Below are 61992 nucleotides of genomic sequence, written 5' to 3' on the forward strand. Positions count from 1 at the left end.
ACCATCAATTTCTGTTTTTTATTTTTGTTTTTTTTGTGTGTGTGTGTGTGTGCCCAGGAGCTCAATTCTCAGCTTATCCCTTTCCTCTCATATTTTACCATTAGCTGCAAGGAGAAACCAGGCTACACTTTCTACAATTAGCTCGGAAGTCTGCTCAGCGAGTAGCAAATTCATCACTTTCAAGTTCTGCCTTCCATCTGACATCAGGACTCGATTTTGCCAAGTTCTCTGCCGGTTTAAATCAAGGATCACTTTCTTTCCAGTTCCAGTAACATGTTCATCATTTCTGGCTAAGGCCTCATCGGAAGTACCTTTAGCAAGTGTCCGTATGTCCAGCAACAGTCTTTTTGAAGCAGTCTAGGCCTTTTCTATAAGCTCCTCACAATTCCAGCCGCTACCCATTACCCAGTGCCAGAGCCGTTTCCACACTTTGGGTATTTGCAATAGCAGCACCCCACTTTCCCGTTACCAAAATCTGTTTGAGTTTCCTGGGCTGCTTAAACCCAATATCATGAAATGGGTTGGGTTAAATAATGGGAATTTATTCTTTCATGGTTTCAAGGTTGGGAAAATGTCCATATCAAGGCAATGCTTTCTTCCTGCTGGAGATGCTTGGCTCCTGTGCCTCATGGGTTTTGTTGATTTCAGCTTATGCCTGCTCCCTGTGGCATCTCTTTCTCTCCCTCTCTCTCTCTCTATTTTTCCTGTTTATAAAGGACTCCAGTCCTAGGATTAAGTTCCACCCTGAATGAGGTGGGTCACACCTTAACTGAAGTAGACTCATCAAAAGATCCTTCTTACAAGGGGTTCACACCCACAGGGAAGGACCAGGTTTAAGAACATGTTTTTCTGGGGAACATACAGCTCCAAACCACCACAAAAACCTCAGTCTTTTTGTTTTTTTTTTAATCTTTCATGACTCAACACTTCTGAAAATTACAAGCCAAGAATGTCCCTCAGTGTGGGTTTATCAGATGCTTTGATTCACGTTTGATTCACAATTTGATTCACGTTTGCATCGGCTGGAACATCCCAGGAGGATGTTGTGGACTTCTCAATGCTTCACACAAGAGGCAGGCTGCAACTGTCTGTCTTAGAGCCACTACAACAAATACCACACAATGGGTGTTTGGGTTTGCTAGAGCTGCCACTATGCAAAATACCGGAAATAGATTGGCTTTTATAAAGGGGATTTATTAGGTTTCAAATAAAGTGTCCAAACCAAGGCATCAACAAGAGGACACCTTCACTGAAGGAAGGCCGATGGCATCCGGAACACCTCTGTCAGCTGGGAAGGCACATGGCTGGCGTCTGCTGGTCCTTTACTACCAGGTTCTGGTTTCAAAATGGATTTCTCCAAAATGTCTCTGGGCTTCTGTCTGTCTTAACATCTCTCAGCTCTCTGCTTGGTTCTCCTGGGGCGTTTCTCTCTAAGTGTCTGGGGGTCCTCTCTTAGCTTCTCCAGTGCAAACTCCAGGCTTCATCTCTTAGCTTAGCATCTCCAAACGTCCTTCTGTCTGCATCTCCAAGCATCTCCAAGCATCCAGGTCTGTGTCGGCTCTTAGCTTCTCCCGGGGGCAAACTCTGGATTACATATCTTAGCTTCTCTCCAAAATTTCCCTCTCAGCTTCTCTGAGCTCCTTCTGTCCATGAGCTCCCTTAAAGAACTCCAGTGATGTAATTAAGACCCACCTGGAATGGGCATGGCCACACCTTCATGGAAATAATTTAATCAAAGGTGTCACCCAACAAGATTGGATTAAAAGATCACGGCTCTTCTGGGGTCCATAAGTTTCGAACCAGCACAATAGTTTGACTTCAACAACAAGAATATATTGTCTCAAGGTTTTGGAGACCAGAAGTCCAAAATGAAGTTCCCACCAGGCTGTGATTTCTCCTGGAGGCTATAGCATTCTGGCGCTGGCGTGTTGCAATTTTTGGGGTTCCTTGACTTGGACAGTGACGTCTCTCCCTCCTGGTGCCTGCTCTCTGTTTCTGCTGACCTCTGCCTTCCTCCTGTGGGCTCTTCTGCTTAACTGGGTCTGAATTTCCTTTCTAAGGCCCACGCTGGTTTGGTTGAGCCACACCAAATGAGAATCTCCAGAGATCCTATTGATGATGAGTTCATAACTTAACTGATAACACATCTTCAAAGCGTCCTCTTTACAGATGGGTTCACACCCACGGGAACGTGGGTGAAGATGAAGAACGTGTCTTGTGTTAGGGTTAGGGTTAGAGTCTGTGACTCAATGGCCCATAGCTTTTAGCCCATTGCTGGTGATGTCAACCTCATCACATGGTGACATGGTGTCCACAGGGCTCTCCTCTAAGATGACGTTTCTCTTCATACCTGGTAAGCAAACTCTAAGAAGATATTTTGACAGTATGTAAAATCCTATTCCCCAACCAACGGTCACCCAATAAGTTTAGCATCCCCTGATTCTTGCCTGCATCAGGTATGCTGGCTGCAAAATGGTGATTTCCCACTGCTATTATTTCTTCAACACATGGCATTCTGTGTTGAGAGATTTCCCTCCTCCTTTATTTTACTTGTTTGTCTGCTTGTTGGTTAGTTTTCAACGTGAACACAAGGATTATTTTCTTCCAATGTGTCATATAACCCATTACTATCATCATTCATTTTTTTTAAATCATCTTGAGATATAATTCACGTACCATAAAATTCACTCTTTTTAAGTCACAATCCAATGGCATTGTCTATTCAGAGTTGTGCAACCATCATCACAATGTTTTAAAACATTTTCATCACCCCCCAGATAAGCCCCATACCCCTTAGCCATCAACCTCTCACAATCTCCCACCCCCAGCTCCTCGCAACCACTAATCTACTTTCTGTTTCTATGGATTTGCCGATTCTGGTCATTTCATATAAACTGATCAGTCTTTTGAGTCTGGCTTCTTTCACTCAGCATCACGTCTTCAAGGTCCATCCGTGTTGTAGCGTGTATCAGAATTTCCTTCCTTTTTATGGCTGAATAATATTCCACTGTATGCGTGGACCCCATGTTATCTATCCAGTCCCCAGCTGATGGACATCTCACTTGTTTCCACTTTTTGGTTATCATGAATAATACTCCTGTGAATATTTGTGTACGAGATTCTGTGTGGACATAAGTTTCGATTTCTCTTGTCTCTACACTTTGGGGTGGGAATTGCTGGGTCATATGTCAGGATGCACCCATTTTTAATGCTTGAATTGGTCCAGCTTTGGCCAGAAGCAGCCCCTGCAGGCTGACTCTCTTCCCTGAGCAATGCCTTTCTCTCTGTCACAACAAAAAGATTCAGCTTCATCGTGTATCTCCCCACCCCATGTCTGGAATTGGCCATTTCTCCCAGGTCCCTTTTTGGGGGGCTGAGTGATATTTAGAAGCTAAGATCTGGGTGCTGTGGGGATGTCTCAGGTGGTGGAGCTTAGGAGACAGTTTTTGTTTACATCATAAATTCCTACTGATGCTTTCAATCCTACTCTACACCACAGGATTATTTTTTGCATCCTTCCATTTCATATCTGTACCTCTTTTTTCCCCTTCTGAAGCCTCTGGCTGCTAATAATATCAATATGCTTGTTACTTCTCTTGGTCCCACGAAACACATGATAGTTTCAGAATTGCTAAACCCTCGCCACTCCCAACGACAAACTACCTAAATAGAGTTCAAGATTTCTTTGCAGTTCTTGCCTTCCAGATGAAGTACTGTGTTCAAAAGTCAGATGGATTAGTTCTTTTTTTTTTTTTTTTTTTTTAATTTCTGCATGGTTATGTTTTCATTTGAAATGACAGTTTGGGTCATTTGTTTTCTCTTTATATCTGATTTTAAAGATTTTTTTTCCTCCATCCTTGGTGATTTAATTTTTGAATACAGAAAGCATTAACAGGGTTTAACAACTATACAAAGAAAAATATGCAGAGAGCTTTCTCTCCCCTTTCCAATTTCAACCCCACTCACTCTCGGTAGGTGACCAATTTCATTTGTTCCCAGATTATCTTCACCGTGTTTCCTTTTGCAAAAATAAGCAGATTGATATATTTTATTTCTCCTTCTTTATTACACAAAAATTAGCACACCACATGTCCTCTTTTGTACCCAACTCTCACTCTCTTTTTTTTTTTTGCTTAATTATATGTCATGGAAATCACTTCATTCTGCCCCCAGAGATGATCCCCATTCTTTTTCGCAGCTGCGTAGTACTCCACTGGAGGACACACAAGGGTTTTTCCAGCTTCTTTACTGTGCATGGGTATTTGGTTGCTTCTGGTATTTTATAATTCCGAACAGCACTTTAAAGGACAGCCCTCTGCCCTTGTATTTTTGAACTATGAGAACTGTATCCTCAGGGTAAATTCCCAGAAGGATGACTGCTCTTCCATAACATGGGAGCCATTGTAAGGTTAAATAAGGTAGAGTGTATGTCGAGCCTTTCACCCAGGAGGCAGGGGGCTCATGGGAGAAGGTCACTGTGGGACAGCTCCGCCTCCAGTTAAGCTGAACTCTGCTCTCCCATGGTGTTTTATTCTAGTCCTGAATTTGCCATCTGGGTCTGGAATCAGGGTCTCAGCCAGTCAGGGCTCAGACCAGAACTGGGGCTCAGTCATGGTCAGGGTTCAGCCTGGGATCAAGGCTCAGTCCAGTGCTGGGACTCAGTCAGGGTCAGGGTTCAACCTAACATCAAGGCTCAGTCTGAGTCAGGGTTCAGCCTGAGATCAAGGCTCACTCTGGATCACGGTTCAGTCTGGGATCAGGGCTCAGTCCAGGGTCGGGGCTCAGTCAGGATCAGGGTTCAGACTGGGATCAGGGCTCAGTCAGGGTTCAGTCTGGGATCAGGGCTCAGTCTAGGGATGGGGCTCAGGCAGGGTCAGGGTTAAGCCTGGGATCAAGGCTCAGTCAGGGCCAGGGTTCTGCCTGGGATTAGAGCTCAGTCCAGGGTTGGAGCTCAGTCAGGGTCAGGGTTCAGCCTGGGATCAGGGCTCAGTCCGGGATTGGGGCTCAGGCAGGGTCAGGGTTCAGCCTGGGATCAAGGCTCAGTCAGTGTCAGGGTTCTGCCTGGGATTAGAGCTCAGTCCAGGGTTGGGGCTCAGTCAGGGTCAGGGTTCAGCCTGGGATCAGGGCTCAGTCCGGGATTGGGGCTCACTGTGGGAACAGCCGTGTGTCTCCCTGTGGAGGGGCCTGACAGGTGTCCCTGGTGAGGCAGGACAGGGCGGTCCCCCCCTGGCCTCACGCCCGTTTCCTGCCACCACCGCGGCCCAGCCCCTTCCCCCATCAGATCCCTTCCCACCTGGTTACCTCCAGGGAGGAGACCCCACGGCCTCCCCGGGTAGTACCGTGTCCTGAGCTTCCCGGCAACTCCCCTGCCCCAGGGGCAAACAGTCAGGAAAGGGAGGGGCTGGTGGTCAGACCTGCCTCCTGCCCCTTTGGGGGGGTACCTGTGCCCTCAGGGATCCCTGGCTGGCAGCCTGGTGCCACCCCCTCCCCATGGCCAAGGGGCACCATCGTCTCGGGAAGGCTCGGGGTCCAATGTGCCTGGGTGGGGAGGGGCAAGGGGCAGGTGGGGGCCCTGAGGCCCTCCGCGGGTGGTCGGTGGCCCCCTCCTGGGGGGCTGGGGGGTTCTGACCAAGGGGGTAATGGGGGTGAGAGGAGGAGGGGGACCCAACGGAGAGGGATCGCGGGGCAGGCCCACACCTGCTTGGCCCCTGCACCGCTTCTAAACCACGTCACCCCCAAACCTTCTGGCCCAGGGACGGTGCGGGCTGCAGGGACGGGGTGGGGTGGGGACGCCACCGTCTGTCGCCTGCTGAAAGCGTCCAGGGCTCCGAACCCAGGGCTGCCCCGCCCCCCTCAGACCCTCAGCCGACTTAGCTTGAGCTCCCCTGAGGCATGGGGGGAGGGGAGGAGGTGGTCCCCCCCCACTTTCCCTGTGAACCTCTCCCACTCCTCAGGGGAGGCCCAGGGAAGGCGAGGAAACAAAGTGAGGTAGGTGAGGGGGACCAGGGCCTGGAGCCTGTGTGTGTGCATGCACATGTCTGCGTGTGTGCATGTGTGTGCTTGTGCTTGTGTGTGCTTTTGCATGTGTGTGTGCATTGTGTGTTTTTTTGTGTGTATGAGCATATGTGCATGTTTATGTGTGCATGTGTATGCTTGTGCCTGTGTGTGCTTGTGCATGTGTGTGCATTGTGTTTTTGTGTGTGTGTGAGCATATGTGCATGTTTGCATGTTCATGTGTGTGCTTGTGCATGTGTGCTTGTGCGTGTGTGTGCGTTGTTTTTGCATGTGCATGTGTGCGTGAGCATATGTGCATGTTTGTGCGTGCATGTGTGTGCTTGTGCATATGTGTGTGCGTTGTGTGCATTTTTGCGTGCATGTGTGTGTGAGCATATGTGCATGTTTGCGTGTTCGTGTGTGCGCTTGTGCATGTGTGCGTTGTGTGTTTTTGCGTGTGCATGTGTGAGCATATGTGCATGTTTGCATGTTCTTGTGTGTGCTTGTGTGTGTGTGTGCTTGTGCAGGTGTGCGTGTGTATGTGCGCACATGTGCGCTGGGCAGACCCGTCCGGAATGTCCCCCTCCCCCGCCGTGCTTGCTCCCGGGTGTGAGCACCTGCGTAAGACGCTCCGGTAGGACAGCTGGCGTGACCTCTCTCGGCCTCAGTTTCCCCTTCTGTACACGAACGTAACCCAAGCCAGGCCCGGCCCCGTTGCTGGGATTCCACAGGGCACGTCGGCGCCTTCGACAAGGTCGCTGGCGGAGCTCTCGTGCGCACATGTGCAGTCATCTGCCGTACCAGCATTTATTAAGCACCTACTGTGTGTCTGGCACGCCTCTAGAATCAGGGAGACAGCCAGTGGGGCGGACAGATCCTGGAGGGCCGAGCTCGTGCGTGGGCAGGGGGCCAATTTCGGGGACTCCCTCAGTTCCGGGGTCCCCGGCAGCCTTCGAGGACCTGGAACAGGGGCAGCCGGGGCGGGGACGGGGTGGGGGGCACCCTCCCCCAGCCCGGCGGCGAGGCGACCGTTGGCACGCCCGCGCCTCTCGTCCCCGGCCTCACCCCCACCCTGGGGGGTACCTTGAGCATAACAGGAAATGTCAAACAACAGGAAACCAACGACTGGGCAAGGCGGGCGGCTCCACCCTGGCCCGGCCCCGCCACCCCGGGGGCCTCAGTCTGCCCCGGGGACCGCCATGAACGCCACGGGGTCCCCGGAGGCGGCCCCCGCGTCCTGCCAGCAGCTGGCGGCCAGCGGGAGCAGCCGGCTCATCGTGCTGCACTACAACCACTCGGGCCGCCTGGCCTGGCGCGGGGTGCCCGATGAGGGCGGCCTGGGGGGCCTCCGGGCCCTCTTCGTGGCCGTGAGCTGCCTGGTGGTGCTGGAGAATCTGCTGGTGCTGGCGGCCATCGTGACGCGCATGAGGTCGCGCCGCTGGGTCTACTACTGCCTGGTCAACATCACCCTCAGCGACCTGCTCACGGGCACGGCCTACCTGGCCAACATCCTGCTGTCGGGCAGCCGCACCTTCCGCCTGGCCCCGGCCCAGTGGTTCCTGCGCGAGGGCCTGCTCTTCATGGCGCTGGCGGCCTCCACCTTCAGCCTGCTCTTCACGGCCGGGGAGCGCTTCGCCACCATGGTGCGGCCCACGGCCGAGAGCAGGGCCGCCAAGACGGGCCGCGTCTACGGCTTCATCGGCCTGTGCTGGCTGCTGGCCGCGCTGCTGGGGCTGCTGCCCCTGCTCGGCTGGAACTGCGTCTGCCGCTTCCCCAGCTGCTCCAGCCTCCTGCCGCTCTACTCGAAAGACTACGTCCTCTTCTGCGTCGTGGTCTTCGCGGCCATCCTGGCCACCATCCTGGCGCTCTACGGAGCCATCTTCCGGGTCGTGCAGGCCAACGGGCAGAAGGTGCCACGGCCCCCGGCCAGACGCAAGACGCGCCGGCTCCTCAAGACGGTGCTGATCATCCTGGCGGCCTTCGTGGTGTGCTGGGGCCCGCTGTTCGGCCTGCTGCTGGCGGACACTTTCGGCTCCAACGTCTGGGCGCAGGAGTACCTGCGCGGCATGGACTGGATCCTGACGCTGGCCGTGCTCAACTCGGCCGTGAACCCCGTCATCTACGCCTTCCGCAGCCGGGAGGTGTGCCGGGCCGTGCTGGCCTTCTTGTGCTGCGGCTGCCTGCGGCTCGGCCTTCGGGGCCCCGGGGACTGCCTGGCCAAGGCCGCCGAGGCCCACTCAGGGGCCTCCACCACTGACAGCTCGCTGCGGCCCAGGGAGAGCTTCCGAGGCTCCCGCTCACTCAGCTTCCGGATGCGGGAGCCCCTGTCCAGCATCTCCAGCGTGAGGAGCGTCTGAGACCACTGCCGGGCTGGACACGTCTCCGAGGGCCCCTCTTCCAGGCCCCGGGCCTGCAGGAGGAGGAGTGGGCTTCAGGGGAGGACGAGCGGGGATTCCGGAAGGACCGTGGCGATGGAGAGCAGAGGATGGATGGACGGGTCAGCCCCCCGGGGTCCTCCTGCAGCCTGCTGGGCTGGCGTCCATTGCACACAGTGGCTTCCTTCCAGCGGTTTCCTTGGAGAAGGAGGTGACTGTTGGAGGAGAGGCAGCTCCGGAGTGAAGGCAAGTGGCTTTGCCTATACCCCCGGCTCCTGTGAGATTCTGGGGCTTCCTGGCCCTCTCCGGGCCTTGGTGGGGGCCCCCAGGCTGCACAGGGTGGAGTTCGGGGTTGATGCCTTGGCAACACAGAAGTTCAATGATGGCACAAGATGTCACAGCCTCCCTCTTCTTATTCACACACGTGTGCACATGTGCTGGCGACGCTGGGGCAGGGTAGGGGTGCCCCTGGCCAGAGATCTGATGCACTGGGCTTTGCCTTGCAGGGTTGGGAGGGCAGGAGTGTGGGGCTGAGTGTGCGTGTGCTGTGAATAGACACCTCTGTGTGTGTCTGTGTGTGTGCATGCGTGCATGAGCGAGTGTGATGTGTCTGAATGTGTCCGCATGCTAGAACAGGCATCTTGGGGTGTGCTCCATGTGTGTGCCGGTGTGGCCATGTGCGCACACTTGTGTGTATGTGGGCATGTCTGTGTGTGTCTGTGAGCATGTGCTGCATGTCTGTGTGTGTGTGTGTATTGGCATGTCTGTGTGTGTCTGAGTGTGTACTCAGTGTCTGCCCGTGCACGGACATCTCAGCTTGCAGCAGGCCCCTCGTCTGAGGATGTGCGTGTGTGTGTGCATGTGTGTGGCTGGATCACACTGCTGTGAGTGTGTGTGGACAGTGTGCCTGAGTGTTGCAAGGCTGTGGGGTGGGGCCTCCCAGCGGGTTGTGCTCCCCACACCTGCTTCTTCTCATTCACTTCCCCTTCCCTGCCCAGCCCAGATCTCAGGCCACCTTAGTCCCAACTCTCCCCCTCCCCCCTGGGTCCCCACATTTTCCGCGTATTTTTCACAAACTGAAGTGGAACGACCCCCACAGGCTCTGGTCTCCATGTCCGTTGGAGCAGTTTGGGGGCCCATCTTTTGTATCAGTTGGGGTTCTCCAGAAATGAAGCAACAGAGGAGATGATGATAAAAGATGGATGGATGGATGGATGGATGGACAGAGGGATGGATTGGTGGAAGGATGGGTGAGTGAATGGATGGATGGATGGATGGGTGGATGGATGGATGGATAGATGAATAGATGGATGAATAGATGGATGGTTGGATAGATAGGTTAGATGGATGGATGGATGGATGGATGGATAGATAGGTTAGGTAGATGATGGATGGATAGATGATGGATGGATAGATAGATACATAGATGTATGGGGGAATAGATAGATAGATGGAGGGATGGATGGATAGATGATAGATAGAAAGATAAATTTATCATAGGGAATTGGCTCACAAATTTCAGGGCCTGGCAAGTCCAAATTTGCTGGTAGGCCCAAGGCTGGAAATTCCAGTAAGTAATGAAGTCTTGAGTCCAATTCTTCAGACTGGAACTCAGAGGGTAGAGTCTTGCAGCAGAATTCCTTCTGAGCCCCAGAGCCCTCGGTTCTCCCCAAGACCTCCAACCGACCGAATGAGGCCCACCCACCCTGTGAAGGGGCAGCTCCTTTACTTAAGGTTAATCCCACCTACAAAATACCCCCACGGCAACAACGAGGGCGTTTGACCCAACAACTGGGCACCATAACCTAGCCACGTCAACACACAAAATTCACCACCGTGCCTCCAGCTTTCCCTCCAGCACTAACTGCCTCACTCTTCCCCATCTGTAAAATGGGCCAAAAATGGAACCCGCAGCCCTGGACTGTAGGAGGAAGCACTGAACTTTTAATTTTATTTAACTTTAACTAATTTACCTGTAAGTAGCCACATGGGGCTTGTGGGTACCATATTGGAGAACCCAGGTGTCACCGTGTCACCTTCAGCTGGTGAGAAAATCTTTCTCTCCACGAGCCCAGGACCAGACAGTTCTCCGTGTCCATCTTGCCAAGGGTGGTTGGGGAACAGGATCCTGGAATCCAGCCCTGCCTGTCCCCTGGGCATGTGACAGCAATTCTCTGACCCTCTGTTTTGTCTTCTGCTGATGGGAACTCCTGACTGCATGGTCCGATTACCATAGCTGTTAGGCATGCATGGCTATTTCGATTAAAATTAGATGAAAAGAAACATTCAGTTCCTCAATCACACCAGCTGCATTTCAAGTACCCAGTAGCTTCGTGTGGCTTGGGGCTACTGCCTTGGACAGTGCAAGCCTAGAACATTCCAGAACACAGAAAGGATAACGTTATAAGAACACTTATCCAGGGTGCCCAATAAGCCAGAATGGTTCATCTATTTTCTAGATTCCAGTTCCGAAAGTGTTTATCTGGGATGACAGCAGGCAGGATGGGGACCTTGTAATTTGGGGTGACTGGAGGGAGTCTAGGCCACCCCAAAGCTCTCAGCTGGCATTCTGGGCCCTGAAGTGGGGTGCTCCACAACCCTTCCCACTCCAGGCTTTGCTTTGACTGAGCCAAACTATTGCCTTTTCCTCATATCTCGGCGCTTTTGCACTGGACTTTGTCACCCCCAGCAGGAAAGCAGCTTTCCCTCGTTCTTCGGTGTTAGCGTCACCACCTCCAGGAAGGCCCCCGGGATTTTCCCTCCTCCCTAGGCCTCCTCTGGGCTTCCACATTTGCCCGTGTGCCCCCTATCACAGCTCTGGTCACCTGTGGTTACACATCCATCTCTTCCTCTGGACCATACGCTCCGTGACAGCAGAGACTGTGGTTTTGTCTTTGTCATCCCTGCGTTCCTGGGACCCAGCTCTGTGCTTGATGACCCGGGAGCCTGGGAGAACCGGACCCAGCGGCATGCCTTCCAATGAGCCTTGCAAACCTCTTTCCCTGCCTCCTTCTCCTCCCCAGCTGTTTCTCCTGACAGCAGCAGATCCGTCCCCAAGAATCCTGATGGGGTTGGTCTGGGGGTGTACGGCAAACCCTTTGCTGGCATTTGTAACCCATTTCTGTTCTCTGGCTCTGACACGCACCACAGGCCTCAGCTGTCTTGTCTAAAGTGGTGATGTTGATAGACCCCGGCTCTCCTGGGTTGCTGCAAGGATGCAATAAAAAGGCATACAAAGGCCCTGGCACCCAGGAAGGATTCACAAAATGGAACTATTCTGCATGTGTGTGTTTTAGTGAATAATCATAACAACAAGCCCTAATATATCAGTGGGTGCCATGGGTTGTAAGCACTTTGGTATTAACTCATTTAATCCTCATGAGACATCTGTGAGGAAGGTACCACAATTAACCCCACTTGACAGACAGGGAAATAGAGGCCCAGAGAGGTTAGCTGACTCACCCAAGGTCACACAGCTGGGAAATGGCAGAGCTGGGATTCAAACCCAGGCAAGGGTGACTACTTCTTTATCCCTGCTTCTTCCTGCCTCTTTGATGAATGAATGAATGAATGAATGAATGAATACCAATTCCTTCCCTCCTCAGGAAACTCAAGAAGAATGTTCCAGTGCAGGCCATGGTTTCTTCTCTGCAGGGAAGGCTTAGTTGACTCTCCTGTTTTACAGACAGAAATACCAGGGTTTATGAGGGGAGGTGGCACAAGTATGTCTGGGGCCCGAGCCCTGCCCTGCCCGGCCACTCCCGACTTCTCCGGCCTCAGAACCCCCTGGGGGGCCTGGAGAGGGCCTGGGGATGGCCGGAAGCAGAGGTCGGAGCCAGAAGGGGCTGAGCCAGTTTGTTGGGGATTTCATCACTCATTCATCCACTCATTCTTGCACTCATTCATTCATTTACTTTTGTGTGTCTGGCTCTGTTCTGTAAACAACACAGAAAACAGCCCATAAAGCATCTAACTAAGAAAGGCACACATCCTTTCAGTTAATGGTACATGCCAGGCCTCAGAGTATAAAAAGAGGTGGGGGAACAGTGTCGCTGGCTGCAGGAACAGCCTGAGGCTGCATGAGCTTGGCACCTTTTCATAATAACAGCACTTACTGAGTGCTTTCTGTATACCTGCTGTTTCCAAGTCAGTCTCTATGGATTTTCTTACTAAGTTCTTACAGAACCCTGAGGGGAAGGGTGGGGGGTCTGATAACAAGTCGTGATTATTAATCATCCCCCTTTGACAGCCGTGGAAACTGAGGATCAGAGAGGTAAAGTGACTTGCCCAAGGTCACCCAGCTGGGAAGGGGATGAGCTGGCACAAACCCGGGCTGTCAGCCAACACAAATGCCACCTCTCTCTTGTCCCTCTCAAGTCTTTTTGGGAGGGACACGGAGGCAATGGAACCGGAGCCTGGACTGTCAACTCGACGAGAGCCAGGGCTGCTTTCTCCACCCACACTTTTGCTTCTGCTTCAGTCTTCCCATCTGTACAAGGGGCAGGGGCGTGCAAGTTGATTCTTCCTCCAGATTTAGTAAATTCAAACACCGGATGCCCAGTTGAACTTGAATTCCCGACGAACAGTATGTCCCCGACACAAACATGTATAAATAAAGATATGTCACGGACCCCTGCACTAACTCTGGCCTCCAGACTACAAGTCCCACAATCCACTGCTTCAGATCCGGGGTTAATTTCTGGCTATAAATCCCATAATCCACTGCTTCCACATCCAGGTTAACGCCGGACTCCAAGTCCCATAACCCACTGCTTCAGCCCCGCCTTCGGGAAACGTCTGTTCTGATTTCTCTGTTCTTTCATTCATTCAAATATTGTATAGGCCATCCACTGGGTGCCGGATCTTCGGCTAAATTCTGGGAACACATCAGTGCAAAAGCAGACAAAAGTCTTTACCCTCATGGGGTTTTTATAATCTACCTTCCTTAAGAGTTTTAAATGATTTCTCATAAACTTCTGCCAGGAAGACTACAGCACCCATGAGACTTTGCGCTCGTGCAAAGGGACTACAATTCCCAGAAGACCTAGCGCGTCATTCAGGCCCTCTCCCCTTTGATTCCCACTAACTTCCAGGTCGCAAGGTCACGTCCTGCCCAGCTGATCCTGTCTCCCCGCCTCTCGCACCCCACAGTGACAGGATCTTAAAAGCTCTCCTGCAAGTAATTTTTTTAAAAGTCTGTCGTTTTCTAACTTGCGGTTTCTGTGAAACGTCAGCAGCTTTAGCCAAAAAGTCTGCAGCTTCCAGCGTGGGTAGCAGTGGGCCTACAACTCCCTAGAGGCCCCGCGCGCACGCGCCTCGGGAGCACTACAGCTCCCAGGAGGCAGCGCGCCCGGGTCGGACGGTCCGCGGCGGTGCCCGCAGGACCCCGGGGCGGGCGCGGGCTGCCCGGCGCGGCGCCTGCAGGACCCCGGCGGCTACCCATGCCGAGGTGAGTCCGCGGGCTCCGCCGCCGCCGCCGTCCCGTCGCTGCTGCCGCCCCGCGCGGCCCCGCCGCCGGCCAGGATGCTGGAGGAAGCGGGCGAGGTGCTGGAGAACATGCTGAAGGCGTCGTGCCTGCCGCTCGGCTTCATCGTCTTCCTGCCCGCCGTGCTGCTGCTGGTGGCGCCGCCGCTGCCCGCCGCCGACGCCGCGCACGAGTTCACGGTCTACCGCATGCAGCAGTACGACCTGCAGGGCCAGCCCTACGGTGCGTGCACCCCGCGGCGCCCCCGGCCCCCGGCCGCGCCCCGCGATCCCTGCCCAGCGCCCCGGGAGTCCGCGCGAGCTCCCGCCCGCTGCCCCGGAACCCAGGCCCGGCGCCTGCCTCTCCCCGACCCCTCGGCCCCGCTCTCTGCTTCCCGGCTGGGCCCATCGGAGCGGCCCTGCTCGGGGCTCTCCTTCCCGAGGGGGGCCCCTCGGTGCCCGGGTCTTGCGTGGCCAGTGCCCAGACCCTCTTCCCGGGGCCACCCCGCAAATCCGTGACCCCGCGGGACCTTTGCCCCACTTCATTTAGAGCCAAGAGCCTCCTTGCTTTGGTTCCTCTCTGGGGATCCCTGTCCTCTTTGCCTGACACCCACATTCCCCTCCTGCTTTGCTCTGGGGCCCCACCTCTCTCCCCCTCCCACCGCCTCACTTCAACCTCTGCACCTTCAACTTCCCAGAACCCCGGTTGCTCCGTCTCCCCTGGATTTCTTCATCGGCTTAGACTGAGGCTCAGCTCCTGCTTCCCGCCTCCCGGGGCCTCACACATGCTGTGTTGGCTCAGGGTCCTGCACCCCCATCCTGGTTACTACCCCAGGCTGGGTCCTGCACAGTTTCCTGCCCATCAGCCCTGCCCTCTGCCCCACTGGGTTCCTCATTTAGTGCCCACATTGTAGTAAATTCCCTCCTCTCCCCTGACTGCAGTTGTATTTGGGACCCCCGGTGAGGCTCGGTTGTTCCAGAACCTTCTGGTCCCTCCAGAGACCCCTGTTCTTTGTACTTCCAGTTTCACCCTTCAGCTCCCTGCAAGTTGAGGCCCGATCTCCCCATAAGTTCTGGCACCCCTCGTTTCTGAGCCCAGCTTCTCACGGACTGGCTCTCAGGGTGGAACATCTCGGGCCGCTGGGCAACCCCCAGTGTGTGCAGATTTCTCCGGATCTTCCCTCAGATCATCTCTGCCCCACTTTGTTTCCATTTTGAGTTTTTCAAGCAGTGAGAGTCAAATTCCAGGGGACCCTGGGCCGTGTCGGGGGGTATTTGTGGTTGTCATGACTGGGGGGGGGGCTCCTGGCATTGAGTGGGGGTAGCCCAGAGAGGCTGCTCAAGCCCCTCCAGTGCCCCCAGTGGTCCCCACTCCAGAGAATGAACCGGTCCCCATGTCAGTCATGCCGAGGCCAGGAAAGCTTGGGTTCGAGTGAAGGTTCTAAATCCAAAGTCCTGGGCTCTGGAGTGGTGGGAGTGGAAGGCCCGGAACCCCTCCGGTGTGAGCACATGTGTTTGCACGCATCATTTGTGTTTTCCTGGGGGTTGGGTTTGCAGCACAGAGCAGGATGGACACATCCGATGTGCAAGCCACTGGCTGCAGACTCAGCACTGGAGATGTGAACGTTTAACGTTACTGAACTGGAACATGTTTAAGTAACCCCACGTGGCTAGGGGATCCCGCTTTGGACAGCACAGGTCTGGAGCTTTCGTTGGGAGGAACCCGTGATCCGAGAGGCCCAGCTCCCAGCGTCCGGGACAACCCATTTTCCTGCGTCTTTTGGAGTCACTGTTTGTTCCCGTCTTCTCCCTTTCCCACAGTCACAGAACTTTGCCAAGAGCCTCTTGCCCAATCTCTTCCCAGCACCCCCGGCTTTTGCCTCTGCAGCCCCCTAGGTGGGCAGCAGTCGGCTGGCCTCAACGCCCCTTGGATACCTCCTCTGGCCGGTTCAGCCACTGTCCTTCTTGCGGCTGACATGGCCCTTCTCCTTGCCCGGCTAAACCTTCCTGAAAATGGTGGAATTTGCCGAGCAGACGGGCAGTCCTGTTTTCCTTCAGTGCCACCACCTTTCTTAAGCACTCTTCCTGCCCATGGAGATCCTTCTGGAGCCTCCTTTTCTCTTCAGCTTCCTGATCATTTGTTTGTTTCCTCACATTTTCCTTAGCTCCCCTGTTCCCCTATTTCTCTCCCCCGTGGCTTTCTTTTGAACTCGTCTCCTCCCTTCTCTGATTCCCTGCCACTGAGTTTCCTTCGGATTCTGTTGTCCTGACTTGCCGTCTTCTCCCGTGTGCTCTCCTCCTCAAGGAACCCCTTTCCAGCCCCTCTAACGAGAGACCCCAAGTTCTGCATCTGGTACCCACTGGCTTTGTCCCCAGGGGCTTTGGCGATGAGCTGCAGGGGTCTCAGCAGCCATCAGCCCCTCTCAGCTTTGGGGTGTCTGGTCTGTGACACGGGGAGGAAAATGTCCCGTCCAAGAAGACGCCCAGATTAGGCATGTCCCTGTTGGTGGGGTGGGGAGCAGACCGCAGCCGCCTTGGGAGAAGAGTGTGGGATCTTTGGTGCTGGGGGCTGGGAGGCATTTCAAAAGCAGGGAGCATGTTGTCAAAGCTGAGGCCAGGAAGGGAGAAGCCCCTGCAGGCCCGAGGCCCAACAGGCCGAGCCAAGCCGAGTGTCACCAGCCTTTCCCATGGCAGAGCCCTTGGGGACCCCGGGGCAGTGTCCCAAGCCCCCAGTCCCCTCCTCATGCACTCGAGCCCTGCCCCCCGCTGCAACCCCGACCCACTTTGATCTTTCTCCTTTCCCCACTTCCTTCTCGCTCCCGTTGAGAAACAGGGCCTGGGACGGGCTGCCTGTCTCCAGCCCTCGGAAGGAAAGTCTCTTTGTGCTCAGGGGTGAGCTGGGCCTGAGGAAATTAGGCAGGTGCAAGGCCACCCCACTCTGCCGTCCCTCCCTGCCAGGTGGACTCTGGCCTCCCTCTGTGAAAGGCTCATTCAGCCTGAACCACAGCTCTTTCTCCCTGTCGATAAGGACAGCAGGAAATGTGTGTCACGCTCTGTCCCATTGCACTTGGGAGCACTGGCATGCCTCACCCCCCAGGAGCCTGTGCCAGGCAGATAAGCCAGCGCCCCTTCTCTCAGGGGTCAGCAGACTGCAGCCCGTGGGCCAGATCCGGCCCTGCCCTCATTTTTATGAATAAAGTTTTATTGGCACACAGCCACACTCATTCACTCTTGCACTGTCTGTGGCGGCTTTTGCACGGCAGCAGCAAGAGCCGAGTTGTCGCGCCAGAGCCCATACAGCTGGCAAAGCCGACATGTGGCAGCTGGCTCTCTACTTAGGGGAAATTTGCCGACCCCTGTTCCAGCCCGATGCCCATTTCTCATCTTCGTCTGCTTGTCCGGACGGGCTGTGAGGGAGGCCACATGGAGTGGAGGTTGAGTCTGTCCTCACAGATCCATGACCCTGCCCCAGGCCCCGGGGGGGGAGGCTGTGTTTGTCCCTGGGACGTTCTGGCAGAGTTTGGGTGGGAGATGGGCCGGGAGGGGAGACAACCCCCCTTCCCAATCAGGGCAGGCGCCCACTTTGAATCCCGGTGCACTCGCGATGGGCTGGGGGCCACTTCCTTTCTCTGGGCCTCAGTTTCCCCTTCTGCATAACAAGGCTCCGCGAGGCCCCATCCCCACCCCTGGGAGAGGCAACCTTGGAGCTGCTCCTGGGAGGCTGAGGCCAGGCAGGATGGCGGAGTGTGTTCCCAGCATTCCAAGGCCTCCGTGACCTTCTCAAGGTCACTGCCACTCCCTCCCTCCCTCCCTGACCCTCCTGGGGCTCCAGGGCCGGGCCCCTGCCGAAAGCAGAGAAAGTGCCCGGGAGGGGCCTGTGCAGGTTGGCTGCGTCCCTGGGAGTTGGGGACAGGGGCAGCAAGCCCCAGGTGTGAGGCAGACCGTTCCCTCCTGCTCCCCGGCCAAAGCCTCGGGAGCTGGTGCCCTCCCTCCGTGTCCTCGGGTGCCGCTGAGTCCCCACCTGGGACCACTGTCCTTCTGTGTCCCCACCCCCCCGACTTGCCTTCCAGAGGCTTCTTTGGCTCTTTCCCTGTGTGCCCCCTTCTCCACTCAGCCTGATCCTGGAAAGCAGACACAGGGCTCCTGGCCCGGAGCCCGAAGCTTAGCACAGGCACCGCCAGGAAGGTCTACGTTTGGGAGTAAACGGGCCTCATCTCCCCAGCTTCGACCTTGGGCACCCTGGGGCCGTCGGGCGGGCTCTTTTGCGTGTCATTTTCAGGTGCTGGCAGCGTAGATCTCAAGCCGGAGGCCCAGGGCCCCGTCCAGCCCACCCTGAGCCGGGGCTTTCTGCCCTGTGTGTTCTCTGCTCGGCCCACTCACCTTCAAAGCCTTTCAGATTCACTCCTGGCCTTTAACTTCTGGGCCGTCTCACGTGAGAATTGGGATTTCCGGCTTCTCGATCTGGCCGCTCGGGGCTGGGCAGTCCCAGCCGGCGGGTGTGGGTGGCAGCTGCCCCCTCCGGACGGGACGGGTGCCCTCGGGTCCTTGGAGGGGTGCCCCACTCTCACCCAGGCTCGTGTGCCAAGTTCCTGAGGCCTGGCCCCTGCCCGACTGAGCAGGCCGTGGCTGTCTGGGGCCATGAGAGTAACGGGGGGACTTGAGATGCTTCCGTGAATGAGCATTGGCTTGTTCTGTGTTCCTCGCAAAGTGCCCCGCTTGACAGAGGGACGTCAGACGGGCCTGGGTTTCAGGGGGACTCGAGGTCTCACCGCCATCCGAGGGACACTTACAGCCATTGGTGAAGGGCGAGGGTTTCGTTGGTTCATTTGTGGGGTCTTTCAGGGCCTGATGTGTGTCAGGCTCCATTCTGATCCCCAGAGACCCCTAGGAGAATCCGACCAGTTCCCAAAACCCCGAGACCTCCCCTGAGACCGCAGAGAAAGGCTCTTGGCTGGGCTGCGTCCTGCGGTCACTTTTTAACCCCTGGAGCACCCGGGTGTGTGTCCCTTTAAGAGCTGGAGGCCGACAGGTGGATTTTTTAATTCATAAAGAGACAAGGCATCCCTGTCCCTGGCAGTCGGGGGGGCTGCCCGAGCCCCCTTTTCCACAGTCCGCTGGGGGACAGGTAGCCCAGGAGGACCCTCTGTGTGTCTGCGCCTGGGCTTGGCCACTGGCCTTTGAGGCTGTGACAGTTTCTAACCCCCTCGAGTTCAGCTGGGCTCCCCGGGCGTGTCCTGCCCTTCTTCAGGACCCTCCTGGGTGATGTCTGGGGTCGTTTATGGTTGTCACAACCCTTGTGGCGGGGCGTGTGCTCCTGGCATCGAGAGAGGGGAGCCCAAAAATGCTGCTCAGCACCCCCAGTGCCCAGGACGGCCCCACCCCAGAGAATGACCCGGCCCCGGCGTCAGCAGCGCCAAGCGGGGGACCCTGGCGTATAGAGTGTTCCGGCTTTGCAGGGACTTCAGGGCCTTTCGGTTTTGCTCTTTCCATCTCCTGGTGGGTGTTTACTGAGAGCCCAGCAGTGCGGGGGCCGTGCTCCAGGCTGGGGAGACAGCTTTGCACAGACCAGCTCCCTGCCCACTGCAACTCACGGGGCTGCTTTAGGAAAGTGGGTGACAGATCACCACCCATATCCCCAGGGAAGGGAACAAACAAGTGCTGCTAAAGAAGAGGCAGGGGGTCAGGGGGACCTCTGATCCTGAGGGTGAGGAGGTGCCTGGTTTGGGAGGACCGCAGGGAGCAGCTGGGACGAAGGAGGTGGAGGGGGTGGGCCAGGTGAGGCCGCAGAGGCGCAGGGCAGAGGGCCTCAGGCCGAGGGCAGCAAGGCCCCAGTAAGTTGGAGTTTTTACCTGAGGGCACTGGGAGCTGTGGAAGGAGCTGAGCACCATGGGCTACCCCTGCTGGCCTGGACGTCCCTGGTGCCCGCAGCCCAGGCAGGGGAGGAGAGGACAGGAGGGCACGCAAGGCCCCTACCTGGTAGTTGGGGGAGAGGGCTGCAGTTTAGTGCGGCTAGCCGGCATCTGTGGGCCCGATGATTCTCCAGGCCCTGCATCTGGGGGAACTGAGAAACGTACGATGGAGAGGAAAGTGAATTTGGAGTTGGAATCTGGGTTCAAACTCTGGTGCCACTATGTACATGCTGCGTAACGAGCACGCCCTTTTTCCTCTGTAGGATGGAGACGATGATGCCAACCCCCTAGAGCTGCCGCGAGGAGATGAGGGGCTCGTCACCTGTAGGGGTGGGCTCGGTGCTGTCTCATCTCTGTTAGTGGTCCTGCTTGCGAGGCCAGCATGGCACCCACAGTGCAGCAGGTGGTGGAGAGAGTCATGGGATGAGAAGATGGAGGGGAGCAGATAAGCTTGGGGGGATGGATTTTGCCGGTGGTGAACTGGTAGGAAGAGAGGGTGTCTAAGTCCCCCACACTGGGCGACTTAAAACAGCAGGAAGTTATCATCTCACGGCTCTGGGAGCCAGATGTCCGAAATCCAGGGGTCGGCAGGGAGACCTGCAGGAGACTCCTTCCTGGTCTCTGCCAACGTCTGGCGTTTGCCGGCTGCCCTTGACTTCCCTTGGCTTGTAGCCACATCGCTCCAGTCTCTGCCTGTTTGGGAACAAAACAGTTTGGAAAAGTCACAAATTGATGCTCCCAGCCCTAAACAATGACATGACCCCCAGCAATCCCCAAGGAGTGGGAGAACCAGATTTCCAGAATTCCAACAACATAATACGCAGAATGTCCAGCTCTCAGCAAAAACTTAGAAAACACATGAAGAAACGGGGAAGTATGGCCCATCCCCAGAAAAAAAAAGAATTTGCCAGCAACCATCCCTGAGGAAGCTCATACATTGGGCCTATTAAGTCGAGGACTTTAAAATCACCCGTCTCAAATATGTTCAGTAAAGCCAAAGGAATCCGCAGAGAACTAAAGGAAATTAGCAAAACGTCTGAACAAAACAAGGAGATGGAAATTTTTGAAAAGAACCAAACAGAGCGGTCAGGGCGGCAAAGTACAGTAATTGAAATGAAAAAACCCGTTAGATGGATTCAACAGCAGATATGAACGGGCAGAAGAAAGGGTCCGGGAACTTGGAGGCAAGACAATTGAAATTATCGAGTGTGAGGAGCAGAAAGGAAAAAAAAAAAAGAAAAATGAACAGAGCCTGTGGGAGTTGTGGATGCCATCAAGCAAACCAACACATGCATCACTGGAGAGTTCCAGAAGGATGAGAGGGAGAAAAAGGGTCACGAAAAGTATTTGAAGAAACAATGGTCATGCACTTACCAAATGAAAAAAATGAATATACACATCAGGAAGCTCAGCCAATTCCAAGCAGGATAGACTCTTAAAGGATCTCCACCAACATATGTTATAGCAAAACTCAAAATCCAAAGGCAGAGGATTTTGAAGCAGCAAGAGAGAAGCAGCTTGTTACGTACAAGGGGTCCTAAATTAGAATAACACTGTTTCTCTTTGGAGGTCTTGGAGGTCAGAGGCAGTGGCACGACAAACTTAAAGTCATCAAAGAAAAATAACTGTTAACCAAGAATTCTCTGTCTGGCAAAATTGTCTTTCAAAAATGAAGGCAAAATTAAGATATTTACAGATAAACAAAGCCCAAAGAGTTCATTATCAGAAGAACTGCCCCCCAGAAAATGCTAAGGGGAATCCTTCTGGCTGAAATAAAAGGACACTAGACAGTAACTCGAAGCCGTAAGAATAAATAAAGAACTTTGGTAAAGGTAACTTCGTAGGTAAATAAAAAATCTTGTATTACCTCCACCCCCCCATGCAACTTAACAGGCAAATGTGTAAAATAACATTTTAAGTCTATTTTAATGATCAGATGACTTGTGACATGTAATCTGAGCCAGTGACAATATAAGAGGTGGAGGGGCAGCGAGACGTGGGAGTAGAGAGTGTATACCACCGAAGCTAGGTTGGCACTATTCAGTCTAGGTTTTTATTAGTTTAAGACCACATTGATAAGAGTTGAACATCCAGAATATATAAAGAGTTCCTACAACTCAACAACAAAAAGACAAACAACCGAATTTAAAAATGGGCCAAGCACAAAAAGAGAAATATGCTGCCACTAATGTGAACTTTGAAAAATGTAAAACAAATGGTTTATAATGTAGAATGTAGGGGAACTAGCAATAGAGAGCAATTAAGGAAGGGGGAACAATAATCCAAGAAGAACAGATAAGCTATTTAATGTTCTGGGGATGCCCAGGAATGACTATGGTCTGTTAATTTCTGACGGGTATAGTAGGAACAAATTCACAGAAATGTTGCTATATTAGGTAACTTTCTTGGGGTAGAGTAGGAACATGTTGGAAGTAAAGTAGTTATCTTAGGTTAATTGTCTTTTTCTTACTCCCTTGTTATGGTCTCTTTGAAATGTTATTTTATTGTATGTTTTTTTTGGTAATTATTTTTTTATTTTTTTTTATTATTTTTCATACAGTTGATTTAAAAAAAAAAAAGTTAAAAAAAACAAGGAAAAAAATATGCAGAGCCCCCTTGAGGAGCCTGTGGAGAATGCAGGGGTATTGGCCTACCCCACCGCGATGGTTGCTAACATGACCACAGACATAGAGGACTGGTGGTTTGATGGGTTGAGCCCTCTACTATGGTACTTGCCCTTGGGAAGACGGTTGCTGCAAAGGAGAGGCTAGGCCTCCCTATATTTGTGCCTAAGAGCCTCCTCCCGAATGCCTCTTTGTTGCTCAGATGTGGCCCTCTCTCTCTAGCTAAGCCAACTTGAAAGGTGAAATCACTGCCCTCCCCCCTACGTGGGATCAGACACCCAGGGGAGTGAATCTCCCTGGCGACGTGGAATATGACTCCCAGGGAGGAATGTAGACCCGACATTGTCGGATGGAGAACATCTTCTTGACCAAAAGGGGGATGTGGAAGGAAATGAAATAAGCTTTGATGGCAGAGAGATTCCAAAAGGAGCCGAGAGGTCACTCTGGTGGGCACTCTTACACACAATTTAGACAACCCTTTTTAGGTTCTAAAGAATTGGGGTAGCTGGTGGTGGATACCTGAAACTACCAAACTACAACCCAGAACCCATGAATCTTGAAGACATTGTATAAAAATGTAGCTTATGAGGGGTGACAATGGGATTGGGAAAACCATAAGGACCACACTCCCCTTTGTCTAGTTCATGGATGGATGAGTAGAAAAATAGGGGAAAGAACAAACAGACAAAGGCACCCAGTGTTCTTTTTTACTTTAATTGCTCTTTTTCACTTTAATTATTATTCTTGTTATTTTTGTGTGTGTGGTAATGAAGGTGTCAGGGATTGATTTAGGTGATGAATGTACAACTACGTAATGGTGCTGTGAACAATCGAATGCACGATTTGTTTTGTATGACTGCGTGGTATGTGAATATATCTCAATAAAATGAAGATTAAAAAAAAAAAAATGGGCCAAGGAGTGGAATAGACATTTCTGAAACAGGTGTTCAAACGTCCATTAAGTGTATGAAAAGATGCTCAACATCATTAGCCATTAGAGAAAGGTAAGTTAAAACTACAGTGAGATACCACGTCGTACCCCCGAGGATGGCTGTCATTGAAAAAAAAAAACTGAAAATAACATACATCTGCGAGGATGTGGAGAAACTGGTACCCTTGTATGTGGTTCGTGGGAAGATAAGATGGTGCAGCTGCCGTGGAAAACAGCTTGGTGGTTCCTCGGAAAGTTAAACATGGGATTACCACATGACCCAGCAATTCCACTCCTAGGTATGGACCCAAAAGAACTGAGGCAGGGACTTGCACGGATACTTGCACACCGATGGTCATCGCAGCACAGTTCACAAGAGCCAAAAGGTAGAAGCAACGCAAGTGTCCACCAGCAGATGAACAGAGAAGCAGAATGTGGTGTATGTGCACGAGGGGGCAATACTCAGCAAGGTATTCCCCATAAAACGGAACGTCGTACACTGTATCAGCATGTATGCAATTGGAATATTACACGCTGTATTCCGTACAATGAGATGTTATAAGAAGTAAAGCCCCAACATGCTACAGTGTGGCCAAACCTTGAAGACATTTGCATGAAAGAAGTCAGGCTCCAAAGGACAAATATTGTGTGCTATCTCTTATAGGAAATACTTGGAATGAACAAATTCATAGAGAACCGCGGAAAGATTAGTGGTTTCCAGTATGGCAGCAGGGGGAAGGAGGAATTATTGCTAAATGAGTACGAGTTTGGGTTTGGGATGATGAAAATAGTGGTGCAAGTTGCGTAGTAGTTTTAAGGTACCTATTGTCAAAGAATTGTCCACTTAAAATACCTGAAGTGATTTCCGTTATGCGTCTTTTACCACCATTAAAAAACAAATCAACCAAATTCGGTTTTGGAAGGCGTGAGAAGGACTCTGGGAGCCCTGTAGAAGCTTCTAGAGCTGCATGGTGACGTGGGTAGACCAGGTTCTGCTGCAGAAACAAATAAGCTCAGCCTGGGAGTGAAAAGGGGTCTGTCTCCCTGGGCCAGAGAGAAGCTGCACTGGGGGTTGGTGGGCTTTGCACTCGCTCACCCCCTGCATTTCTGGAAAACTTAAAATCTCCAGGGTCAGGTAGGGGAGACCTTCCTGATGTTGGGGTTCAGCACAGGCTTTTAACCCAGAGGCCTCAGACGGGCCGCAGGGGGACGTTGCCAGGCTGAGAGGCTTCTAGCATGGGTGCAGCCCGTGGTCTGGGGCCAGGCCCCCCCATTTTATAAATAGTTTTTTTCTCAGCCCAGCCAGGCCCTCTCATCTCCTGGGGCCTGTCACTGGGTTTGATATGGGAAGGTTCCAGAAGGGGTTGTCTCGGACAAGGACCCCTCTCCCCCATGCCTGGGGAGGCCTATGTCCCCACCTGGAGCCCTCGCCACTCCCCCTGGGCCTGTGTGTCTCCTCGGGGGGCCTCGCTGACCGGTGTCCTCCCCCCGACCAGGCACACGGAACGCGGTGCTGAACACAGAGGCCCGCACGGTGGACGCGGATGTGCTCAGCCGCCGCTGCGTCCTGATGCGGCTGGCTGACTTCTCCTACGAGCGGTACCAGCGGGCGCTGCGGCAGTCGGCCGGTGCCGTGGTCATCATCCTGCCGCCAGCCGTGGCCGCCGTGCCCCAGGATGTCATCCGGGTGAGCCCCATCTCCCCTCCCGGCCCCCCAGAGCTCACCCCCCACACGCACCATGGGGCAGCCTTCCCCGCGGCTCTGTTCTAGAAGCTTTTCTAGAAGAGTGTTGAGGGGCCTCGGGTAAATCGCTTTATGTCCCTTTACCCTTTGAAAGTCGGGGTGCTGCCTGATCCGCTCGGTGCCCCCTCCGCCTTCTTCCTAAGAGGCGGCACTGCCGGACCTCGCCCGTCCGCTTATCCCCCTCCTGCGTCCTGGTCCACCCTCTGCCCTCCCCAGTCTCCCCCGGATCCCCAGGTCAGCCACTGGGGGCCCCTGCCCTCCATCTGCCCCTGCCAGCCCCCCACCCTGGAAGCCACCTAAAGACATGTCGGGTCTCTAGCAATTCATGGAGATCGAGCCGGAGATGCTCGCCATGGAGACCGTCGTCCCCGTGTACTTTGCCGTGGAGGACGAGGCCCTGCTGTCCATCTACGAGCAGACGCAGGCCGCATCTGCCTCCCAGGGCTCCGCCTCGGCCGCCGAAGGTGGGTGCTGGGCACAGGGTGGTGAGCCGTGGGGGGCCCTGTCGGGAGGGCTGCAGTGACAGTGACACAGCTGTTGCCAGGAGGTTTTTGCTTCTCAGAAATGAGCGTCCGTCACTTAACTGTGCAGCTCACTCAGGCTGCGCCGGGGAACGCAGAAGCCGGGGACTTCTCGTTCGGGGGAGAGGCTCCCCCTGGCCAGTCTCTTATGTGGTTTAAAAAACAAACAAACGGGCATCTTTTCATTCCTCTCTGCCCATTCCACCTGCTGTGTAAACTCCCAGGGTCCCGGCCTGGGTCAAGGTCGTGACGTGGGTCACGGTCGTTCCTACGGAGAGAGAAAGACCATTTTCTTCCACCCAGAGAACGGGTGGATGTCGTGGTGAGCCCAGGCCCCTAATTTCACTTCTCGAGGGGAAGAAAGGGGAGCGGGCTGGCTGCCGAGTGTGAGATGGCAAAAGTAGCCAAAGAAAAGCAGCTTAAAGAAGCCGCAGAGGCCTTTTTCACCTGTCGAAACAGCAGGTGTGAAAAATGAAAAGAAAAAAGCAAGTAGGTTCAACGTCAGAGATAGCCGGAGCCCAGCTCCTTGGAAAGCAGCCTGGTGGAATGTGTTTAAGCTTTAAAAGAAACGGTTCATTCCTCGTAGCAAAATTAGCAGCCACCGGGGACTCTGGGTGAGGGGCTTCGGCCCCTGGCTGCCTGCTTTTGTCAATAAAGTTTTATTGGCACACAGCCACACCGTCCGTTTCCCTGTTCGCGGCTGTCGCTAACTCTGGGATTGATTATTGCAAGAGAGACCGCCAGGCCCGCCAGGCTGAAAACATTTACCATCTGGCTCTTTAGGGAAACATCAGCCAAACCCTAATCTAGTTTAAAGTCTGGACAGTGCAGTGGATTTTTGGAAATGCCTAAAAATCCAGCTGAGGAGAAAAGGGAAAAGACACATGCCACTGGTTGGAATGTTACGTGGGCGTCAAAAAATGAAACCAAGGTAGTCTTTTTCATAGACTGGGGAAATGCTTATTTTATAACAATTAGTGGTAAAGACAGGATATAAATCACAAAGATTGATGATGACTTTTTTCTTTTAAATAACTTTTAAATTTGAGATAATTCAAGGTTCACAAGAAGCTGCAAAAATAGCACAGAGAATTCCCGGGGAGGGGCGGCCCTTTCCCAGCTTCCCCCAGTGATAACACCTTACGTGAACAGAACGATCGTGTTTTTAAAACGCACCCACAACGGAAGGGCAGGCTCTCGGTAACGTGCTCACTGGTGCTTTACGGTGAGGCCCCAAAATGAACATGCAGTGTGTCGAGGATGGTTATTTTATGCGGCAGAAAGTATTGGAACGATGCTGAAAGAAAGCTTCATAACTGACATCAATGGAACGGATAGTCTCTTAATTTTAAGAGAAGCATGTTCTAGAATAAACAAGGGTCTCGATGTTTTGATCAAGGGGAAAAAAGCTTGTATTAAAATGGCTAGTGGGTCGTTGGAAAGAAAAGCATAAAGAGATCACGAAAAAACGCACTACCCTTCCAGTGCTAACTGTCTGTGGCATGGAGGATTAGAGTGATTTTTTTTCTTTTATGGTTTTTTTTTTTTTTTAATTTTTGTTTTAACTTCTATTGTGGCAGCAGAGATACGACACGAGATTTCCCGTTCTCTCCCCTTGCCAGTGTGCGGCTCAGTGGTGTGGGTGACATTCTCGACGTCGTGCCACCGTCGCCTCGATCCAGGAACAAAACTCTCCCTTCCCCCCAAATAGGAACTCTGTCCCCGTTAAGCAGTAGCCTCCCATTTCCCACCCTCCTCTGTGCTTTTGAGGTTGGATTTTCTCACAATCTATAACCATTGCTTTTATGATCAGAAAAAATAAAACTTTAGAAGGAGACCAGAGGGGAAGGGCTCGGTCGCCCGAGCCTGGGGAGCCCCCAGTCCCCATTTCTGCTTTGGGGCAAGGGAAGCTTCTCGTTTTTACGTGCATTTAAGTAACAACCTCCAGCTGTTAGGCCAGGCCAGGCAGCCAAGCCTCGTGCCACGTTCTTGCCAAACATCTTCCTCAGTCCTTTCCTTTCAGTGACAAGGAAACCGGATCCTGAACCGAGGGACTTGGCCGAGGTCACGCGCCCTCATTTTTAGTAGCCGTGCAAGTTTTTTTTTTGTCCCCAGCATGTGGATCTAGAGATCCAGAATTCCCGGGCCAGAGTGCTCTTGGAGCTGAGACTGCTGAGCTTGGGAAAGCGCTAGAAGCGTGTGCCACAGCTCGCACTCCCCGTCCAACTCAGCAGGGCCTGGGGCGGCTGCTTGGTGATTTCTGCGGTGTGTTCACACCGAGGGAGACAGCTGACCTCTCCCAGCCCTGCCCGCCTGGGTCAGCGAGGCCAGTGGATAGGCCGCAAAGCTCTGGAATTCGGGGGCCGTTTGGGCCTTGGGTTGCAGTGAGGAGATTGCGGGTTGCCGGTGTCTACAGCATCTGACCTCCAGGGGCTCCCTCGGGTTCCAGGTGTAACCTGCTCCGACGCCTGGACCCCAGCTCCTTTCTGGTGTTCCATCACATCGTGGCGCCCGCGTCCATGCGGTCACATCTCTGCCCGCAGCTGGCGAGTCACACGGCCTGGATCCCTGGAGTCTGGGGTGTTGGGGTATTGGGGGGCCGGCTCCTGTCTGGGGGCCCCCGGCCAACCCGGCTGACCGCCCCTTCCTTCCGCAGTGCTGCTGCACACGGCTACCGCCAACGGCTTCCAGATGGTGACCAGCGGCGTCCAGAGCAAGGCCGTGAGCGACTGGCTCATCACCAGCGTGGAGGTGAGTGCCGAGCCAGGGTTCCCCTTTCCGTCCGCTGGCTCCCCAAGCCCAGGCCTCCACTCCACCACCCAGTCCCCCCAGAGGGGCTTGTAAGGCAAATAGGACCCCGTTGCCCACCCTGCTGGCCTTAAACCCTCCAGCGGCTTCCTGTGGCAGGACAGACACCCTGGAGCGGCCCCTGCCGCCCCCTCCAGCAGTTTCCTGCTGCCCCCGCCACACGCGCGTCCTTCTCTTCTTGCCCTAGGGCCTTGGCACTGGCTGCCACCCCCAGGGGCCTCCCTGCCAGTCAGCCCAGCTGCCCTTCTCGTCACCTCATGTCACATCCTGAGCTCAAACACATGTCCTCAGAGGGGCCTTCTGTGGCCACGCACCCCTCGCATTGCCCTCAGACCCTTGCCCGACTTTGTTTCCTCCTTAGTAATTGCCCCGCCTGGAACATTCGGCACTCAGTGTGCCTCATTCTTCCCCGCTGGCCTGAGCCCCTGAGAGCCTGAGCACGTCCACCTTGGCCTCCATCACGTTCTCACGGCCCAGCCTGGGGCCCGGCACGGCCTCAGCCAGCACCGGGGGCGAGCAGGCTGGGTCCCCAGGGTGGCTGTCCGGACCCCCTGCGGAGCTCACTGGGCTGAGTTCTCAGGGCTCCCTCCAGGAGGGGTCGGGACACAGGCCGGGAGCGGAATTTGGGGAGCAGCTACGTCCCAGCCCCCCGTCCCCTGCACACATCTGCCTTAGGCCTTGAGCGCTGTTTAAAACACAGCCGGCTGTGACGCCTCTCGGGGTGCGTTTTTTTTTTTTTTTTTTTTTGCCTTTAACTTTTTAGTTTGAACGAATTTCAAACTTACAGGATGGTCATACAAATAATAACACAAAACCAACCTGGAGAACGCCATCATACTCCCACCCCAGATACCCAGAGCTCCCAACTCTTAGCATTTTGTCACATTTGTTACGGCCCTCTGTCCATCCATCCATCCATCCACTAATTCATCTGTCCACTGTCTGTCCTTCCTTCATCCATTTCCCCATGCTCCTGTCTCTCTGTCCTTCCATCTGCCTGCTTTCTGAGCATTTGGGCGTGGGTTGTGTATGTCACGCTCCTTCAACACTCATTTCTGCACATTTTCTAAGAACGAGAATATTCACCCCTGTAACCAAGTAAACGCAGTTGTCAAGTTCAGGAAGCTGCACGTTGGTGTAAAGCTGACAGTCTGCGCGCCGGTGTTTTCACGTGTCCGGGTAATGTCCTTCGGGCTCTCTCTCTCTTCCGTGATTACACGCCGTCCAGGGCCACGTGTCGCATTGCCCTGTCGTCACCTTCTAATTGTGGAAACTGTCACACGGCACTCACTGACCCATCTCACCCCCTCCCGAGCTCACCATCCAGTGGGGTCAGTCCCCTTCCCCAGTGTCGGGGTGCCCTCCCCACCGCCCACCCCCAGATCACCCACCACCTCGCCCCACACAGCCCTGCACCCATTGGGCGTGAGCTCTCCACCCTGGCGAGTGTTTATGGCACCCCCACTCTGTGCAGACACCGAGGACCCCTCGAAGAACTCATTTCCTGGGGTGGGGCTGGCGGGGTGGTGGCAGTGCAGGCTGTTGGATAGACGTGGTGGGGTGAGGGCTTTGCAAGGCGGTGGGTGCTGTTGCAGAGGGGGTGGAAGTCGGGGAGGGTCTCCCGACGTGGGGACACCCGTGGGGCTGAGCCAAAGGACAGTGATGGGGGCTCCAGGGCTCAGGGTGGGGGCCGTGAGTGGCCAAGGCAAGGCCGGGCTGGCTGAGCCTGGTTCGTGATGATGGGACACTTCTGGAAGGTTTGAGCCATGAGTACGCTAAGCTGGAAATGTTGGAGGTGAACCTGATTGTTAATTTTTTTAAATCCCAACAAACGTTGCAGTGATTTTTTTTTTCAAAGAAAGCCCCGCAAGCTGGAGTCCTTTTTCCTCTTGCTCCCGGAGGTGTGTCGAAAGCCACAGCTGCTCCCGGTCACCAGCAGCCAGTGGGGCCACGTGGGGCCTGCCAAGGCCCTTCTCACTTTCGGGGTCTCTTCGGGCCCGCCCGCCCCAGCCTTCTGTTCCAGAAGCATTTGCGTTGCTGGGTGCCCCCCACCCTCCCTGCTGCTCACAGAGGAGCCAGGGCAGGGAGACGGCGGAACATTCGGATCCCGCTGGCACACCTCATGCCTGCTCTCTCCTGACATTCGTGGGGCCCACGAGGCTGCTGGGCCTCGGGCAGGAGCCACAAGCAACGGGCCCCAGGTCACCGCTGGGACCCCACATCCCACTGACCCTCGCTGCCGTCCCTCCCTGCGTTGTGCTCCTCGGTGCCCCCCTCCCGTGGGCCTTCCCAGGCCTTCCGATGCTCCTGGAGACTTCTGTGCCGCGGCAGGCTTTGAGCTCCGTGTTTGGGGGGCAGGGGTGGGATTCCCAGGTGCAGAAGCCCGTTGTGAGAGCAGCGGGTGGGTTCCCACGGCTAGAGCAGGGCCGCCACCGGCTTCTGTGAATCAGGCTGTGTCTGCCCACGGCCTCGCCCTCTTTGTGTGCGCACCCGCCGGCCTCTGTCGTGCTACCACGGCACCGCTGAGGGGCAGCGACGCAGACCACGGCCCCCAGGAGCCAAAAACCCCGACTCTGAGCCTTCATCTGAGTCAGCCACCCCTGGGCTCGAGCAGAGGGTTCGAATCAGGCCGTGTTAGGCAGGAAAGAGGACAGACAGATGGACCTCAAAGGGTCCTGGCTGCCAGGGCTTGGAGTTTGGTCTTTTCTCCCGTGGGAAAACCCCTCTGTGTCAGACGCAGCCTCATGCAGGGCCCTGGTGTGGAAAACGTTTGAGGTGGGGCCAGCCTGGCTGAAGCAGGTCTGGGGTCTCCAGGGGCTCCCCTGGGGGCCGACTGGGCTGTGTGCTCCCGAGCGGAGGGTCTCCCACACACAGACATGTCGTCCCCCACTCCTTCTTCCCGACATGGCGGAACCAGTAGTGACGAGCCCCGGGGCGGCCCCGGTGGTCCCAGCAGACCCCTCCCAGCGTCTCTCTCCGCAGGGGCGGCTCACGGGGCTGGGAGGAGAGGACCTGCCCACCATCGTCATCGTGGCCCACTACGATGCCTTCGGAGTGGCCCCCGTATGTACCCTGCACCCCGGGACCCCAGCTGGTCAGATCCACTGAGGGCTTCGGGGTGGGGCCGACGCATAGCTGAATCCGAGGCCAAGCCGGGTTGTGGGGCCTCTCGGCCGGGCCCCTTTGGCAACAAGGCAGCCGGGCCAGGAATCAAGCCCAGGGTGTCTGTCGGGGCCCCCAGAGCCCCCCAGGTTAGGGGATTTGCTGGGAGGACCCCAGGGCTCGGCACACAGTCGTCCTCGCTGCCGTGGTGTTTCATGGCAGAAGGAACAAGCTTGTGGGGCCACGTCCAGGGGAGCTGGGCGGAAGCTTCTAGAATCCTCTCCCGGTGCAGTCACACAGGATGCACCTAATTCCCCAGCAGCGAGTGGTGACAGCACAGGAGACGCCGGCTCCCGGGGAAGCTCGTTAGAGACCCTGCGCCCAGGGTTTGTGCCGGGGCTGGTGACGTGGGCCCCTCTGCCCGGCATGGACCCAAATCCAGACTGGGGAAGGACGGCAGACGCTCGGCCTGAGCTGTACTGTTTGTACAAGTAGTCCAGGCCCTGTGAGTCCTCGGATCTGTCGGGGGGCAGGAACCTTCCGGAATCGGGCCTGATGCGCGGCCACTTAGCTCAGCATCTGGTGCAAGCTGCACTCCTTCCCAGGCCCCGGGCTGCTCGTGAGGTCGGGGGTCCCCAACGGCTGAGAACCAGCCCCCCTTCCTGCTGAATTAACCAGGCCTCTGAGGGGGGTTGGACTCACATCCTGGCAAGAGCTCCTGGGGGTGCACTGAGCTGGGCTCTGGGAGGTGGGGTGCAGCCTCTGTCCTCGGGGCGCCTGACCCAGCCAGGACCCAGAGCTGGGCCCAGAGTGGTCCACTGAGCCCAGGGCTCCTCAGCCTTTCCTTACCTGTCACCCCAAAGCAGCCTCTTAGACATTTTGCCCTAATCACTCATCCCCCCCACAAGCCCCAAGCCCCAGGCATCCCCTAATCTGCTTCTTGACTCTGAAGTTGCCTGTTCTAGAAATTTCATTTAATTAGGGATAACACAATATGTGGCCTTGGGTGACAACTTCCTTCACTTGGCGTAACGTTGTCCCCCATAAGTTTTCGTGCCACTGGTCTACCTGGCATCTGTTTACATGCTTGGGCCTTTCGAGGGTCCCCAGCCGCGGGAGCGTCTGAGATGTTTCCCCTCCCCAAGAACCAGGGTGGCAGTGTCACCTGGCAGAGACCATGTGGTTTTGAACGTAGCCCCAGACAGCCTTCCCTGGTGTGCTGAGGGACGAGGGGGCCCAGAGACCAGGCTGGGGGAGCCAGCTGGGGGCATCCTGTGTGACTGCACCGGGAGAGGATTCTAGAAGCTTCCACCCAGCTCCCCTGGATATGGCCCCACAAGCTTGTTCCTTCTGCCATGAAACACCATGGCAGCGAGGACGACTGTGTGCCGAGCCCTGGGGTCCTCCCAGCAAATCCCCTGGTACAGAAGTGAGGGGCTGGGGAGGCCCCGTGTCGAGGTTTCTGTGCACCAGGCCCCCAGCTCCGGCCTCTGCACCGGGCGTCTCGTGGGCACAGGATGGAGTCGGGGTGAGGAATCAGCTATGGGGGTGGGGGGCTGTCTCAGCTCTGCAGACTTGGGGATGCCCTCTGTTGAGGGGTTCGGAACGAGGAGGGGAACGAGCCCAGGTCCCTGAGGGGTTTCAGGTGAGGCTGGAGGGACGGCTCGGAGCTGAGCGTCACTGGGCCGAGGTGGGGCGGGGGCAGCAGGGCTGGAAGGACTCACCCTGGCTGTGTCTCCTTTGTCGCCGGCCCCGTCTGCAGTGGCTGTCACACGGCGCGGACTCCAATGGGAGCGGCATCTCTGTACTGCTGGAGCTCGCCCGGCTCTTCTCCAGGCTCTACACATACAAGCGCACCCACGCTGCGTAAGTGGGGCGGGACCGGGTGGGCCACAGGGTACCCGCAGCCCGGGGTCTTCACAGCCACAGAAACGCAGGTGTCTGTTGGTGGGGGCTGGCATTGCACCGGGCCCGGGGCCGAGCTCCTTGCGTGCCCTTTCGCCCCAAAACCCCCCCACGCGGCCAGTGCTGCCATTACTTCCTGTGAATCGGCTGCAAGTAACAGAAACCCCCGGCCAGCCACCCGCACGTCTCTCCCCCAGCACTGGTATCTGGGGCCGGATCATTCCCCGGGGTGGGAGCCGTCCTGTGCATCATCAGATGTGGAGCAGCCCCCCGGCCTCCACCCCCTCGATGCCAATCGCACCCCTCCCCCAGTTATGAAACCCCAGAAAGTTTCCACACGCTGTCCAGTGTCGTCCCCTGGGTGGCAGAGTCGCCACCACGGTTGGGGACAACTAACTCAGACAGATAAAGCCATTGTGCCCCAGGAGACAAGTGGCCGTTGGCTCAGCAGCTCATGTGTGTGAGTGTTTCACTGCCTTCACCTCATGGTCACAAAGTGACTGCCCCAGCTCCAGCAGTTACATCCAAGTCCAGGCAGGATGATGGTGGGGAAGAGGGGCAAGTCTTATAACGGGGTAAACAACCTCCCTCACCCAGTGGAACCCCAGCTGCTGTTGGCTTTTGTCACTTTGGCCAGGGCTGCATCATGCACTCCCCCGGGGGCAGGGAGGCAGCTGGCGTCTGCAGTGTCTGCGTAGTGGCAGGCAGCCAGCGGGGAAGGGGTTGGGAACAGCTTGGCATCAGCCAGCTGTGGTGTCCGCTGCATTACTGATGAAGAAACCGGCTCAGTGATGGTGCACCTTGGCCTCGTCACAGCTGGCAAGCGGCAGGTGGGGTGGCCGGAGTTAGCAAATAAAAATCCGGGACACCAGGTGAAATTTGGATTTCAGATAAGCAACAACAAAATTTGTCGTCGTCGTCGTTTTAGGATAAGTATATCCCACATGATAATTTGGGATATGCTTATACTAAAAAAAAGACAAATTATTTCTTTCTCTGAAATTCAAATTTCCCTGGCGTCCTGGCCTTTACCCGCTACCCCAGGGCAGCTTGGTTGGTGACGGCAAACCTCCCACTGCCCCTGGAGACTCTTGTGTAGGTGGAAGGACCCAGCCGGCGGGCAACCGTGCCAGACCCTTTCTAGACCTCACTTCGCTCACCTACAGCCGTTCCGAGGGAGAGGGGTGGACGCTGCACTGCTGAGCTGGGGGGGCCCATGGGGAGAGCTGGAGGAAAAGCCGAGGCTGCAGGGCAGGGCCTGGGGTCCCAGGGGTCTCCAGAGAGGGCTCCCAGCAGGGCCAGGGGTCTCCCGGGTATCTCCACACGCCCCAGCTGCCGCAAAATGCACGGGGGCATCAGTGGAAGTGTTCCCACAGCCCGGCAGGGTGGAGGCGCCGGGTGGTAAATGGGGGTGGGTGGGCAGCAGGCTGGGCTCTCCATCCCCCCACCCATCACGGTCCTGGCTCTGTGCTTTCCTCTTTACAAGGACAACTCCATTTAGTTTTCACGGATGTCGAGCGGGTATTTAATCTTCTGTTGGTCGGCCCAGTCCCTCCTGGATTTGAGGGGGCTCAGAGACTGTTCCCCTGAAGCAGTGGTTCTCGTCAGGGCGACTCGGCCCCCAGGAGACACTGGACAGTATCTGGGCACATTTGTGGCTGGGGAGCCTGGGGAGGCCACTCAGCACCCCCAGTGCCCGGGACGCCCCCACCCCTGAGAACGCTCCGGCGAGGCGGGGGACCTGCCCCGGGGAGGGCCGGGGAAGGCTGCCCACCTGGGGGGACCGTCTCCCAGCTGGCCGCCGTCCTGTGGGGCTCTGCGACCTGGCCTTGTCTCTCCTCCATCCCAGGGCGCACACCTGTCCCAGCTAACACACCTGGTCCTCCCCCGCCAGGTACAACCTCCTGTTCTTCGCTTCCGGGGGGGGCAAGTTCAACTACCAGGGAACCAAGCGCTGGCTGGAGGACAGCCTAGACCACACGGGTGAGCGCTCGGGGGTGGCGGGGGGCTTGGAAGCCACGGCGGGGGGCACTGTGGTTCCCGCTGCCCCCACCAGCTCCCATTGCCCCTTGCAGATTCCAGCTTACTGCAGGACAATGTGGCCTTCGTGCTCTGCCTGGACACGCTGGGCCGGGGGAGCAGCCTGTACCTGCACGTGTCCAAGCCGCCCCGGGAGGGGACCCTGCAGCACGCCTTCCTGCGGGAGCTCGAGACGGTGGGTGCCTGCCGGGGCTGGGGGGCTGCGATAGCACCTTCACCCTCCCATCGCTGCCCCTTCCGGGCGGACGGTTCCGTGGTGTTAATTACACTCACCAGGTTGTGCTCCCATCGCCTCTATCCGTTATCCAAACTTTTCCAAACCCCCCCCACAACCAGAAGCTGCACCCACGAAGCCGGGACACCCCACTCCCCCTCCCTGAGCCCCCACTAGCCTCCCTTCTCCTTCCTGTGTGTGAATCTGCTGGTTCTGGTTACTTCACGGAAGGGAGGTCCTCCAGCATCTGCCCCTTCGTTTCCGGCTTCTTCCATCCAACATGGGGTCTTTGGGGTTCACCCCTGTTGTGGCACAAATCAGAACCTCATTTCTGTTTATGGCTGAGTGATGCTCCATTGCATGGGGGGGACCCTGTTTGTTTCTCCTTCATCTGTCGTGGACACTCAGGCTGTGTCCCCCTTTTGGCCACCATGGGTGGTGAGCCCCTCACTCTTGCTTGCTCCCCGAGTCCCATCCTCATTCTCTGGGACGTCTCTGCTCTGCCCTGACCATACCAGGAGGCGTTTCTGGGGGGCACGTGGTTCACTCCCCGTTTTCCAGATGCAGGAGGATCAAGATGGTGAGGGAGGTGCCAGGGGAGGTCAGGGGCCCGGCCAGGTTCAGACCCTGGCCTGAGAGCCCTTCCCTGCGGGGCGAGTGTCTGCGGAATGTTCTGGAGGACCTGGGCGGTCACCTTTGCAAGGTGCTGGCAGGGGCCTGGCCAGGCCCTCTGGCAGGGTGAGCAGAGCCCCATGACCCCACCTGCCTGCCCATCCGCAGGTGGCCGCCCACCAGTTTCCAGCCATGCACTTCTCCATGCTACACAAGAAGATTAACCTGGCGGAAGACATCCTGGCCTGGGAGCACGAGCGCTTCGCCATCCGCCGACTGCCTGCCTTCACGCTCTCCCACCTGGAGAGCCACCGTGATGGCCGGCGCAGCAGCATCATGGATGTGCGGTGAGTACATCCTGGGCGCCCGGCCCCGGGGGAAGCAGTGACGTGGGCAGCAGGGAAGGGGCCAGTGGCGAGGCTGGGGGCAGGCTGGGCAGCCACCTGGCTGTGGTCAGGGGAGTGAGGGACAGAGGGGGGCGGGCTGGGTCCCGGGGCTGGAGCCTGGCAGCTCCACTCTGTGGGGACAGGGAAATGGGAATTCGGGGAGACCCAGCCCTCACATGTGACCAGTAGTTCCCAGTGGCCCCTGATTTAGGACCAGGTGACCTGTGACCCCGTCCTGTTCCTCGGGCCCAGCAGCTGTGCCCTGGGCACCCTGGCCCCCCTCAGTCTGGCCTCACACACCTTGGCAAGCCCTCCCCACCACCCACCCACCTGAAGTTACCCACACACCTGCCCCCCACCCCATGTCATTTCCCTCGGGGACCCTGAGCTTCCTGTTTTATGTATTGACTTTGTGTGATGTCCCTTGACAGGGTGAGGGGTCAGGGGTTGTTTGGTGGCATCCACTGATGCATCCCAGGACCTGGAACATTCTGCCTGCCCAGTGCACACTCGGCACGAATCCAGCTACTCGATGCCTGTTTGCTGGGGGTGAGGGGCTTGTACAGGTGGTCTTGGAAGAAGCTCACACCCCTGATGGGGGCTGGGCTTAGTAATCACCATCCAGCCAGCAGGGGGCAGGGCACTGTCAGAGAAAAAGCAGCTCGGCCAGTCTCGAGGCAAACCGGGGAAGGCTTCCTGGAGGAGGTGACGTCAGTGCCGAGGGGCACGAGCCAAGAAGGAGCCACGAGAGCCAAGGAGAGTCGCAGGGAAGGCGGGTGGGGAGGAGAGGGTTCAGGGCCAGACCCCACTGTGAAGGGGATGAGCATTTCCAGGCTGCCGCCTCGTGCCCCCACTTTATCCAGGTAGCTTTGTCCCCAAAGTTCCTCCTGGGCCGTGAGGCTCAGCGGGTGACACTTGTCCTCCCCCAGTGCCTCTCTTACTGGTTTCTGTGTCCTTGGGATCAGTGGGTCCTCAAGTCACTGAAGTAAATGACTGTGCTAGTGTGAATCTGTTACGTCCCATGTCCCACAGATGCCATGTTCTTTAATGCAGTCTTGTGGGGGCAGACTTAGTAGTCTTTTGATTAAGGTGGGACCTTTTGATTAGATCATTTCCATGGAGATGTGACCCCGCCATTCATGGTGGGTTTTAATGAGATCACTGGACTCCTTAATTAGCTCACGGGGAGAAGGAGCTCAGAGAAGCTAAGAGATGTAATCCAGAGTTTGCCTCTGGGAGAAGCTAAGAGCCGACACAGATCCAGAAGTTTGGAGACGCTCAGAGATGCAGACAGAAGAATGTTTGGAGATGCTAAGCTAAGAGATGAAGTCCTGAGTTTGCCCTGGAGAAGCTAAGAGAGGACCCCCAGATGCTTAGAGAGAAATGCCCTAGAGCACGCAAGGATGCACAGGAGCTGAGAGAGAGAAGCTGAGAGAGACAGAAGGCCAGGGACATTTTGGAGAAAGCCATTTTGAAACCAGAACCTGGGAGTAAAGAACCAGCAGATGCCAGCCACGTGCCTTCCCAGCTGACAGAGGTGTTCCGGACGCCATCGGCCTTTCTTCAGCGAAGGTGTCCTCTTGCTGATGCCTTAGTTTGGACACTTTTATGAGTAAATTTGTAACCTAATACATCTCCTTTATAAAAACCAATCCATTTCTGGCCCAGTGAGACCTACCTCCTAGGGATTTGGAGAACTTCTAATGGAGAACTCGGTGAAGAGTTGCAAAATGAGGGCAAAGCAGCTAGAGTGGAGAGAAGACAAAGACTTGGGAGGAAGGAAAAACAAAAGAAGTTTGTTTTCCCTGCTTCTGAGAGTGAACATATTTCCACCATAGTCTGGAAAGTTCCGGTGGGTGGGTCCAGGATGTCAGAGAGTTTCTGCAGGGGACCAGAGAGTCAGTATTTCCAGTTTTCTGGGCCACACAGTCTCCGACACGACGGCTCACCTTCGCTGTTAGAGCTGGAAAGACAGGCGGCATGAAATTGGGCGGGTGCAGCTGTGTGCCAATAAAACTTCATCCGTGGTCACCAAAATGCGGATTTCATGTGGATTTTCACACATCTCAGATACCATTCTTTTTTTGATTTTTTTTTTTTAATTAATAGACTTTATTTTTAAAAACAGTTTTAGGGTTTACGGATAATTTAAGCAGATAGACCTAGGACAGAGTTCCCATGGTCCCCCAAATTTCCCAAATTATTAACCGCTTGCGTTAGCTCGGGATGTGCTACAGTAATGAACCCATATTGATATATTACCAGAAGCTCGAGTCCAGAGTTCCCATCAGGGTCCCCTCTTTGCATCGTGCAGTTCTTGGGGTTTCACTGCCCTGGGCTCCCCCTCTTCTCCACTTCCCCAGAACCCCTGGCAACCCCGGAACTCTTTACTGTCTGTATACTCTCGCCTTTTCCAGAACGTCACGTAGTTGGAATCACACAACGTGCGGCCTTTTCAGACTGGTTCTTTCCCTCAGCCACATGCATTTAAGGTTCCTCCATGTCTTTCCGTGGCTGGAGAATTTGTTTTCTTTTATTCCTGGGTAATTCTCCCTTGCACAGACGGGCGGCAGTTGGTTCATCCATTCACCTCTCGAGGCACATCTTGGCGGCTTCCAGTTTGGGGCAGTTATGAATAAAGCTGCCTAGAAATTGAGTTTTCCCCTCCTTTGGGTGTGCTCCGGGGAGCACGACTGCTGGATCGGATGGTGAGTCTTGTTTGGCTTTGGAAGGAACTGCCGGACTGTGTCCCCGCTGCTCCCCAGCCTCGCCAGCGTTTGGCATTGTCATCGGTTTTTTTGGATTTTAGCTGTTCTGACAGGTGTGTAGTGGTATCTCGTTGCCATTTTAATTTGCAGTTCCCTAATGACATATGATGTTGAGCCTTCCTCATATGTTTCTCTATATCGTCTTTGGTGAGACATCCGTTCAGATCTTTTGCCCATTTTTTTTAATCGTTGAGTTTTGTTCCGGTTTGCTAATCCTGCCATTATGCAAGATACCAGAAATAGATTGGCTTTTATAAAGGGAATTTATTAAATTACAAATTTACAGTTCTAAGGCCATAGAAATGTCCAAATTAAGGCATCAGCAAGAGGATACCTTCACTGAAGAGAGGCTGATGGCGTCCGGAACACCTCTGTCAGCTGGGAAGGCAGGTGGCTGGCGTCTGCTGATCCTGGGTTGTGTTTCAGCTCCTCTCTCAGCTCCTGTGCATTCTTGGTTTTTACTCCCAGGTTTCTTTCTAAGCGCCTGGGGGTCCTGTCTTAGCATATCCCAGGGCAAACTCTGGGCCTCATCTCAGCTAAACATGCTTCTGTCTGAATCTCCGAGCATGTCTAAACGTCAGCATCAGCAAGCATCTGGATCTGTGTGGATCTTTTTAAAGGACTCCGGTAAACTAATCAAGACCCACCCTGAATGGACAGGGCCAAATCTCCATGGAAACAGTCAATCAAGAGGTCATACCCTAATCAAAAAGATTAATCAGTCTGCCACCACAAGATTGCATTAAAGAATATGGCCTTTTCTGGGGGACATAATATATCCAAACCGGGACAAGTTTGGAAAACTCTCTGTGTGTTTTGGATACAGTTCCTCTGCCAAATGCATATTGTGAATATTTTCTCCCAGCCTGTGGCTTGTCTTTTCATTCTCTTATCAATGTCATTCACAAAGCAGAAGTCTTTAATTTTTGTGAAATCAAGTTCTTTTCTTTCACGGATTGTGCTTTTGGGGTTGATTCTAAGAAGTCACCACCAAACCCAAGGTGATTGGGTTTTCGCCTATGTTATCTTCTAGAAGTTTTATAGTTTGCATTTTACATTTAGGTCTGTGATCCGTTTTGAGCTCATTGGGCCTGTCTGGGTTCTTTCTTTCTTTCTTTCTTTCTTTCTTTCTTTTTTTGTTTTTACAAGTGGCTGTCCAGTGGTTCCAGCACCGTTTGTTGAAAAAGACTTCTCTCCATGAATTGCTGCTGCTCCTTTGTCAGAGCTCAGTTGACTGTGGTTGTGTGGCTTGGTTTGTGGGCTGCCTCTTCTGATCGTTGGTCTGTTTCTCGTTCTTTCAACCGGGACCACACCGTCTCGAAGTCTGGTAGTAGCAGTCTTCCAGCTTGGATCTTCTCCAGAAACGTGCTGGCTATTCTGGGTTCTTGTCTTTCCTGGTAAATTCTAGAATCAGGTTTTGTCAGGATCCACCACGTAACTTGCTGGGATTTTGGCGGGGATGGCGTTGCATCAGTGGACCACGTTGGGAAGAATTGACTTCTTATCCATATCGTGTCTTCCTATCCATGAACATGGACTATCTCCCCGTTTATTTAGATCTTTGATTTCTCTCATCCAAGTTCAGTCGTTTTCCTCCTGTCGATCTTATACTGATTTTGTTAGATTTGTGCCTAGTTCTTTGTTTCCTCTTTTTTTGACACTAACCTAAACGGTGTTGCATTTTTTACTTTAAATTCCAACTCTTCATTGTTGGTATATAGTGGAAAACAGTTGGTTTGGGCATATAAATCTTGTATCCTGCAACCTTGCTGTAAGGGCTTTTTAGATTCAGGAGTTATTTGGTCAATTCTTTGGGATTTTCTACATAGAATAATCACGTCATTCAAGAACAAAGACATTTTTATTTCTTCCTTCCCAACCATATACCTTTTTTGTTTTTCTCCAGGTTAATCTCTTGTTTATACCATTGCAATAAGTGATTCACGGCTTTATTGTTGTTTCCATTTTGGCTTTGGTTGTTGTCATCAGCTGTCTTCAGTCCCTGGTAACTCAGCTCAGTTCTTTCTCAGCTCAGCTCAGCTTTTGACCATTCTAGTATACATATTCCATTTATGAAGGATAAGAGTTTGAGAGATGCAATGATCAGATTGCAAAATCCAAGTAAAATAAAACATTCCACAGCCTTCCATACAGAAAAATCATTGAAACGAGAGCAAAACCAATGTCCCGTAACATCACATGAATGTGAAAATAGACTGGCCACCGATATTATAAAAACAGATTTAGAGGAGAATTGAAGTTTAGTTTTTTTTTTAAACCAACAATTATGGATATTTATCCAAATTATTTGCATTTCACTTTCTTTTTCTGTTATAATCAGAGTTCTGTTATAATCAGGTCTAATTATTTCTATTGAGCGTCTCTAAATTATCTAGATCATTTTTTTTTCCTTGCAATTTCATTGAGATATTGTCACCTACCATACAAGCAACCAAAGTTTGCAATCAGTTGTTCACAGTATCATCACATAGTTGTGCATTCATCACCACAATTTTTGAACGTTTTCATTACTCTAAAAAATAATGAGAATAAAAATAAGAATAAAAATGAAAGTAAAAAAGAACAACCCATCCCCCCCAACAGAATCCCTTTTTTTACCTTTTCTTGTCTTCTTGCATTGGCTGGGAACTTCCAGCCCTGTGTGGAGAGGGGATCTCCTGGCCTTGTTCCTGAACTCAGAGAGAAATGTATGTGTGTGGCCGCGTGCCAATAAAGCTTTATCGATCGACACTGAAATGTGAATTTCATATATATTTTCACGTATCATGAATAGTATCCCCCACCCCATCCCCCAACCATTTAAAAATGCACACACCATTCTCAGCTCGCAGGCCGTACAAAACCAGGCAGCTTGGCCTGGGGGGCAACATTTGCCACCCCCCATTCCAGGACAAGATGCTTTCTCCCGGCCCCAGCACCCCACGAGCGCCTCGCTGCCTGCTTGTGCCCTGCCACTCTTTGCCGTTGCTTCTGGTTGCTTGCACGTGGCTGAGCTAATGCTGGGTGGCTGTGTTCTGTGTTGTTTTCCTGCGGAGCTGGTACAGCTTCTCAAGTCAGAGAAAACTGCAAAATGCCCCTTTTAAACAAGTCTTGCCCTCCTGGTCTCCAGGGAAGCACCTGTTGCCTGACCCCCTCCTGGCTTCTGGTGCTTCTGGGGCCATCCGTGGCATTCCTTGGCTTGTAGCCACATCACCCGAGTCTCCACCTCCGGTCTCCCCTGTGGATCTCTGTGTCCACATTTCTCTCCTCCAAGGCCATCATTCACGTCAAACGAGGCCCCCCTTCTCCATTCTGGCCTCGTTTTAACTACTCACATCTTCAGAGCCCCTATTTCCAAACAGGGGCACACCCATGGGACTTGGGGTGAGCCCTTCAGCCTACCATTTTTTGGGGGGCACAGTTCAGCCCATACCACCAAGCATGGGGTGTCACACAGAAGCCTCTGGAAGCTCCGTTTGCCTGCCAGTGGCATCCTCAGCATTCTGATGTTAAAGATGAGCCCCGTTTTCCAGGCAGGAAATCAAGGCCCCCGAGAGGTCAAGCCCTGTATGGCAGACGCGGGCTGGACATAGCCTGGGCCTCTTTGGACCCTGACCTCAGGCTCTCGGACAGCGAACTGGGTTCTCTGCCCCACGAGGGCTCAGGGTGGACGTGAGGAGGGATGGAGAGGACCCTCCCCGCTTTTCAAGAAGAGCCCAAGGCCCAGCGACGTGACCCAAGAAGCGGTCGCCTTTCTGCCTTTTATAATTTGCTTCGGGGTGGTCCCAGACGATCCCGGTTCAAGAAAGGCATGTTTTCCTTTGCCCGTCACAGGTCACGGGTCGACTCCAAGACCCTTACCCGGAACACGAGGGTCATCGCCGAGGCCCTGACACGCGTCATCTACAACCTGACAGAGAAGGTGAGCCGCCCCCACCACCATGGCCGTGAGCCCCCCACCCCTGCCTGCCAAGCGGGGCTGGACGCAGAGCCGTGTCCCCCTCTTCCCGCAGGGCACCCCTCCAGACATGCCAGTCTTCACCGAGCAGATGGTAAGGGGCCGGGCTGGGCGGGCAGGGGTGGTGGGGGGCCGGGTGGGGGCCCGTGACCTCAGTGGCCGTCCCCTGCAGCAGATCCAGCAGGAGCAGCTGGACTCGGTGATGGACTGGCTCACCCACCAGCCCCGGGCCGCGCAGCTGCTGGGCAAGGACAGCACCTTCCTCAGCACACTCGAGCACTACCTGAGCCACTACCTGAAGGACGTGAAGCAGCACCACGCCAAGGCGGACAAGCGGTGAGGGCCCCGCTCACCCGTCAGCTCCCACAGCAGACTTCACACAGTCCCGCCTTCCACCTTTGAACGGTGTCGCTCGCAGGCAAGCGGGACCTCACCTCCGCTGAGCTTCTAGAATCTTCCACCCCTGAGGGCCTCAGATGTAATAAATAAAAACGCAGGAGGGAGCTAAAAAAAAGTATAAAGTACAAGAGACTAGGTTATATTTGGAGTTCAGATAAACAATGAATTGTGTTTTTTAGCATAAGTATGTCCCATGCGGTGTTTGGGATATACTTATGCTAAAAGAATTATTCGTTGTTTACCTGAAACTCAAATTTAACTGGCCGTCTGGGATTCCATCTAGCAACTCTGCACCCTCCACCCTCCCTCTGTGTTCCTTTCCTGCTTTAGGCCTCAGGTGAATCTCACCCCAGGGTCCCCTGTCTGCCCTCGGGTTGCTTCTCCCCACTGTAGGCCCCCAGGTATTGGTTTTTTTTTTTTTGTAGCTGATGTTCCTGAGCTCCCTGGGTGGGCTGAGCAAGCACCTCAGGACTTTGAGGGTGGGAGAGGTGCCCACCGGGCATCCACGGGCAGGAAATGCCCTCTTCCCCCTGCACTGGCTCACCACCCTCTTCCCATCTTGTGGACACTCATATCTCCCAGGAGACAGAAACCTGTGTAGAAGAAGAAACTGAAGCTCAGAGTGGACCCGCAGCCACATCCAACTGTGGTTCCCCATCCTCTACAGAAATGTTTCCCAGACCAGTAAAATTTCAACAGGCATTGTATTTCATTTTTAAAAGTACATTTTAATACCCAAAAAAGTAACAGGAAGGACGTTATTTAGAATAAAAGCCCTTTCCCAGAATAGTCAGCTGGTGCCCTTGTGCTGACACACACAAGATGTCGTTCCTGGGCCATGGGATTGCCCACCTCAGCCTCGGAGAAGGGGCTCTGGGGACAGGATGTGACCGGGCGGTTCTGCCCGTCACCAGGAGCCCCCTGAAAATGCTCTCTCTCCCCAGGGACCCCGAGTTTGTCTTCTACGACCAGCTGAAGCAGGTGATGAACGCATACAGGTGAGCGACCGTCAGGGGTCCCCTCAGGAGCCCAGTGCTCCCGGCCGACCCGCTCCTGTCCGGTGTGCCTTACAGCCCAGGGGACCGTGGCAGGCTGGGCCGTGCCACCCACCTCCTCACCCCACGGCCCCCTTCCCTCCCCCAGGGTCAAGCCGGCCATTTTTGACCTGCTTCTGGCCGTCTGCATCGGCGCCTACCTCGGAATGGCCTACACGGCTGTCCAGGTGAGCGGGCCTGGCGGGCTGGGGGCTGCCAGCGAGCTCTGGGTAGTGGGGGGCCGGCCTGGGGCTGCCTCTGGAGTCAGATGTCTCAACCCAAAGCAAGTGCCCCCTTCCAGCGCCCCCACCCTCACTCCCACCCCCACTGTGCCCCCAGCACTTCAACCTCCTCTACAAGACGGTTCAGAGGCTGCTACTGAAGGCCAAGACTCAGTGACGGGGGCCCCCGAGCCACAAGCCCCTCCTGCCTGCGCCACCACCCTCCCTGCTCCGCCAGCCTCCCCCGCCGCCCCTCGGGGACCCTGTCCCGCAGGACACACACGGCCCGGCAGGGGGGCAGCAACCTCACCCCCTGCCCAGGCTCCCAAAACACCGAATTACAGAGGTTTTCTGGTTTGCTCTTTAGGATTTGGGGGATTCTCTTTTCTGTTTTTTTCCTCCTTGAACTTCCTCGGAGGAAAGCTCGGTAGAAAGCCTCTGGAGTGGGGTTCGGGCTGAGCCCTGGGGTCCCTGGAGCCGTGTACGCTGGACTAAAGGGCGAGCACAGTGGGCTGCCCCCGGCCTCCAGCCCCGGCCCCTCACCCTGAGCCAACCCCAGGCAGGGCCGAGCGGGGTCAGCTCCGGGCGGGTTCCCTGCCTGGCGCCCCCTTCTCCAGCTGGGCCTGATGGGGTAAGCAGGCCCGCTCCGTGGGGGTCCCGGGAGCCCCGGGCTCACGTTCCCCAGGCATGGCTGTCCACCTGTGTCCCTGCTTGCCTCACTCGCGCCCCACACCTCCGCCGGCCCCTCCCGAAGCCCCGTGCCCTCCGCTTCCGTCCCAGTGGTTCCCAGCCCTGAGGACAGAGAGGCCCCTGCCTCCCCCAGGCCATCTCCCCTCCGCTGCCGCTGACCCTGCCCAGTGCCCGACCCCCGGCCCAGGGACTTTGCCCTTTGGGGCACCAGAAACTTCCTGACCCTGGGGGGAGGAAGGGGCTGCCGCTGGGGCACCTCCTTGTCCCCAGTGTTCACTATCTTCATACCCCAGCTCCCCAGGCCTTGGTTTCCCCGTCTGTGCAGGGAAGTGCATTCTGGGAACGCAGGCATCTGTGTCTCAGGAGGGACATCGGGGAGCAAACGAGAGCGTTTGTGGGAGAGGAGGTGGCAGGTGGACCCCTCATGGCCTCTGTGTGTCCCTTGTGGTCTGCGGGGCCCCCCACTATCCCCCAGGACCCTGAGGAGGAAACGGGAGCCGAGTGGAATTTGGGGGGAGGGTCTCCAACCAAACCAGGCACTTTGGGGGTGCAGCCTCCTTGTGAGGGATCCGGAGAGGGTGGCATTGACCTCAGGGTGATCAGGGTTACCAGTTCATTAGCAATATGATTGATTAAGTATTAGCTAAGGGGCAGGCAGGGCAAGAAGAGGCTCCCGGGCCTTGGGGACCTGCCGAGGTCCCGTCCCCGTGGCCACCAGGGCCTGGCACAGCCCCGTGAGGCTTGGGGGGTGCAGGGGTGGTGAAATCTCTGCCGCGCCCAGCCTGCTTCCCCGTCCCCCATCCCCCTGCACCGTCTGCCATCTTGGCGCCCCGGATCTTGCCAGGCCGGGCTTGGCAGGGAGGAGCGGGCAGGGGGCACAGGGAGGTCTGTCTCCGGCTCCTCTGCTCTCCCTTCTCCTTCCTCCCCACCCACCCTGCCAGGGGGTCTCCACAGCCCGGGCGGGGGGCTCCTGTCCGTGTCGCTTGGCATCACTGGCACCCGTGTTTCTGAGCCGACTTCCCTCCCTCCTTGGGCGGGTGGCCCAGGTGGGCTCATGCTGACTGCGGCCACGGCCGGGATGAGAAAATAAAGCCATATCGAACGAGTGGCTGCCCGTGTCTTGGCTGGGAGGCTGGGGGCCTGGGGGATTTGGGGTCCCACCTGCCCCACCGCCGTGCATGGACGGCCCCAAGGAAAACAGGACCCAACCCGAAAGCGGTGGGAGAAGGAAGTGGGGGCCCAGCCTGCAGGGGAACGGAGCCCCCAGCCCCCATGCCGTGCAGCTCCCCAAGCCCAGCCGGCTTCCCTGCCCCGGGGGTCCCAGCACTCAGCAGGGTGTGGTCCAAAGAGGGCAGCGAGTGGGGCCCACCTCGGGCCCCCCGTCTCTCTGTGCACATGTCGGGGGTCACGTGGCAGTCTCTGAAGGCTTCCCGGAGGAGGCAGCTTCAAGCCACAAAAGGCAGAGTTGGGGTTTCCCACGCAGCAGGGGGGACACTGAGCAAGGACAGAGGCAGGCATGGGCCATGACGTGGGTGCGACTTCCAAGGCGGGCCCTGCCCCTGCGGCTGCCGCACAAAGGGCCACAGACCCAGCGGCCTGAGACGACAGCACCTGACTCTTCTGGCTTCAGGGGCGGCCGTCTGGCCTCAGTTTCCTTGGCTTGAGGACACATCACTCCAGCCTCTCAGCCGTCCGTCTTGTCTCCGTCCTCCCCATATGCATCTGTGTGTCTTCTCTTCTTGGAAGGACACGATCATTAGCGTCAGGCCCCCCAACCCAGTGTGAACCCCTTTAGCCACACCCACAAAGCCCCTGCTTCCAGAGAAGTGAAGTCACCCCAGTGCGGGTGACGGGACGGTGACGGTGCCCCCTGGCTCCAGCGCAGCCCCCTGTACTAATCCTTTTCAGTAAACTCTTTCCTTGCTGGTTCCCCCCCCACACTTTGTCTTTGTAGTCGACCCTATTTTTGTCGATAAAGCTTTATCAGCACACAGCTGTGCCCATTTGTCATCCACGCAGCTCACACACCACAAGGCCAAGCTGCGCGGTCACACCAAAGAATGACCAGCCCCCCAAACCTAAAATATTTCTTTTACACTGAAAGTTTGCAGCTCACTCCACATTCTGATTTTTCTCTTTGCGGAAAAATTCTGGCTGCTAACAGAGTATAACTGGGTCTGGGGTTGTCTTTCGGGGGGATACAGTCATGGCTTCCTTTTGGTGTTTCAATCAACACCCTGAGATTCCCCAGTCAAGTTCTTCACCCTCTAGACCTAATGGAAGGTGCTGAGAAAACCAAGCAGGGGTCAAGAGAAGTGGCAGGAGATTCTCCACCAGTCACCCTGTTCGCACAGGGACTCTCTAATCCATTCCTGGTGCCAGCCTGGGACCCCAAGACTTGGAGCACGGGGAAGAAGGAAAGGGCAGGAGCATAGGCAGCCAGAGTGTGGCCCGAGGACAGGGCTACCCCCACACCAGCTCGTCTGCACAGCTTTAAGATGGGAACAGCCCATCGCCCGGGACTTCACAAGCAGTGTTTGCTTTTTTTGTTGTCCAACTTTTTATTTTGACATAATTTCAGGTTTGCAGAAATGTGCCCAGAATATTGCAAAGAACCCCCTTTCATGTGCACGTTAACATTTATTCTTTTCCTTCCATCCCTCCATGTCTGAGAGCTGCTGTAGAAAGTACACAAACTGGGGGGCTCAAAGCAACAGGAATTTTTTGTCCCCCTATTCTGGAGGCCAGACGTCTGAGATGAGGATGTTAGTGGGGCCATACATCCTCTGAAACCTGCAGGAGAGAATCTGTTCCGTGTCTCTTCTGGCTTCTTGCAGCTTCTGCCCATCCTAGCTCTCCTTGGCTTGGAGCCACATCGCTCCATTCTCTGCCTTCACCTTCCCCCAGCCTCCCCCCGCCCCAGTGTCTGTGTGTCCAGACTTCCCTCCACTTAGAACTCCTCATCCAGTGTGACCACCTTGTAACTAATCCCATCTGCAGCAACCCCGTTTCCAAATAAGTTCACATTCCGAGATATTTTGAGGAACATGGTTCAACCCATAACACTCTCCAGAAATGTTTTTTCCTTGATCTATTTGACAGTCGCCAACACAATTTCCTCAACCCCTAAATAATTCTAAGTGTGTTTCTTACAAACGAGGGTCTTCTCTTCCCTAATCAGAGAATAATTGTTAAAAGCAGGAAATCAACCCTGATGCAATGTAACTAACTAGCTTATAGGCTTTATTCAAATTTTGTGGCACCTTCTACAGCATCCCAGGGACACAAAGACACCCCTCAACTGTCACCCTCTCGCTTGAGCGCCTGTGGATGATGCTTTCCCGGAACAGCTACCCTCTGATGGTTGCAGATAGTGGTTTTCTAAATCCATTGCTCTGTCTCCATTTGTAAGTCTGCCTCGGTCAGTCACCTGTTTCCCATCCTAAGGTGGGCAAAGAGCCACTGGCAATTCCCAGCTTCCACGCAGGGACACTGCTGAGGTTTGGGGCTTTCTGGGTGGGTGGCATGTAGACAATACTTTTGACTTGCAGACGCTGCTGAGGTGGGTGACAGCTTTTGAGTGTCGGGACGGGGTGAACGTGTTCCGCGCGTGGGAAGGAAGCGAGACTTGGTCAGGGGTCAGAGGGTGGACTGTACTGGGCCAAAGTGAGGCCCCACATTTTACGTCCACATAGACTCGAGAACCTGTGGATGTGATTCCCGTCGTCGTCCCCAACCCCAAATTCCCAGCAGAAAGATTCACGGGCCCTGCCGAAGCAGGCGGCCATTGGTGATCCAATCAGCTGTGGCCGGAGAGACAGAGCTGCATCGGAGCAACGTGGCCCAGTGGGGTGAGGTGGTGGGGAGGGGACACGGGACCCCTAGAGAGCAGGTGAGCCCCCTTGGGATCCCCTTCCCAGCCTCCTTCCATCCCTCAGGCCTGCTCAGAGGTGGCTGAACTGGGCTTTGGCCTCCCTCATCCCACCAGCCCAGTTTATTGAGAGAGGCACGTGGTGAGGTGTCCGTTTCCCAACCCCAAAGCCAAATGTGGTGGACCCCGTTGCTGGGAGAACCCCCCGGCAATGACTGGGGTCCCTGCAGGGAGGGGAGGGCGGGTGGAGCAGGGGGTCTCGAGAGCCCAGAGATGTCTGTCTGTCCTTTGGAGATGTTGAAGGCAGGAGGTGACTGGGATCATGGTGGAGAGTGCCTGGGATGAAAACCTGGGAACCAGCTGGGTTTCCTGTGGCTGCCGAAGTAGGACCCCACGACTTCAGGCTAAAAACAACGGGAAGCCCCTATGTGGGACCTGACTCCCAGGGGTGTGAATCTCCCTGGCAACATGAGACATGACTCCTGGGGATGAATCTGGACCCAGCCTCATGGGATTGAGAACACCTTCTTGACCAAAAGGGGGATGCAAAATGAGACAAATAGTTTCAGTGGCTGAGAGATTCCAAATGGAGTCGAGAGGTCACTCTGGTGGACATTCTTTTGCACTATATAGATAACACCTCTTAGGTTTTAATGTATTGGAATAGCTAGAAGTAAATACCTGGAACTATCAAACTCCAACCCAGTAGCCTTGACTCTTGAAGACGATTGTGTGACAATGTAGCTTACAAGGGGTGACAGTGTGATTGTGAAAACCTTGTGGATCACACTCCCTTTATCCAGAGTATGGATGGATGAGTAGAATGTGGACAAAAACTAAATTAAAAATAGGGTGGGATGGGGGTAGTGATTTGGGTGTTCTTTTTTACTTTTATTTTTTATTCTTATTTTTATTCATTCTGGAGTAAGGAAAATGTTCAAAAAATAGATTGGGGTGATGAATGCACAACTATAGGACGGTACTGTGAACAGTTGATTGTACACCATGGATGATTGTATGGTATGTGAATATATCTCAATAAAACTGAATTTAATTTAAAAAAAATAATAATAAAACAGCAGGAAGGCATTGTCCCACAGTTCTGGAGGCCACGGGTCCAAAACCCAGGTGTCAGCAGGGCCACCCTCCCCCGGTCACCCCTGGGAAAGCCCCTTCCCCGCCTCCTCCAGCTTCTGATGGCAGCCAGCCTCTCTCTCCTTGGCTTGTGGACACCTCTCTGGTTTGCTGAAGCTGCTAAAATGCAAAATGCCAGAAATGGATTGGCTTTTATAAAGGGGGGTTATTAGATTACATTTACAGTCTGAAGGCCATGAAAGTGTCCAAACTAAGGCATCAACAAGAGGATACCTTCACTGAAGAAAAGCTATTGGCGTCCAGAACACCTCTGTCAGCTGGGAAGGCACGTGGCTGGCGTCTGCTGGTTCTTTACTCCCAGGTTCTGGTTTCAAAATGGCTTTCTCCAAAATGTCCCTGGAGTAGCATCTCCAAATGTCTCCACATATTTCTAAGGATCAGCTCCCAAGCGTCTTTCCAAAAGTCTCTCTCAGTTGCTCTGGAGCGTTTTGTCCTCTCTTAGCTTCTCTGGAGCAAACTCTTGGCCAACATCTTAAAATGTCTGCAAGCATCTGGGTCTCCTGGCTTAGCACATCCCGGGGTGTTTTCGTCTCTCTGCTCTCTGTGTGAGCTCCTTTTACAGGACTCCAGTGAACTAATCAAGACCTACCCTAAATGGGCGGAGCCAAATCTCCATGGAAACATTCAATCAAGAGGCCACACCCTAATCAAAAAGATTAATCCATCTGCCCCCACAAGATTACATTAAAGAATACGGTTTTTTTGGGGGGACATAATATATCCAAACCTGCACAACGCCTCTCCCCAACCCTCTGCCTCCCTCTCCACTTGGCTTCTCCCTCTGTTTCTGGGTCTCCACGTCCAAAATTTCCTCTTCTTCTGAAGACCCTAGTTGTATTCAGTCAGTGCCCACCCCTAATCCAGTGTTATTTCAGTTTCATTTAAGTAATTCCATCTGAATTCACCTGTTCTCAAATAAAGTCGCATTTACTCGGGACCAGCAGTTAGGACTTGAATGTATATTTTTGGGGGGACACGGTTCAACTCAAAAAGGGCATTTCCCTGAGCCCCTAGGTCTGTGGATAGCAGAGGGGGAGAAGCTGTAGGACTGCTGGGCAGAGAGGGGCTTGGGGACACGGCCGGGGTGTTCAGAGAATATCGGGGAAAGCCAGACAGGAAGCTGGAAGCTCAGCGAGGCAGGGCCAGCAGCAGCTCCCAGAAGGAGCGTGTAAAAGCCTTTCTCAGTTTCTAGCATCCCCCCCACCATTTAAACCAGCTCACGTGAAATAAGAGTCATCGTCAAATAGCCAAACGGTGGGGACAGCCAAAGGCTCCCGAGACCTTTGCTAGCCCTTGCCGGGAGCTTGTTAGAAATGCAGAGTCCCAGGCCCCACCTGGGTGTGCTGGGTCAGAATCTGCATTTTTTTTTTTTTTTTTAGCAAGATGCCTGGGTAGTCACATCCCGCCAGCACCTTGAGTTACTAGCTATAGCAGCAGCCATTCTCACCTGGGGTGATTGTCTCCCAGGGACACTCAGTAGAGTCCAGAGACGTTTTAGGATGCACTGGGAAGGGGGTGCCCTTGGCATCGAGTGGGGGGAGCCCAGGGAGGCTGCTCAACACCCTCCAGTGCCCAGGACGGCCCCACCCCGGAAACTATCCGGCCCCAAATATCCACACTGCCAACGTAGGAAACTGACATAGCAGGTTTCCTTCTACGCTTTTTTTCTTGTTAACGTTTTTTTAAATTGTGAAATGTAATGAGAGAAATGAGTGAAACATAAACATGATGGTTTCATGATCGGGCAGTCACACCTGTAGCACCACCCAAGTGGAGAAATCAAGCTTGGCAGCCCCAGGCACCTTTAAAGACAGCCCACACCCACACGAAACACTAACTGCCTCAACTTTTTATTTGATCGTGTCCTTAACTTTGTTTTTAATCACCCCTGAGTCTCTCTGTGGTTGGTGGAATTACAGCCCCCAAAGATGTGTCCTCACCCTAATGCCCGGAACCTGTAGGTACGTAACCTGATGTGGCAAATGAGACTTTGCAAATTATGGACCCTGAGGTGGGGAGAAGTTCCTGGGTCAATCAGGGGACCCCAATGTCATCACAGGGGTTCTTACCAGAGGGAGAGTCAGAGGCAGAGAAAGAAATGCGATGACAGACAGGGAGAGGGATCGGAAGGTGCCCCACTGCCGGCTTTGCAGACGGAGGAGGGGGCCACCAGCCAACGAATGTGGGCAGCCTCTAAAAGCTGGAAAGAGCCAGGAGACAGACTCTCCCCTGGAGCCTCCGGAAGGACCCAGCCCTGCGGCCCCTGCACTTTAGCCCTGTCAGACCCATTTCAGAGTTTCAGATCTCCAGAAATGTCGGAGAATACATCTGGGTTGCTTTAAGTCACCAAGTGGGTGGTAGTTCGTTACAGCCACTGCAGGAAACTAACATTTATGGTTAAATACTGTCTGCTCTTGAGTTTTTTTACTAAAGGAGCTATGCTGGTTTGGAGTCATTATGGACCTCCTAAAAGACTTATGTTCTTTTAATCCACTCGTATGGGGGCAGAACTATTGTGGGTGGGGACTTTCTATTAGATTATTTCCATGGAGACGTGACCCCAGCCATTCAAGATGGGTCTTGATTAGTTTATTGGAGTCCTTAAGAGAGCTCAGGGGCCAACACAGACCCAGACGCTTGGAGATGCAGACAGAAAGACATTTGGAGATGCTAAGAGATGAGGCCCAGAGTTTGCCCTGGAGAAGCTAAGTGAGAACCCACAGATGCTTAAAGAGAAGCCACTGGGATCAGAAGCTGAAAGCAGCACAACCCGGGAGCAAAGGACCAGCAGACGCCGGCCACGTGCCTTCCCAGCTGACAGAGGAACCCCAGACGCCATGGCCTTTCTTCAGTGAAGGTATCCTCTTGTTGATGCCTTAGTTTGGACACTTTTATGGCCTTTAACTATAAATTTGTAACCTAATAAATCCCCTTTATAAAAGCCAATCCATTTCTGGTATTTTGCATTTTGGCTGCTCTAGCAAACCCAAACAGGAGCTGTGCTGAGTGGACTCTTAGGTGTCACCTGGTTTTGCTCGTAGCTGAGCAGATCTCTTTGACCCCATAGCTATCTTCCACCTTTTCCTGGCAATTTTTACCTCCAGGAGCACATAGCTTGTTTCTGCCTTGTTTTTTTTTTTTTTTCTTTCCAAGTAAATGGGCTCATTCTCTGCAAATTGATCTGCCCCAGACACCCTTTGCTTAATGTGTTGACTTTCCCAGCCAGAACAGCTGTGGACTCTTCTGTGGAATGACAGAATAAAACCTGCTGAGCCTTGATCGGTGATTAAAGCATTTCCATTCCTTGGGGTCTTGAATGTCTTTGCACACACGTTGGGTTCTCCAGGATTGACTTTGAGAAGTGAAACTGCTGGGTCAGAAGGGACAGATGTGTTTTTGTTTTTTGTGGGTTTTTTTTAAATGCAATTTTATTGAGATATATTCACATAACATACAATCCTCCAAAGTGTACAATCAGTTGTTCATGGCATTGTCATTTAGTTGCCCATTCATCACCACAATCAATCTTTGAACATTTTCATTACTCCAAAAAATAAAATTAAAATTATAATAAAAAAGAACATCCAAAGCATCCCATTTCCCTCCTCCCCCCATTGTTCATTATACTTTTTAAAATACAGTTTTATTGAGATATATTCACACACCCTACAGTCATCCACAGTGTACAACCAGTTATTCACAGAACCATTGTACAGTTGTGTGTTCATCACCAGAATCAATTTTTGAAATTTTCCTTATTCCAAAATAAAAATAAAACAAAAAAGGGCACCCAAAACTTTCTACCCCTCTCATCTGACCCTATTCTCTGTCTAATTTTTGTTTCCGTTTTTCCACTCATCTTTTCATATACTGGATAAAGGGAGTGCGAGCCACAAGATTTTCACAATCACACAGTCAACTGTGCAATCAACATAATTATACAATCGTCTTCAAGAGTCAAGGCTACTGGGTTACAGTTTGACAGCTTTAGGTGTTTCCCTCTAGCTATTCCAACACACCAAAGACTAAAAGATGATATCTATATAGCACATGAGAATACACTCCAGAATGATCTCTTGACTCTATCTGAAATCTCTCAGCTGCTGGAACCTTATTTTGTTTCCTCTCTCTTCCCCCTTTTGGTCAAGATGTTCTCAATCCCACAGTGCTGGGTCCAGGCTCATCCCCAGGAGTCATTTTGCACATTGTCGGGGTTCACACCCCTGGGAGTCATAGGGACAGATGTTTTCCTTTGTTTTCTTTTTCTTGAAATATGCACCAATTCTACCTTTACATGAGTTTCCAGAGTGTGAACACACACCTATGTAACCACCGCCCAGGTCAAGAAACAGCACATTCCAGAATGTTCCAGAACATTCCAGAAGAGGCAAATCAAGAAGGCAGATGGGTGGTTGTCAGGGGTTGAGGGGTGCCGGGGAATGGGGAGCGACAGCTAATGAATATGGAGTTTCTTTTGGGGATGATGAAAAATAAAAATGTGCAAAGACTTGTGCACAAACATACACGGCAGCACTATTCACAATAGCCAAAAAGTGGAAACAACCCATAAAAAGGAGTGAAGCTCTGATCCATGCTACAACCTGAATGAATCTTAAAATCTTGATGCTCAATGAAAGAAGCCAGACAAAAAGGCCATGTATTGCATGATTCCATCAATCTGAGATTTCCAGAATAGGCAAATGCATGGAGACAGGAGGCAGGTTAGGGGTTGCCAGGGGCTGGGAGGAGGGGGAGTGATGGCTGATGGGTACAGGGTCTCATCTGAAGGTGACGAAATGTTCTGGAATTAGATCACGGTGATGGTTGTACAATTCTGTGACTATACTAAAAAGCACCTAATCGTAGACTTTAAAAGGGGGAATTGTATATGTGAGTTGTATCTCAATATAAGGAAGAAAGAAAGAGAACATTCCATTGCACCCCCAGTGGGCCAGTTTCGATGTATTACATCCCCCCAAACGCCATGTTCTTTAATGCAGTCTTGTGGGGACAGATGTATTAGTGTTGATTAGGTTGGAACCTTTGGATTAGGTTGTTTCCATGGAGATGCGCCCCACCCAACTGTGGGTGATGACTCTGATTGGATTATTTCCATGGAGGTGTGGCCCCGCCCATTCAGGGTGGGTCTTGATTAAATCACTGGAGGCCTATAAGAGCTCAGACAAGGAGCTCCATGTTGCAGCCGAGAAAGACATTTTGGAGATGGCCATTGAAAGTAGACTTTTGCTAGTCAAGAGTTTGCCTGGGAGAAACTAAGAGAACACCCCCAGACACCTAGAGAGAAACATCCTAGAAGAAAGCCATTTTGAAACCAGAACCCCAGGACAGATGCTAGCTGCGTGCCTGCGCTTTCCCAGATGACAGAGGGTTTCCGGACGCCATCGGTGTTCTTCAGGGAAGGTACCTGTTGTTGATGCCTTAGCTTGGACACTTTTATGGCCTTAGGACTATAATTTTGTAACCAAGTAAACCCCCTTTATAAAAGCCAATCTGTTTCTGGTATTTTGCATGATGGCAGCTTTAGCAAACTAGAACACCCAGGCACTGCCCCACCAAGGGTCACGCAACATCGAACACTGTAGATTAATTTCACCTCTTTTGGAAATGTAGAGTCTGGAAAATTTAATATTAACAGCTCCTGGCCAGTCAGACTGTTGCCTGCCAAGCCCTCCCCACCACCAGCCCCCCAGCCCCCTGTGAACTCATGGCTGTGGGTGCCGAAGTCAGGGAGCCCCAAGATGCTGCAGACGTGGACCTCCACGCCCCAAGTGTGGCTTGGAGGTGGGGTGTGAGCCCACTCAGGAGGATCCGGCTCTAGCTGGCATCAGACAGTCACTGGGTGCTAGGTCCGAGGCGATGGGTTTTATGTGTGTGAACCCAATTAATCTGCCCCCAACTCTCTGGGAAGGTCCTTTTTACCTTCCTCATCGTCAGGATCAGGGATGTGCTGGGTAAGCTCCAGTGCAAAATAAAACACGGGGCCCATCCTGCAAAAAGTATCGTGAATATCAAATATGATATCATGCATTGCTGGTGCAAAACAGTCTGGGAGGTCCTCTGGAAATTAAACATACAGTTGCCATATGAGCCGGCAACTGTACTCCTAGGTCCACACACAAAACTGAAGCCAGGTGCACAGACAGAAACTTACATACCAGTGTTTGTTGCGGCTTGATTCGCCATCAACAAAAAGTGAAAGTAACCCAATTGTCCATCAGCTGATGAATGGAGAAACAAAATATGGTCCATCCAGACAATGGAATATTATTCGGCCATAAAAAGGAATGATGTTCGGATCTTTGTTACATCTGAATGAACCTTGAAGACATGATGCTGAGTGAAAGAACCCAGACGCTAAAGGACAAATATTGTCTGATTCCACTTATAGAACTATCTAGAATAAGCAAATCCACAGAGACAGAGTATTAGCAGTTATTGGGTCCAGAAGAGGGGGAATGGAGACTCAAGGCTTAAAGGATAGTTTCTGTTTGGGGTGATGAAAAAGTTTTGGTAATGGATGGTGGTGACGGGAACCCAATGCTGTGAACGCCACTGACTTGTACATTTAAAAATGGCTGAATCGGGATATTTTGTGTTGTGTATATGTTGCCACAATATAATATTTTTTTAATTATTAAGGATTTTGAGACAAGTGGCAGCGGGTCCTGGGTGATTGTGTGGGTGATTTGTCGCCCACAAAGCCAGTTCTGCCAGCCTCACAGATGAGGAAACCGAGTCACAGGGGCTTAGAAGCTGCTCGTCAGAGTTGCTCAGCCATCGACGTCAGTTCTTACCTGTGTTTTCCTCCCGAGTCCATCAATTCACAGGCCCCACCTGAGGCCTCCATAAGAGGGACCTCGGTGTGGGCGAAAGGGGAAAGCAGCTCTGGGTTATGATTTGGACTTTGCCCTCCAAGACTGGGTGGTGGAGAGAGACAGAGAGAGAGAGGGAGGGAGGGAGGGAGAGAGAGAGAGGCGATTAGGCAGCAGCCAGTGGTTAAGCTGGAGCCCAGCCTCATGCCACACAGGTAAACTGAGGCAGCAGGGTGCAGGGACATAGCATTATGGGACTTGGGGGCCTCTCTGAGCCTCAGTTTCCTCGTCAGTGATTTAGACATTTATTCATCCAACAAATACTCACTGAGCAGTAATGACGGGCCATGCTCTGTTCATAAAAAGAGGGAGACAATGTCTTTGTCCTCATGGAGCTGACATTTGAATGGGGAGATGGATGACAAATAAATTCTGCAATTCCAGTGGAAGGGCATTCCAGGCAGCAGGAACGGCCTGTGCAAAGGCCCTGAGGCAGGCCCGGGCCTGGTGTGCTGGGGGAGCAGCGAGGAGGCCCGTGGGGCTGGAGTGGAGGGAGCGAGGCGGAGAGCGGGAGGTGGGGAGGGCAGGGCGGGGACGGGGCAGGGTGTGCAGGGCCTGGTGGGCCGCGGGGAGGACTTGGGCTTTTTCCCTTAGGAAGGTGGGAGCCATGGAGGGTGGTAGGCAGAGGAGGGCGGGCCCCTCCCTTCAATCAATTCCCAGGGTGGGTGGGGCTGGCTCTCTGCGCTCTGGGGTTTGCAGGCTGTCTGTCTGTCAAGCTGGGTTCGACCAATGGGAGGCACCAGAGGGCGGGAACATGGAAAAACCCAGGGAATTTCTCTCCTCGCCCTCTGGCTCGGGCAGCAGCCATGTCGCCACCGCTCTCATTATACCCATTTTACAGAGGAGAAAGCAGAGACTCAGAGCACACGTGCTGAGAGGGGTGGCACAGAAGGGACCCAGCCTTTTGCCCCTGGGAAAATCAGGGTCCAGAGAGGGTGCAGCAGCTCAGCAGAGGAGCCCCCGGGGCCGTCCTGCCTCCCCAGACTGGGGAGAGGATGGCGCAGGGGCCAGCTGGGGACTTCGGACAAGTCACTTCTCCCTGCTGAGCTCAGTTCCTTCGTCTGCACAATGGGGATGAGCACGCCTCGGCTTGGTTGCCATGGTGATGAGATGAGGTGGGACCCAAGCATGCAGCAGGATGCTTGCGTTCGGGAGGTGCTGGCTCCGCTCAGCGTTGGCGCCCTTGGAGATGACCGTCCGGTTCCAGAAGGACCCCCAGCCTGGGGAGGAAGCCCATGGGTGTCCATCTCTAGAGGTGCCCCAAGGGGACCCGGCACTTTTGCCCCCGAGCCAGAGCGTTCGTCATTCCATACGTGTTTGTGGCTCAAAAACGGATTACAGAGGTGGCGAGTGGGAGGTTTGGAGTTGGGGTTCTGGCATCTTCTGGCTGCTTGGGCGTTCAAATCTTGGTTCCAGTGCAGGCTCGGACAGGTGACCTGGCCGCTGTGAACCTCAGTCTCTCCACCTGTAAAATGGGCTAATAAGTGTACCCACCTCATAGGGTTATAATGAGGATTGAGTGGATTTGTTCCTGTAAGATGCCTGGCATGTAGTAAGGGCTTGTGGGGGACACACCTTAGGGAAATCACCCCCCCCCCGTGAACCCCACCTCTGGTAACCCCCTTCCTTTGAGTACAGACAGAATGTGTCATGGCTTCCAGACACTAGACTACAGCAAAGGCAATGGATGGCACTCCCATGGTTAGAGCACGTTATGTTAGGCTCCACTGCCACAGACTGGAGCAAGAGATTCCTGCTGGCCTTGAAGAAACAAACAGCTGGATTGTGAACCATCTCTGGAGGAAGCCCTCGCGTGGGGGGAACCTCTAGGAGCCAACGGCCAGCAGGGAAAGAGAGACCACACCCACTTGACCTTGAAACAGGGCTTTGAGCTCCAGAAAAGGGATCGAGACCTTGAGCCGAGGACCCCGTCTTGCTGTGGTCCAGATTCCCGATCCATGGAACCCATCGGACAGTGAACATGTGCTGTTTTAAGGCACTAAGTTTGTGGTCATTTGTTACGCAGCAGTAGCTGACTGATACAGAACTTGATAACTGTCAGCTGCTATTATTGTCGTCATTGTGATTATTCTCTGGATTTTGACTTCTCCCCCTTGGATAGTTACCGCAGGGTAACTTTCACTCTTGATCGCTCTTTACAGTTTGCAAAGCACTTACAGAGCGTTGGTCTGGAGCAAGGAATCTGAAAGCAATAGTAGGAGCAGGGGTAGTGGGGTGAGTTCTCCAGCCACCCATCTGCACCAAAGATTGATGCTCAGAGCTGTTTCCTGGGTGCTTGGGAGTAGGAGATTTTGACACAGCCTGGCAGCCAGGGCACGGGGGTGTCAGCCCTCAGAATTCCCCACCACCAGTGGAAAGATGGGGGCAAGAAGGAGGGTTAAAGTGAACTTATAGTAAACACAGAAGCCCAGTGTTTCTTGGATATTGAATTGGGGTCTGGGGCTCACCCCACTACCATAGTCTCATTTGAGCGGAGACTCACAGCTGCTTTTCCTACAGATCTTATTTTACAGATAACAGAATCACTCTTTCCATAATCTCAGTAAGTTTGTGAGTCACCCAAGGCCACGCAGCAGAAACCATCTCTTGATTCACCGAGCTCGTCCCCTAGTCTGTTTTTCCCAAAGGGTGAGACTCTCAGCTGTGAGTTTAGGTGGCGAGGAAAAGAAGAGGGTGAGAAAGTTCCGCCTGGATTTTTGGTTTACTTGCAATCCTGTCGTAAGTCAAGCAGAAAGTCTTCCTTGGGTGCTAACATGTCTTTAAGTTTCCTTTTGAAAGAAGAGGGAGCAAACTTTGGTGGTCAGCTCCAACCTCATAACCAATACGGATTTCATCAGGCGTCTAAATGAGCCTCGTTTTCCTTTTAAGTTAGTGACGTCCAATTTCCGGTAGATTTACGTAAGTATTAACAATAGAAAGAGCTGGTCGATTTCAACAGAAATGGCGTATAAATGTGATCAGTGCCTACAGATCTGACAAAATACACCAATGTGGAAAAACATGGTAAGCTGCCTTCTAGGAGCTTCTGGGTCTCTCAGTCCCCACTTTGAAGGGCTGACACTGTCCCTGACATGAGATAAATGATCAGTTAGTGTCACTGTCAACTCATTAGGCATGAGGGGTGCTGGGGGACGGGGGCAGGGGCAGTGGTCCCACCTGCTAACATGGTTTGAGCTTGGGCAGCCCATAAGCCTGAGCTTTGCAAAGCTCTGGGTTCCCTTGAGTACTGAATGCAAAAGAGAAATCCCAGCCCACTTTGGCATCCCGCTTTCCCAGACATGATAAGATGCCCATAACCCTCCATCTGATGTCCCCGGCTGCTAAATAGGCATTTCCTTTCCTGTTTTTAATGTTTAGGCTTTCTTGATTTGTGGTCCTTGTGGGAAGAGGGAAAAAAGCCAAAAGAGCAAAAAGAAAGGGGGAGGGGGAGGGTTTGCAAACCATGTTTAACCACAGACATCCACGTATACACTCGGCAGGTAATTGTTGCACACCCATTGGGGATGCCGGGGTGAGGGAGTCAGTACCGACCGCTGCCCTCATCTTTCCCGGGCAAAGACAAGGCGACAGGGTGTGCAGAGCTGTGATGGGGACACGCCAGGAAGGTACCTGACCCGGCCAGGAGCTTCAGGGAGGACTTCCAGGAGGAGGTGGCCCCTGCGCAGAGTCCAACTGGTGAAACCAGGGGAAATTAATAAGAAAAGTATCTCAGGGTCACAAGGTAGAGATGAGGGACTGGGGCTAAAGACAGGCCATTTCGGGTGGGGGGGTGGCATCTCAGAAGAGGGGAGCCTGAGAGCTGAAGGAGGCTAAGGTGTGGATATCTGGGGGTGGAAAATTCTGGAATAGCAGCTCTCTTTCCATGCCCAATATTTTTGGTTTTCTTGACTTGGGGGGACAATGCTACTGGAATGATCCAGCCCCAAATGTCAACAATGCCAAGAGTGGGTAACTTTATTCTGGGAGATGACAACTAAGTCTGTGCAAAGGCCCTGGGGCAACTTGATGGAAAACCAGAGGCCCACACAGCTAAGGCACTTGGCAGAAGCATCCCAGCCCCTGACTGCCCCCCAACAGGCTCTGCTTGCCCCCTTCACCTCTTCACCAAGAGCCCACGTTGCAGGGCTCCTGTGCTTCGGCCAAATATGACCAGATTTCCTCCAGCTCATAAGAGGTCACAGAATCTGCCTTGTGGGTTCCAGATGCTTCCAGGCTCCCAGCCTCATCTTCCTCTCCTCTCCCCCATGCCCTGATGTGCCTGAGCCGTCACTTGTGTCGGGGACTAAATTCCAGGGACAAGCCCCATTTGGTAAATGAAACATTGAATTTTATCCCCCAGAGGTCAGACCCAAGC

The 61992-nt window shown here is 53.9% G+C and overlaps 2 protein-coding genes across 3 annotated transcripts; both read left to right on the top strand.

The window, feature by feature from the left end:
- Nucleotides 1–7130: 7130 nt before the first annotated feature.
- S1PR4 (sphingosine-1-phosphate receptor 4) lies at nt 7131–8764 on the top strand. Its single transcript, XM_037824126.1, has one exon. The coding sequence runs from the start codon at nt 7194–7196 to the stop codon at nt 8349–8351; it is 1158 nt and encodes a 385-aa protein (XP_037680054.1). The 5' UTR covers nt 7131–7193; the 3' UTR covers nt 8352–8764.
- A 5008-nt stretch (nt 8765–13772) lies between these two features.
- On the top strand, nt 13773–46803 carry NCLN (nicalin). Of its 2 annotated transcripts, none has more exons than XM_037824124.1 (15): nt 13773–14076; nt 24793–24983; nt 25360–25504; nt 28218–28312; nt 31352–31432; nt 33234–33337; nt 35271–35359; nt 35452–35591; nt 36411–36589; nt 43231–43318; nt 43410–43448; nt 43527–43690; nt 44698–44751; nt 44897–44975; nt 45127–46803. In XM_037824124.1, exons 1-15 carry the CDS (start codon nt 13893–13895, stop codon nt 45184–45186), a joined length of 1692 nt encoding a protein of 563 aa, XP_037680052.1. In that variant the 5' UTR covers nt 13773–13892; the 3' UTR covers nt 45187–46803. The 2 variants fall into 2 exon arrangements, with proteins under 2 accessions (XP_037680052.1, XP_037680053.1); XM_037824125.1 differs by having other exon boundaries at nt 13893–14076; nt 43530–43690.
- The last annotated feature ends 15189 nt before the right edge of the window (nt 46804–61992 follow it).

Source organism: Choloepus didactylus, assembly GCF_015220235.1.
Source record: "Choloepus didactylus isolate mChoDid1 chromosome 25 unlocalized genomic scaffold, mChoDid1.pri SUPER_25_unloc1, whole genome shotgun sequence".
In the NCBI taxonomy this organism is placed as follows: domain Eukaryota; kingdom Metazoa; phylum Chordata; class Mammalia; order Pilosa; family Megalonychidae; genus Choloepus; species Choloepus didactylus.

Excerpts from the sequence above, each read along its gene's own strand:
- S1PR4 (XM_037824126.1), top strand. The coding sequence starts at position 7,194 with ATGAACGCCACGGGGTCCCCGGAGGCGGCCCCCGCGTCCTGCCAGCAG.
- NCLN (XM_037824124.1), top strand. The coding sequence starts at position 13,893 with ATGCTGGAGGAAGCGGGCGAGGTGCTGGAGAACATGCTGAAGGCGTCG. Across the intron at positions 24,984-25,359 it reads TGCCCCAGGATGTCATCCGG|CAATTCATGGAGATCGAGCC; the intron begins GTGAGCCCCATC and ends TCGGGTCTCTAG. Across the intron at positions 43,691-44,697 it reads CACGCCAAGGCGGACAAGCG|GGACCCCGAGTTTGTCTTCT; the intron begins GTGAGGGCCCCG and ends CTCTCTCCCCAG.